The 72,089-nt window shown below is 40.8% G+C and overlaps 1 protein-coding gene and 1 long non-coding RNA gene across 3 annotated transcripts; both read right to left on the bottom strand.

Moving 5' to 3' along the window:
- Nucleotides 1–3,621: 3,621 nt before the first annotated feature.
- LOC116442176 lies at nucleotides 3,622–11,239 on the bottom strand. The gene is made up of 3 exons (XR_004239432.1): nucleotides 9,908–11,239; nucleotides 6,903–7,011; nucleotides 3,622–5,651 (listed from the first exon to the last, which is right to left on the bottom strand). It is a non-coding gene; the product is annotated as an uncharacterized LOC116442176 (long non-coding RNA).
- A 10,384-nt stretch (nucleotides 11,240–21,623) lies between these two features.
- On the bottom strand, nucleotides 21,624–58,410 carry ELOVL4 (ELOVL fatty acid elongase 4). Of its 2 annotated transcripts, none has more exons than XM_032104887.1 (6): nucleotides 58,133–58,410; nucleotides 39,329–39,516; nucleotides 35,966–36,046; nucleotides 29,237–29,408; nucleotides 26,909–27,036; nucleotides 21,624–26,400 (listed from the first exon to the last, which is right to left on the bottom strand). In XM_032104887.1, the coding sequence occupies exons 1-6, from the start codon at nucleotides 58,230–58,232 to the stop codon at nucleotides 26,125–26,127; spliced, it is 945 nt and encodes a 314-aa protein (XP_031960778.1). In that variant the 5' UTR covers nucleotides 58,233–58,410; the 3' UTR covers nucleotides 21,624–26,124. The 2 variants fall into 2 exon arrangements, with proteins under 2 accessions (XP_031960778.1, XP_031960779.1); XM_032104888.1 differs by lacking the exon at nucleotides 58,133–58,410 and adding an exon at nucleotides 43,535–43,601.
- Between the last annotated feature and the right edge of the window lie 13,679 nt (nucleotides 58,411–72,089).

Genomic DNA, 72,089 nt, shown 5'->3' on the forward strand with positions numbered 1-72,089 from the left:
TCCCAGTCTCCCTCCCTTGGCTTTGAAGTTGATGCGGGCTTGCTGCTGTCATTGTGGAAATGCAGGTGTAAGCGAGCAGGTGTGTATGTTCCCACACCACTCTTGTGGGAAATTGCGAGCATTTTCCAGGGACTCCCAGATCCAGTGGCTCTTCTCTGTCAGCCCATCCTATCATTGGCTCTGTGGGATGAAGGCTACAGGGTCCCAGCTGGGACCCATGGTACTGTCCCGTTCATTATTGGAGGGTGTCCTGGTTTTGGTCAGAAGAAGCTGTCCCAAAGCTGCTCCTTTCTATAGACACATCCCAAAGAGCCTCTTTCAAGTGCCTCTGAATTGGGCTGGAAATTATAGCTGAGAAAACCTCTAACATGGACTCTTGTGGGTTGTAACCAATGTCCAGTATCATTCAGGCAACGTGGGGGAGGCTGAAGTGGTGAGGTCCAGCCCAAATCTTACAGCTAGTGAGAAAATCACAGCAGTACTTCTGCATCTGGGGCCATACAGTGAGCCACACTGAGGAATCGATCTGCCTAAGAGAATCCATTAAAGAAGGTTCACTTAAGATCTATATCAGCATTATTTCATGGTCCCACAAAAGCTGGGAGGCAGCAATGAGGAGGAACATGGGGCTGGGATTGCTGAGTGACAGGGCAGAACAGGAGCCATCAAAGAGAGCTTTTGTCAAATGGCAGCCTGGCAGGCAATGCAGCTGGTGTTGTCAGTAGGTAAATCAGCTGATAAGTTATGGATAATCATTGACCTAAAATGTAGTTTCAGTAACCCTACACATCTATCTAGTATAGGCTCAAGCAAGTTGACCGTACCCCACATCAGCATCTGACTGGTGCAACCAAAACTGCCAAGGTGCATTGCACTGGGAAAGGATTTGGGATTACGCGTTACCAAATTAAGAGGCAATATATGAAAGGGAAACTAACATTTATTCAGAGCCAACTTTAATTTGTCCAAAATAGCACAGGTTTTAAGTTCTTAAGGCTCCCGGGTGTTTAATTTATTTAATACATTTTAAATGCTTGATGGTGAATTAAAAATTCAAAGATTTTCCCTTCCTCATAGTGATGAGGGGTCTGAGAGGAGATTAAAAGTTGGATTTGAGGCCATTGTTATGTCATTAGACTTGTTTGGCCTTTTGTTAGCCAGTGCAATTGCTCCCTTGCAGCTGTCCATGCAACGTGATTTATAATTCAGCACAGAATATACAGGTTTTCTTGTCTTCATGTAATTGCTCAAATTTTTATTTGTCAAGTGTTGTAGATCACAAGCATTTTCAGTTCTGCATAGGCAGGCAAATGCTGCTTAAAATAACCCACATCCTGCAATTCTTCCCTCAGGAGCTTATACATGAACATTTTCAGTGTACCGATTAATGAGACCAAGCTTCCCCCTTGCACTCATCTGATTAAAATATTTAAAGGAATAGTAGACAAATTCAAACTCTCTATTAAGTACTGGTCATGCTCTTCTCTGTATTAGCTGACTCTTCTTCACCTTGATAAAAGATGGTGAGGAAATCTCAATAAATCAGGAGTCTTCTGCTGTCTAAGTCAGAAATGCTCTTCTCCAGTGAAGGGGTCAAGCTTTACCAGGTAACAGATAGGTGTCAGGTCAGAGCAAATGTTAGGAAACAAGCAATGAAATTGGCAGGAAAGCTATTACACAGTGCAAGCCAAAGAAGTATCTGTTGCAACAGGACTTTAAAAAAAAAATTAGTAATTTTGTCTGCCAAAATGGTCTAAAGGTCTGTGATTCAAAAGAAAAATGGGATGACCCAGTATGAGAATTCTAGGGCTTGACATGAAACCTGTTAATCCCACCTTGTTTGTGTGTGATAAGCATGGCAGACACTTGGTAGTGGGATGTCATGGCAGGCATCAGGCGCTCCCCATTTCAGCTGCTCGTATGTGTATCACACAGATTCTTCTTGACAAAATCAGTGGTCTCTCTTCCTCTGCTCATCATCTTTTGATACCAGCTGCACTCCTAAACACAGGGCTAATCTATTTATTCCTAGGAGTGTTATAAAATTCATGAGGGTGTAGAGTGATCTGCATCCAAATGGGCCACTCTCAGGCTAATAGTTAATAAAGAAAAACATTTCCTCTACAACCATGATTTAGGAACCCTAATATTTATATATACTAATATGAAATCAATAAGCAGGTATGTCTGCTATGCTCAGGACATGTAAGCAGGGAAGGAATGAATACAGTGACTTCTGTTGAATCTACAGCTCCCACAAACACTTATCAATATGCTGACTTTAAAATAAAAGGATGTGCCTCTTCATCTTCTACAACCTTCAGCCGCTTGAAACTCTTTGCAAATCACCATCCCTTTGTGAAACTGAAAAATGCTGTCAGTGACCTTTAGGAAATGGGTAAGAGGAAGGCTGGTTTCTGAGTTCACAGAGGCAAGCTGGAGCTGAAACACAACTGCTGATCATGCCAGCAGCACCCATGTCATGCCCAGGTTACAGAAACAATCAGGAACTTCCTGAAGCCAGAAGCACCTCCTTGGCAGAAAGTAAACTGCTTGGCAAGCCTTCCTCTGCTGCATTTGCAAGCAGATTGTACAGCTTTGCCCCAGTCCTGGAAAACTCTGCAAGGATGGGCTGAGTCTGAGGGTGGGTTCCAAGTCCTTTGCACCAGCCAAGCCGAAAGAAGTGAGGCTGGAGAAGTAAGTGGTACAAAGAGCAAGAAGTAGAGTTTCTTGTTGGAAAGCTCTTATTTTAAATGTATACGTATATATTTGGTACCTGTAGTATGAAAAGGTATTGTGAGGTCTAAGAAGAGCTTTCAATCCCACAACTTTCCCCTGATTTTCCTGCCATGAGAGAAAAGTGACATATGGATAGGAGGTGTTTCTCATGGAGTCAGTAGTGATCAGAAGTAGGATGCAGCTGCTCAACCAGAACATAATTACTTAATCTCTCTATCAAGAGAAAACCCTGATAAGACAATACTGACCGAGGAGGGAAAGTTTAGAGCTCTGCTGACGAATGCTGAGAGGGAATGAGACAACCTGCTTGGAGATCCCTATGGGAGAGGCCACATCAGATGACAGTGACATCCAGGTCTTGCCACACACCTCTGAGGGCTTCTTATCTCCCTGCAGAGATGTCCCCTCTGCAGTGGGTCCTGGCATCTGTTGGGCAGGAGGAGGTGGCAGGAGGACCATTGGAAATGTGGAGTTTGATCACAGAATATGAAAGTGAAGGTACTAATATTCCTACCAGGTTTGGGAGCTTGAGGTGTGAACCTGTGCCGTGTTACTGTGGCTAATGGGGCAGTGAGCCTTTGCCATCTGCTGGCTGTCGGAGCTCCCCTGCAGGCTGTCCTGGGGGGGCACATGGGCTTTCCACACAGCCCATCCAATCAAAATGGGCGGGAGGAGGAAAAGGAAAGGGAGAAGGAAGATGAGAAGAAAGGACCAGGAGAGATTCCTTGTGGAGGAAGTGCAGGGCAGGCAGAGGAGTAATACAGTCACAAACGAGGAGGCAACCGAGCCACATGCATCCAATGTGCCCGGAACAGCACTTGTCCTTCCAGGTCAGGAGAGGCCGCTCTGATTAATGATTTCACCAGCAAGGGGGAGACATGCTAAAGAAATTTCTCTTTAATCTGCAAGCAAGGCACAAATAGTTTCTGACGGAAAACAATATTAAAATTGTTGATTTTTACAGTAAAAGAATCCATTAATCAAACAAACGGCACACTCAGGAATTGAGCGGTGTGGGGCTACAGATTAATTGCAGGAGTTGTCTGTTCCCCCTATATCTCTCAGCGTTTCAAAATAGACATAATACCCAGTTTTATTATTTACCAGCCCTTTAAGTTGGACTTGAAATGCAATTAAAATAGCACTTGAGAGAGCCATACATTTTAATTAATGGCCTGCATTGCTGAGAAGTTGGAAAACAGAGAGCGCGTTGCCCACTAGGAATGAGTAAATCAAGACAGATGCGTTCCTGGGTGTCCATACATCAATATGATGACATAATCCAGTAGAGCAAGAAACCCATCTCTGCTGTAATCTCACTCGTTTTGCTTCAAAAATTTAGCGCAACGGGTGCGTATGATGAGTGCCATCTTAACAGCCTCAGGCTTCAAAACTGGGGAAAAAATATATCTAAGGCAATGCAGTTCTGCTGCAGGATTCCAAAACCCAGAGGAGTCCCCATGAGATTCAGCCTGCCCAACTCCGCTCCCCACTGTTCTGTTTCTCCTTTTGGTTTCCAGATCCTGGAGCTCTTGCCCTGAACTGCCAAATTAGTGGCTAAGATGTAGCAATCCCAGGTGTGGATGACACCTAAGAGTGGTGTGAAAAAGGTGTGAGCACCATGGTGTAAAGTCTGGGGTTTGCTCCTTCTCAACATGCTTGTTCTCCCCCAAAAGTAAGGACATCGCCAGGAAATATCTTGGCTAGTGTCTGCTGCTCCCAATGGCATTGCTCCCATGGACAGCTTGGATGCAGTGGCTCTCTTTTGGAAGATACATGAGACATACGAGTGTGTATATATACAGTGTGTGTGTGTTTGTGTGTGTAAATATGCATGTAAATATTTATGCCAAAGACTGGTTTCCACACAGGTTTCAAGCACAGATCTGGACTTAAGTATTTTATGTGATGATCATCTTGTACATAACATTTACTGAGAAACATATTGAAACACTGAAAAACGAGCAATGCCATTAAATTTTGCTAAATAAAGAGTAAAATGGGAAGTGGTTCACATGATATAAGTTAGAGACTTTCAAGAGTTTGTATATCTACCGACACATCATATACTAGCTATGATTTTTGGCTAAGGATCAGGGCCTATGTAGAAGAGATTTCTTCAGCTTTTTACAGGGGGAAAACAAAGCTGAAGCAAACAAAAAAAGGTGAAACACATACTGGTAAAAGCAGAAACTGAAGTAAGAGACTGGAAAAATGCAAACCTGTCAACCATTTTAAAACACATTTAGAGACCTCCAAAGTACAGAGCGCAGAGTTAAAAATTTGCAGAGGACAGCATTTTTTTTAGGTAAATCTGTCTTTCCTGAACTAGGGAAACGCCAGGAAAAACTGGCAAAAGAAAGGCACTTATGAAACAAGATAACAGAGAAAATTGGCTGTTGTCAGTATGAGATAATGAGCCTTCACAGAAATATGTTGAGCTGTCCTATCCCCTTTTTCATCTCTTTGTGAATCTGCCCTTTTTTGAGAAAATGTGGACAACCTTAGGGACTATTATCCAACAGCAGGCTCTGATCTAGGCATCTTCAGCAAAACACAGAAAGGACTGGGATAGAGAAATGAGAAAACGTCACTTCATGATTCAGTAGTCCTCCTGTATTCAAGTGCTTTATACAGTTTTGGTCACCTAATCTTTAAACAGGAGGTTGAAACTGGTGGTCTTCAGAGAAGGGTAGCAAAAAAATGAACACAGGGAAAATCTCTTCTTACTTCTACCTCAAGGTAGAAGTAGCTGAAGGCTTTCCATTCATCTTGAAAGAACAGTCCAACTTTCAACACTTGTTCTATGTCATGGAGACTGCAGAGCACAAATTGACTTTTCAGCCGCCGTTGCAGAAGTATGTCCTCCCCTGAGCAGCCTCCCAAGAGAGACACCAACACAGACCAGCCAGCTGCCACAGCCAGGGACAAAAAGGGGTTTAAACACTTGTGCAGCCTTTGGTAAGATTGTGCACTGGTAGAAACCATCTCAGAGAAGAAACTGCAATGCTCTGCATATAAGGAAATATCCAAAAGCTGCCAAGAACACCTAAATATTCATAGAATCATGGAATGTGCTGAGCTGGAACGGACCTACAAGGATCACTGAGTCCAACCCCTGGCCCTGCACCACCCCCAGGAGTCACACCATGTGCCCAAGAGTATTGTCCCAATACTTCTTGAACTCTGTCAGGCTGGTGCTGTGACCACTCCCCTGGGGAGCCTGTTCCCAACCACCCTCTGAGTGAAGAACCTTTTCCTGATATCCAACCTAAACCTCCCCTGACACAGCTTCAGGCCATTCCCTTGGATCCTGTCACTGATCACTAGACAGAAGACATCAGTGTCTGCCCTTATGTTATATCCATTACTTGAGATGTAGGGATTTTATGGTGGGCAAATACCAAATATCTGTTCCTCTCCTTAACCCTGAAGCTAAAAAAATCAGGTTCTTGTTTGTGTGTGTTGTCTTAATTTATTCCCCTCTTGGGAATACCCAGACAGTAAGTTGCCAATGTTGGAACAATTGATTCTTCCTGTGGCCGTTACTTCTCCAGTTGGCTCACACCACATTACTGAGCAATCCAGCCCAGTCAACCCATTTAGAACAAATGTCTACGATGAAGTGCCAGAGGGGCTGTGGGCAGGCGTAAGCATCCCTCTGCCTGATCAGGAGATAGAGACATGCATGTCCCAAGGAAGTTGTCGACACATATGTGTGTAGGAGGGGAGGTACATGTACATTTTTTGAGGGCACTGGGGACAAAGTAAAAAGAAATTTTTGCAGCCCGCCTTCTATCCCTTCTGCCTTTTTATTAAACATGGTTGGAAAACATTTCCCAAGTGGAAAATAGTTGTTTGTATATTTTTTTTTTCCTCAGCATTTAATAGCTCTTTAAAATTGCATCACTAAGGGTTTTTTAGCAACTGGCAATAAGACGTGTCGACTTCAGAGTGCTTGATTTATGCCTGAGATCACAAGAGGGTGGGTGTCCCTTAATCCACACCTGTGTATTCACTGGGGAAGCAGCAAAGATGAAGTACTTTGTCTTTTGGGAAGTCTGCTAGAGTGTGCAGATTTCCTCCTGACAGCCCCTTAGCAGAAACCAAAACATTGTATTGTCATTCCAACTTGTGCAACAAAGCCCAAACAGACCTCTTACCAACTCCATTTCATTTTCTGAGGTGTAGAAAAGCCGGAAGGGGGGAGATGCACATGAAAGGCGACCAATGCTGTAGCAAAGGGACCTGATTAGAGTGAAGGCAGGGAATCTGCATGAAACAAAAAGACACCATGTAATTATTAAAATAACTAATATGTTGCTTTATAAACCATGACAAGCCACTCATTTAGAGTTATTCTGTATTCTGAACTTTGATTGACTCCCATAGTTGTGTCTTTATTGCCAGTTTTTATAGCAAGACAAAGCAAATTCAGTCAATCTGAGCCTCCAAATATATGTACAATTATTGATGCCAAGGAGAAAATCCTCTTCTCTATTGATCAAAGACTGAAGGTGAACTTGAATTTCCAAGAACTTGAGACAGAGTCTGAATGAGAATTTCCAGTGAAAATGTCATGAGCCTTTGGATCAAGTATCCAAGGTGACATATAGAAAATTAGGATACGTCCTTATTAGACAGCTTCTTTTGTCATCTGTCCATACTGCTGTGGGCATCAGACCTGACGGTGTTCCACCTTAGAGCACCATCCTGCTGACCACCTTCTGCAAGTTCACTTTTTTTTCCCTGCCTGTTCTGCAGGTGAAAATCATCCAGCAGTGTAACTGGTAAAGAAATGGCAAGTACACACAGCCAGCGTGCTAGAGAATTGGGGAAATTTCATTGTCCTGAACTAAAAGTAGATAAAATCTATTCACCTACAGTTACCCTTGACCATACCTTTGCTTTATCCCTGAGTTTTGAATCTGGTCTGAAGGTGTATTTCAATAAAGTATTTGCAATTGGACATACTGCAGAGCAAGCTAAATATCGGGGGGAAGGGTTTCCTGTTTGCTTATTGCTAAGAAGGATTTCAGGGGTGCAGGCAAGACTCCTGCATCCTACCAGGACCTTTGGGCTTGGTCCACTTGACCCATGGTAGTGAATCAGCACTTCCTCAGCATTCTGCAGGCTAATGGTAAAGCACCCAAGGCTTGGGTGGTCCCCAGGAAATCTGGACATTCTGGAAAAGAAGAAAAAGGACTCCAGGATGATTTAAGCAATGCCCTGGAGGACTGACCCATTGCTAGGGCAGAGGATCCCCTTGCAGGCACAAACTATGTCAGTAAGGACTGAGGTTTCCATGTGGGAAAGTTCAGGGCCCGAACAGGTTAACTCAGAAAAAACATGTTAGATCTTTAGAAATAGCATTGGTGGGCAGCTCTGCTCTGTGAAACAGAAAGAATACCCAGCACATGGCTGGATAATCCTGTGATATTTTGAAGAAATCGTGCCCCCTGCTGATTTAATTAGATTTTTTTTTTAGCCTCGGCTCTAAACCTGGTGAGAACATTCAAACATACTGATTAGTGTTCAAGGTCAATAACTCAGATGTCCTGCTGGATAGTAAAAATCTTCTTTCAACACTGAAATAAGATGCTTATTATTGATTCGTTGGAAGCAGAAGGCAAAAGATGAATGGCATATCCTTGCAGGGCCAGCAATCTGAGGCCATGTCTAGCATTTTACATATCCTTTGTAGCATTTAATGGGGAAATAAAAGCCTGAAATAAAACAAGCAGAAATGTGTGACCAGGGGATTTGGTGGGTTTATAAAGCCTCTGGTTTTGTCTTACTTGCATGGTAAAATTTTCTCATTTTCTAGCAAAAACCCTGGTCATCGGCTACCCATTTAAACTGATCACGACTGATCAACAAAAAAAAAAAAAAAAAAGCAGTTGAAAAACAGTCACTGCTGTTTTATGAGATGGGTGGTTATATCACAGTATCCCACATCAACTCTCTCAATGGCCAGCAGTATGAAAAAATGCACATATTTTTCCCAGGAAGCCTCAGCCATGTCAAAACAGCTTGCACAGAGGTCACCCCAAATGCAGGTCAGACAGCAAAAGAAGGAAAGAAAGGAAGAATCCTAGCATTGTGCTGTCACGGGTATGTGAATTGGGCTCCAGCCAGCCCCGCATCCAGTCGAACAGCGGGACTGAGTACAGGCTCACACTTCCCAGGAAAGGGCAACAAACCACCTTTTCCCATTGCCCCATTTCCATCTGGCAGTTTGGGGCCACTGGAGCTGTGGTACAAATGCGGTCCTGATGGTCCGAAAATCCTACTTAGTGTGCTTTCCGGCGCGGCACTGTGCTCTGCTATTGTTAATGCATCGATCAGGGACATTTTCTTTTGGCTTCCCTCTCCCAGCCGCTAGACCGCAAACCGGTCTCCACTAGGAGGTCATTGAGTACCCTCTAGTGGATATTTTGGAAAACATATCTCAGCTCTTTATTGGCCCCTGGAGCCTTGGCGGCAGCTCTCTGGAAAGCCTGGTGTTTATAGTTAAGGTACGCAGGGGATGGATTACGGTAAGCACGGCGCATGCAAACGGTTGCAAACCCCTAAAGAGCTCCTTCGCGTTAGTTAAATCAAACACAAAGGGCAAACAAGATTAAAAATCAATACTTCAAGACAAACGGCTTGATTTTTTTTTAACCTAGTAGATGTGTACAAGGCCAAAAATACCTGTAAGGAAAATCAATCTGCCAGTGACATTCAGTTTCAGTTTTTGGAATAGCCTGAGATGGCAATGGGCCCCTGACCTACGGCATCCAAGGACAGGCTCCTGGGAGAAGCAAGAATATTCCCCCATGCTTGGCCTCCTTACCCTTTATTTATTAGCTTTATTAATCATCTGGGTTTTTTTTCTAAATTAGTTAATGCATTTGCTTTTTGCTTCCCATGATCTGTATGTGGTGAGTTAGCTTTCCCAAAGAGCCAAAATCCCTCCCAGCTGCTCACTCACTCACACCCCCCCAACCCTCAGAAAATGTGTGAGAAAGGTCTTATGCCACAGGAAGGACAGGGAGCTTGGTAACTTGCCAGGTAGTATCATAGGCAGACTACACTTGATGGACGTGGGGGGAAATATTTTAAGTTGTTGCCAATTAAAATAGATTCAGGTAGTGAGAAACAAAGATAAACATTAAAATAATACCTTTCTTTTCCCACTTCTTCTCCAGCTCTTCTACTTCCTTTTACCCCAGGCTGCACAGGGAGATGTGGGATTGGAAGCTGGCATCAGTCCATAACTGCTTCTCTTTCCTTCTCATGCTTTCCCCCTGCTCCAGCAGGGTCTTCCCTGGGCTGCAGTTCTTCAGGATGAACCTGCTCTGGTGTGGATCATCAGTAGTGGGGTGGATATCTGCTTCAGCTCCTGGAGTACCTCCTCCCCTGCCCACATCCTTCTCCTCCTCTGCCCTTGGTGTCCCCTCTGCTGTTTCTCACTTTTTCCCTCCTGCCCTGCTCGTCCAGAGTTGTCTGCTCTTTCTGATACAACTTCTCAGTAACATTTTCACTGAAGTGTTGAGCAGTATTAGTTTCTGTTCCCGTCATCTGTCAGTCCAATCCCTCTGTCATCAATCTTGTCAGTTTGTCTTGACCTGATGTCAGACTAAATGTTGTACCATTAACCTGCTCATCTTTATGCCTTTTATCAGTGGCTTAATGCTAATGCTCTGTAAGACTTCAGGAATTTCCTTGGTACATCAGGATGTTCTCAAAATGCAGATGGGTAGGTCAATTATATCCTTGGCAGATTTTCCAGGCCTTCTGAGTATGTAGCAAGACTTAAACCTGTTTATGTCTAATACAGATTTTTTATGTCCTCACTTATAACTTAGCAGCTCAAGAAATATCACTTCTCTCATTATGCTTGAAAATACCATCCTGCTTCTTTCTAAATGCATGACAGAAATCTCTGTTTATCTGTCTACCTCTTCTCACCCTTCTCCTTAGTAGGATGTCACTGCTGCCTGCTGTTTCTCAGGTTTCTATGAGGCTTTCACCTTTGTGTGTCCTATTTCTCTTCGGGAGCACAAGTTCTATGCTGGTCTGTTGGATATTTCATAACAAATACAGGCCTCTGTATATACAGCTTAAAAGGCCTCTCCTGGTGCTATGTTGTAACTTCATCTCTTTTTTAACATCTTTTTTTGTGGAGCTTTTTGCCATGGCTCCTGGAGTTGGGCCTCATATGGCCTGTTCTTACGCCAAATTCTGAATTTTCAATTTCTGAACCATCCTGGTGGGTGAAGTTTTGCTTTTTTTGCTGGGTATCACTATTATTTCCAGCAAGTAGCCGGCTCTCTGTTTGTCATGACCTAAAAGAAAACCAGACTGTCTCTATGTGCAGGTAGGTAAAAGATGGGCCAGTTGAGCCTCAAACCCTCTCCCTAACCTCTTATTTCAGATTTGCCATGGTTCACCCTCTCTACTAACACCTGGGACACCTCTGACCCCTTCTGCCCTGTCCCTGCGTTAGTCAAGGCGTCCAAAGAGTGAATGTTTGGTAAGGCACATTTTCAGTAATGGGAAGGGGTTATCTGAGGAGCTTCTTGGTCATTAGAAATTGGTCCTAGCCTGAGCAGGAAATTGGGTCAGAAGGTCACCAGAGAGACCTCCTAGGCTACATTGTTCTATAATTCTATGCAAACATATGGTATATCACTTAATAAATTGGGTGAAAGTATTAAAGAGGCAAAGGCAGGGTGCAGGATGAGACACATGACAGAATTGCATTGCTGAAAAAGCTTTTTTCTTTTAAATTTTATTTCCTGAAGTAAAAACTCTACAAGAAGTGTGTAACCATTTTAAAAATGTTATATTCCCTAATCCAATGATACTTTCAATGGCTTTGAAGGTTTTCCAGTGATGCCAGGCCACAGTGCTAGTGCCCAGGGATGCACCCAGCACACGATGGTGTACATTTCTTTGTGGGCTCCTTTGTTACACAGAACCTGTGCTCTCTGGTAAAAGACAGAGATAATGTGGCATTTTTGAAAGCAGTGAGTCAGCTGTGTTTGCCAATAACACATTCAAAATCTGTGCCATTTCCGGCTGTGTTTTAGCCGGGTCTCTGAGACACCTACCAGACAGGGTGGGGCCACAGGAGGAAGTTATCCAGCATCAGCAAATGAGAAAGGTGGTTTTCTAAGGAACTGGACCCAAGGTGCACGTAGCCCTGGCTTGTCAGAGAGCTCTGCAAATACACATCTACCACACAGGAGGCTTGTGCTGCCTCTCCAGAGTCAGTGAGTCCTTGGCTTTGGCTTTGAGAGTGTTGTGGTGCGTAAGGGAGGATGTTTTTCCCTCTCATTTACTCCACTTTTATATGGCATTGGAAAACAGGGTGTATTGTGTTTGCACTGCAAGGTTTTGGTGGCAGGGGTCTACAGAGGTGGCTTCTGTGAGAAGTCGCTAGAAACCGTCCCCATGCCCAAGAGAGCCAATGCCAGCCAGCTCCAAGATGGACTTGCCGCTGGCCAAACTGAGACCATTGGTGATGGTGGTAGCTCTGCTGGGATAACAGATTTAAGAAGGGGGAACACTTACTGCCCAGGAGCAAATTTTGGCCAGAGAAGAGTGAGAATATGGGAGAGGAACAACTCTGAAGACACCAAAGTCAGTGAAGAAGGAGGGGAGGAGGTGCTCCAGGTGCCAGAGCAGAGATTCCCCTGCAGCCTGTGGTGCAGACCATGGTGAGGCAGCTGTGTCCCTGCTGCTCATGGAGGGCCATGGCTGGAGCAATATCCACCTGCAGCCCTGGAAGACCTCTGGAGCAGGGGAAGAGTGCAAGGAGTCCCCCTTTTGAGGAGGAAGGAGAGACAGAAACCATGTGATAAATTGACTGCAGCCCTCATTTCCTGTGTCCCTGTGCCACTGGGAGGGAGGAGGTAGGGAAATCGGGAGTGAAGTTCAACCTGGGAAGAAGGGAGGGGTGGGGAGAGGTGTTTTAAGATTTGTTTTTATTTTGCATTACCCTACTCTGGTGTTAATTGGCAATAAATTAAACTAATTTCCCCAAGCTGAGTCTGCTTTGCCCATGACAGTAATTGGTGAGTGACCTCTCCCTGCCCTTATCTTGGTCCATGAGCTGTTTGTTGTATTTGTTCTCCCTTGTCCCAGCTTAGGAAGAGAGTGGGCACCATGCATCCAGCCAGGGTGAACCCACCACCCAGGGATGTGCCAGCTCAAGCACTAAGCAGACAGGCTGTTTTACAGAGCAAGCAGAAGTGGTTTTATCCCCTGTGATTTCAAGCGTGAGCAACAAACATGTATAGCAAAAAATAAATTGGCTTAGCCAGCGCTTTGAAGGGTGTGAGCTGCTACCCATGGTAATTTCAGTGTGAAACCTGCCGACTTCCCCTTTGCAAAAGGCCTCTTGAATGATTCATGCTCTCATCTACTGATGTTCCTGGCTTCTTAAACCACACCACTAACCCTTTGCCTTGGACCCAAAATTTCCAAATTGTTTTTAAAGGGTGCTTTTATGTGTGTGTGTGTGCATGTGTGAGCCTTCTTTTGAAAGACAGGCAATCCCAGCCTGTGCCCCAAGAGACAGATCTGGCACTGGAAAGTCATCATCCTCCCTGGCCTTACTCATCTCACTCATGCTTGCTTTTCCCCTTGAAGGGATGGAGTGTGTCCTCCCTTCCCACAGGCGCCAGCTGAGACACAGAGCTGCCAGGAACTCTCCATCTCTTCCTGGGAAGAGGTGCCTTGCCCTTTCCTGATTAGATGGCATAGTTAATGATGCTGACCCAAACAGAAAGCCAGGATGAGTGGGCACTTCCTCCCCCTGCTTTACTGCTGGGCAGAGGAGGGAAGTTTCCAAACTCTCCTTCTTTTGAATCCTGCCATATCAGCTCAGATGCTCCCCATTTAAAGAACTTTCAAAATCTTTTCTAAAATGCATCACCATTTTTTGTTTTAAGTAGCACAGATGGCAATGACTACTTTTGAAAAGACACAAGGTGCTCCCCATCTCTCCAGGCCTGCAAGTGAAGCTGCAAGGCACTGGCATGATGGGTGGCAGTGCTTCCCATGGCAGCAGACCTGTGAGGCCACGCTTTCCCAATGCCTCCAGTGACTGATCCACTTAGGAAAGCAGCTCTTCTGGTTACGTTTAGCTCTTTAATCCTCTTCCCTCCCTTTCCAGAAGTGACAACTTTTCTGTTTGCACCTCCATTACATCACCACTCCCCTCTACAGCTGCCCTGCATTTTTTTTGCCTAACAGTATGTAATTAATCAGCTCAGGTTTGCAATAAAATATGACGCCCATTTAATAGACTGAGTCACCGGTAGAGCCAAGCAGAATGAGCTGATGGGAAGGATGGCAGGGGAGATAACACAGGGCTGTCAGCAGGCGAGGGGCAGGCCTGCCTTGCACAGCCAGTGCTCTTCAGAGGCGGCCTGGGCGACACCAAGACCAAACCTGCTCATGTTTCCCTGTTGCTTGGTGAGGTTTTTGGCACGTTTTCCTGCCTGAGCCAGCGCTTCTGCGGCAGGAGCCAGGTGGGTCGATCCTTTCCATAAGTGATGGGCATGAACTGAGGGTTAGGCTGGGAATGAGGAAACACAGAGAATGGGTGGAGTGGAGAGGTGACTGCCAGCCCTGTAGGGACACTCATCCTCTGGACAAGGTGGAGGGGTTGGGCCCCACGTGGTGATGAGCCTTTTTGGCGGGAGCCACCAGTCTTATCCCCGAGCTGTTGCTGGCTTTTCAAAACACTTCTATATGTAGTATTTTTTGTTGCTGGCTGTGGTACAGTTACCTCATTAATCTTCATTAGAGGGTGATAAAATACTTACATAAACACCTCATAAAACCAGCTGATCACTGGCACTGTACTACTCCATGTGCTCTGGAGTTTCAGGACAGAGCAGTTCTGTGATGTTATAAAAATCTCTCTTCTGTGGCTCAGAGACAGTCAAAGCTAAGGAAGAGCTGTCGTGCAGCTGACGAAGGCTTTAGGGCTTGCATACAGACAGCTAAACTGGGAATGCTCATGCATAACACCAGAAAGATGCTGGAGATTTTACGATTTACTTTGCAAGAGCTGTAGAAAAAGTAAAAAGTGCAGCACCATGACTGGGGAGATGGGTGTCCATATGTGTATATCTAGACATACATAGCAAAAATAAACACTTTCCAATTTTCTGGCTAACACAACTACTGTTGTGCTAGAAGCTTTTAAAGCAAAATGGTTTTGGCTCTATTTCCCGTAATTAGGAATATTTCCATGTGACTGCTTTTTAGCTGTTTGTTAGAAAATGCTTATCTAGAATTTTTTTATGGTGTAAGCTACTTACATCCCAAATTAAGAAAGACCTTATTAATGAATAAGATACTGGGATTTGGCATTTGATTTCAGCATTCAGCACAATTCCTGTTTAATGCTGTGCAAACTAATTCAGTCTCTTATCCCAGAGCAGAAACTGCAAAAGCCGTGACGGTACAAATCACGCGTTGCGGCATATTCATTGCTCGAGAAGATTCAGGGTGCTCTGGGGGTGGGCAGGAGAGCAAAAGCTCTGCCAGTTCTCGGTGTTTCTCCACACCACCATCTCCCAGGAGGCAGCAGTGGCTGCGGGACCTCATTTCCAGCCCCTCAGTGTGACAAATCCTGCACCGAGCTTGCAGATGCAACGCCAGCCCTGTATTAGCCTGCCACGCTGCAGAAGGAACAGGATCAAAGGAGAGAGTCATCCTTACCCAAGTCCTTGCAAGTCTTGTTTCTGGTTGTTTACCAAGTATTCCAACCAGTTTGTAAATGTCTTTTTTTTTTTTTCCCCGCGGAAAAAAAATATTAACAAAGAGCTAGGACTAACACAAATTACCTACTCTGCTTTTTACTGTTGAATTAATAATCTCCTTACTTTATAGCCCTGCCAGGAGGGATAACACTATTGTTAAGGCATGACACCACACTGCAGAAAGGGTGTCTGCTCAAAACTTGTTTAGTCCTCTCATCCTTGCCTGTAAACCACTGGAAAACATACAAAACTCTCACAGTTTGCACAGTAGCCATTCCAGGTAAACTATAAGTCTTCTTTTGGTCAACTTTCCCTGGTAAGGTAAGAAATATCCCAAAGCTAAAGAACTGAGAGTGGTCTTTTACCAGCGTTGAAGAGCTCTGGAAAGAGCAGCTTTTGATTTTGTGGTAGGTAGACGCCAGAAAAGCCATTTTAAGATTGCCCATCAGTTAAAGTTCTAAAGCCACGGAGGTGGAGCTGCAGAAACGCCCTTCCTATTGATGCCAGGTTATTTAGCTCTTAGAAAACATCAGCAGTTAGGAAGGGCTCCAAGTTTTCCCAAAGAAACACTGTAATGAAATGCATCATCCAGCTGTCTGTGCCTTCACCACCACTCACCTGTATCCATCCCTTCATCCTGCAGTCTGGCAACAGCTTGCAGGTTGTGCTAACCTGCTAAATTCAAGTGCCACCTAGAAAATGTTTTGCAAGTGGATGCAATTTCCAGCTATGGGAATTTTCACTTTCCCCCCTAAATCACCTGCAACAGATACTCAATGTCTGTTATTTTTATTTATTTACATATTTAAATTGCAGCTCAGTCAATCCCCTAAGTCTTCAAAGGTAAACCAGTTCCAAGAAATAGGACTGACCAGCGATGAGAATGCTGTCATTTTAAAAGTGGGTCAGGGCCAAGTATTGCTATGATTTCTTATTCTTTCAACTTTCATGGGGCAGCAAGGCCATCCCGCTGGGTGTGGATGAATTCCTCCTTGCTAACATAAAATGCTCCTTTGGCTCCTGAATTTCCAGTTTCAAGACCTGAAATTCTGGCATAAAATTCAGATTGCATTATAACAGCTGAAAAAAAGAAATCAAGAAATACAGTTATACACCTCTGATTGAGTGTATCATCAGTCTCTTCTCTAAAGCATTCTTCACAATTGAAATGGCTATTTTATCTAAGTAACAAAGAGAAACAGGCTCCAGCTGGGGATTTAAAACCCGAGACTGATTTTCTTAAAATAAATAATATTAATAAGCAAAAATGCAGGCATTTCTTAATTTGATTGCTTTAGCTACTGAAATAGCAGAGGGCACAAAAAGAACAGTGAGTAATAACCTCAATGAGCAAAGTTCAGGGATTTTTCTTTTCTTTACCTTATTCCTCAAAGCTGAAGAAAGAGATGACAAAGTTGTATTGAATGCAATGACTTTTTAAACATATTTACACAAGAAATAGAACCCAAACAACCTGTTTGGTTTTTTTTTTTTTTTTTTTTTTAAATGAATTCCTAGTTCTTAAACATAGCTTTTGCAGCTAATAATCTCTATATCCTCGCCTAGTCACAGCGCTGAAAATAAAAGCTGTTGACTATATTGATTTTGTGTCAGATTATGGAATTCTTTTAAATTTGTAATTTAGATACAGAATGCACTGCTCACCAGGTCACAATGATGTTGAGAACTAATCTTGGTGTCTGGCATTATGCTTATAATGGGAAATTTGCTCAGTGAAGGAGACACTGCACAGCATTCTGCTGCTGTTCTAACAAACAAAGAATTACATTGCCTCAAGTTGTCATGCTGCCAAAATTGCTACACCAAAAATTAAACTGAGAACAGAGTCTTAAATACTTTGTCTGGCTAAAACATCATGTTATTTTGAGCATCCTTGCAATGCAAAAGCAAGCAAACCACTAATGCTTTGTGCATCTCTTTGTTCCTACACATGTTCCTACTTCCCATGAAAACATAAATTAAGAGATAATGTGAAGAAAATATCAAGAATATTTTGGTCAGATTAAAATACCCACTTATTCCCCAGTCAGTTTAAATTCCTAACAAAACATATTACAAAGTAAAAGGATTCCTTCTGATTAGTGCATCTCCTACTGAGCTGAACAGCCATCTTCTAATACTTGCCATGAATTGCAGAGAGCCTAGTGCTGTTCCCTGGTACCAGTGGCTGGACCAGAGGCTGGCAAAGTCAGACTCAAGGTATTGAAAGAACAAGAAATTGGCTCACTGCCAAAGATGTGCTGGAACATATTTTGAAAGGCACCCTGTGAGTCTGAGTATGAATAAAATAACAGGCTTGCTTAAATAGGAACTGAAACTGTTGTTCTAATGGTTCAGCTCAAGGATTTTAGTAAATCAATACCTCTGTAGATTTCAACAGGCTTCAGACAACACCTTCTGGAGCCAAGAGATTTTATAGACCTGTGAGATAGGCAACTTATGCCAACTGCATATCAAGATGGTACTACAGGTGTATTCCATAGTGCTGGTGCAATCAGAGGCATTAAGGAGAGTTGGAGTTACAAGCATTGCATATACAAGTCTTGTATCTCATCCCTTATCAAAAGCAGATTTAATAAAGTGCCATAAAGCAAGAAAAAAAATCACCCATGCACTGGTCTGCAGCACAAAGCAGGGTTTTCTCAGTAAGAACTCTGCCACAGCCAACATCGTGTAAGTTCAAAATACATTGCCAATTCTAGTATTTTACTGAAGTAATTATACCTTCATTGTGAAGTCTTCAAAAAAAACTAAATAGAAAAAAAATAAAGTTTATGGTCCTTATTTTTCTATTATCCTCCAAATTTCTTAGTGTGCAATGTGAGGTCTAGATGGTAAGTAAACTTATATAAATTCTGTTAGCATCATGGACTGTCCTTAGTGACAATTCTCACTGAAGTAAGTGAAACTTCACCTAGAGAATACAAAAAAGCATCAGAAGTCACAATGAGGGATTTTAGCTGTGCAAGAAAAGTTACCTGACTTTAAAATAAGAATACCTGAAAGACAAATTTATATAAAAATGTGGGTTTTATTAAATTTTCATCACAGAAGAACTCAGTATAAAATCTCTAACAAAGTGATTTTATAGCACACTAGTAAACTCTCTGTCTCTCACAACCAAAAGCTCTGGTTATGAATGTACAGTGTGCCTTCATATCATAGAATACAAAACTGGAGTTTGCCTTTGTAGCCCCGTATTTGTTAAGCAGGAAGATGAAATTTAATAAAAGCTATTCCTTCTTCTAGTTTATTGTATCCATAAGACCCAGTTTTGAGATCATTAAATGAAAAATGTTGTTACAACTCAACCTGCTCAGACTCTGCGGCTGCTATTTGGCATTTCAGACTGCAAGAAAAGCCACTCCACATGCCCCCGTGACAAATCACAGCAGTAAACTGTTCCCTGAACACACATCCCAGTCTTCATCCAAGGAGCCACTCTAGCAGAGCAGAAAGGCATGCATAGTGATTGAAGAGGCCAAAGAGGGGAATTTTCCAGTAAAAAACTAGCGACTACCTAAAATATCATTTTCTGAGTAAATCCTAAGAATGTGGTGGGGTTTTTTCCTATTTAATTGGAGCATTTCCAGCATATTTGGTTTATGTCAAGCAACTAAGAACTGAAAAGCATGCTAGGCTCTCTACAAGTACTGAACCCAGGGACACATTTTCTTCAAACTCTGTACCTCACACTATCAGCAGAAAATGTTCCAATACCCCCTGCCAAGTTTGGTGTTTTGAGAATAGGTAGAACTACAAAAAACCCCCCATTCCTCCTTGGCCAAGGGACTGCTTCTGTGCCATCTGCCAAATGTGTCAAAACCAAATGTGTCAGACACCAATTTCCAGGTGAGAATCTGTTGTTCAGTAAAAAAACTCCTATCAGGCTGGGTAGACCCAGACTGCTGTACCCTGTGCCCAAGAACAGCATTTGAGGTGAAGCCAGTGTAACAAATGATGCCATGGACTTGAAACCCTTGACTATAAAACACCCTGAAGTTCATTTTAACATTTTACTGACTTGCAGCTACTACAAGATCTTTCTGTGACATACATCCCACTCTGGAATAATTTAGTAATCAACCACCTGACCTGAAGATACATGGACAAAAAAGAAAAAAAGCAGTAACAGAAGCTCTGCAAAAATAGGTTTTTTAGCAGTTATACAGCAATTTTCGGCTTTGGAGGGCTTTGTGTTACTGCAAGAAGCTACTCAGAAGTTCTGAAGTTTATTAATTTTCTCATTATTAATGAGAAAATAGAGTCAGACCAGCCAATGCAGGAGTATGATGTTTGTCATTACTTTCACTCCAAGTATTTGTAGTTAGACAAATTGCTCTCTTGATTGTCATTTAAGACAAAGCAATTTTTTATGTACTTCAGAATGTACTTATGCACAAGTACACTACTTGTGTACCATTACAGCATCTGTAATGAATACACAGCAATAACAGTTATAGAGTAGTCATTTAACTCCTGCAACATCTAGGGGCAACGGCAAAAACTAGAGGAGCAATTACCTCATGTTCTCTAGCTTCTGGCCCAAGTTGTTTCTTGTATTTCTCTGGTTTCCTCTCATAAACACTCTCCAAAAAATACTAGCATAAAAGTGGTTTTCTTGTCAAACAAATTAAGGTTATACCACTGCAAGAACAATAGCTCTCTAACTAAAGATAAGGACAGAAAACATTTTGAATCATTTAAAAAACCAAAGATTTCTTGTTTAGCAGACTAAAACCTACCTGATATTGATTTGTCAGATAGCAGTGATGCCATACGAGCTTGTATCAATTCCAGCCTGCTGAATCAAAATGCACACAGCTTTTTCCCTCAAAGCTGCACTGACCATGTGGTGCTCTGGCAGGAACTCCCAGCACTGTTTTATAGTGTGCACTAATCAGGGCCTGGATGATCAAGAGACATAAACTTACCCATCAATAAGTATCTTTGCAATTAAGTCAAATGCGACGTCACTGACCTGTCAGGCAGTCAACAGAAAAGTGTGTGTGCATTCATGAGGTCACCTAGAAGAAGTCCCAGGCATAAAAAGTCACTGAAAGGCACAAGTGCATAGATGGTACTGCCTTCAAAGCTGTCTTTGAGTACAGGCTTCATGCGTGTGTCTGAGAATAGTACCCAGTGCTTTGAGCTGAGCAAGAAAACAGGGAATAAAACCCTTCCCCCACCCAACCCAAATTTCCCAGATGTTAAGAAGCAAATCATACAAAAAAGAAAATGGAACATCAGAGGATCCAGTCTATTCTATCCAATCATCTGATGAATCTGATTTGATCACGTGTTCTTATTTTTAATTACTGGTTGCGAATAGAATTATGAGAAAGATGCCTGCAGAGAGAGCCTACTCCAGCATATGTTAATAATCTAAGGGACAAATCCTGCTCTGAGCACTTGGTGTATTTTCTGATTCCAGGGAGGATGTAAGCAGTGGATTGAAGCAACAGTTGAGAATTGTGCAAGACATAATGGACCACACCATATTTTGCTATGATGGCAGACTTGATTCTCTACTACTTGACATTTGGAATAGCTATTTGCACTTAGATTCTAGCAGTGCAACATGGGTGCAACTTGGTATTAAAAGGTTGATAACAGCAATCATACTTGGCAGACAACGAAGGAACTTACTGTACCCAGCAACACGTAACCACGAATTGCACCTAATGCCAAAAGTGCTCCAGGTTCTCTGGGGTGAGAGATGACATTAACACCACACAGTGTCCAGCAAAACCTAAACTACATGGCTAATTGTATTCCTAATTGTTAACACTTCCAAGACCAAATAGGGAAACTTACAGGGTTTTTTTGTTTGTTTAAGTCTGCATCCTATTTTCGGTCATTCAAAGGGTGATTTCAAAGCCACTACACTATTATTTGGGGACAATATTTGAAATTAGGAAGTCCCTGTAACCTTAAAATGGGAGGATGTGTCACAAAAACGTTTTTCTCAAACTTCTGGGGAACAAAACAGATTACATCACATGATCTGCACAACACTGAAATTAGCAGGCATCCTGACGCAAGATGGGACAGAGAAGACCATACTACAGAATGTATAAAACCAAACTCAAACAGCATGAAAAAAGTAACGTTTATTTTTAATGTTTACAAAAGCATGAACACCTTATGCAAAAGCAGCACCCTGAACCATACATTTCCCTCAATCCTCCTGGGATATTGGCTGAAAGCAAGTATTTTCCCTGCTCTTTAGTGCTCAACATACTCTGCTGAGGTAAATGGGAACCAACCCACTGACTTCCATGGAGCTGCCTCTGCTTATATTAGCAAAGGGTCCAGCACATCAGACTGCAGTGCAATGAGATGTCATATGGGTGTCTTGCTTTAGGTATCAAATTAGGTAAGTCTGTGTTTCTAACCAAGATAAATACACTATCCAGATCGTTAATTAGCTCCCCATTCTCTTCAATTTTAACTGAAATAGATCTCATTTTAAATATGACTCTCAGCCCACACTAGCTTCATGCAAAGTTTAACTTTATGCACCATGAACAATTTTATTCAAGTTTTTAAGAGATAGCTAGTGCTTGTAAGCTATTTTAGGACAGAGGTCTTGCACCACAAAAGCTATTTAACCTTTCTTACCTCCCAGCACATGCAGTTCAAGTGTTTACTCTGAAGAAATGTGCCCTTAGGTTAAACCTGAAAAAAAAAGTGCAGCATTTTCATTTTGCCTTCACCTTTTTCTCCTGATCTGGAGCTGGAAGAAATTGACGGTCCTGTAATCAAATAGGCCATGCTTTTGAACCTACAGAGAAACATTTGTTTAATGGTTGGACTCAGTCATCTTAAGGGTCTTCTCCAACCTAAATGGTTTTATGACTATGATTTATTTTTAAAAGTTTTCTGTTAAACAGATATGATTGCAATAATTTCAAAGACTCACCTGGAGCAAGTTACTCATACTAAAATGATCTCTACTATAATACAGCATAATTCCCCACCTACCCTGAGTTGAGATCCCTCCCCTCAGAATCTACAACTGATGCCCCAAAATACTTATTACACTGGTAGAAATGGCTCTGTCTTGTCTGCCATCCTATGTCTAAAATGACTGACAAATACTATTTATGTTTGCAAGACTGATATTGGAACTGTGGAATGAAAACTGCTTCATTTTACTGCTGGAGCTGTAGGAATCATTCTGTTCGCTCCTGCCAATTCACATTCCAGAAATATAATTTACTTCACATATTGAAAGAATCTGCTAAGAACCCATACATATATACACACACACATACACTATGTATGTGTACACATATATACACACGTATAGATAATTCATACTTATTTTACACTGAAGAAGTGCTAAAATAATCCACAAACTGTCACTGCTAGAGATGAGGCTAAATGAAATTGTATTACTTACATGGCATCAAATATTTATGAGACTCTGATCCAAGAGCTTCAGAACTCTTAGCAAAAAAATTATCATTCGTTGGCAAAAAAGTTCCAAATAGTTTGAATTTAGTTTTTCAATAAACTGAAAGGATTTAGAAGAAAAAAACCCCAATAACCCTGCAAAGTAGATTGTATAATGTAAATTTCAGTACTGTGTATAGAAAATACACATATTTATACATACTTTCAACTTTAAGTTTCCTTAGACTCAAGTATGACTCTAATGAATCTGTCAGTATTTCACATGTGCATTATTGCCTCATATTTTGAAAAGCAAAAAGCTGTACAAGTTCAGCCCTGTATTCTGTGAGTCTGGCTGCATAGTCAGAAACAGAAATATTGCACTCAAGACCATGCCTACAAAAAATGCACATTTAATAAGGCCATTATATTCAAGATTGTAATGGGACTTGAATTACATGAACAATCAAATATATCATAAATAGACCTAGGAAAGTCATATTGCAAAAGATGTACTCAAAACAGCAGTGTTCCAGTAATTTAATAACTGGGGCTTTTTTTCCATGAAATGGCAATCTCTGGTTTTATGCACAGGGCCAGACAATATGATGTGCATGTACACATGCATTCTCACAGTGAGTTTTTTCATTTTTTCTTAGAATTTAACAATTACCCCAGAGTTTGACAGTAGGCTTCTACTCAAGTTCTGTCAATAGGGTTCAAGTTGCCATCAACTTTAATCCACTTCCATGCATGATGAAGGGGAAAAACGATTTAACTTTCAGTTATTTAAATATTTGCCATCATGCAAGACATAATTCTTAACTCAGAAAATGTAGCAAAGACATAATTGAACCTGCACTGGAATACTCCCCAGTATGCTGTTTCAGAGCTAGATCACATTGAGAGTATCAGTTTAGCTGATCTGGCTTATTGAATGAATGACAGAGCAAACAACCAGTTTAACACAATTCACGGAATGATACAGATTTATAAGTTAGCTGCCCACATCCCATGGCAAATAGAAAGAAGCTACCCTTTAATCAAAGTGGAGTAAACTACCTTGAAATTACAGTAGGGTAAGTGTATTCACACCAGCCACTGCCTTGGAGTAGCAGGTGTGCTGTAAATCTGCTTTGTAGTTATTTACTCCTTTAGCCATGCCAAAGTTACTGAGTCAGCCAGCATTTTGGCTTGGTTAAGGGTAGTGGCATTTGTCCAAGAAGGAAGGGTAGATCACCGTCCCTCCTCCCCATGCCACACTACGTAAATACACGGTATGCAAATGCAAAAAAGCATCATTACAAAGGCTGGAAGAATCACAAGACACAGAAGATAAGAAACTTAATGGTCACATGCATTTGAGTTCAGCAGAAACAGTTTTTCACAATTCTATATTCTGTCCAAAAATCCTCACTGGTGGTGATTAGGGATGAACCACCTTCCAGCTGAACCAACTCCAGCATTAGGAATTATTTTTTAATACAACAGACTATATCCAAAACCCTTTTTTCTAGGACCTGTTTTTTGGGTTTAGATGGTTTTTTTGTATAGAGACGAGACAAACCTGAGACACAGAAGATGTGACCCGCTTGCGTATTACAAACAGATGAATGGATGTTTGAGATGCAAAAATCTATTGAACATGTCACTCATTTTACTCTTACAGTTCCATGTACCCTTCCTGCACCAATGGTGCCACTTGCCAGATATATGTTTGTTGCTACCTCTGGATATGTTTTTCACCAGAGCTGGGGAATGCATTTGGACAGTAACAATGCAGCTCTTGCAGTGATGGCCAAGGAACACAGTAATTCAGGATATAGTTTCTAATTCCACCCATCTTCTACTCATTGCATGCTAAGCAGCTCAAAATGTATCTCCTAGTAATCACATTATTCAGAAGGAGTATAAATCTTTCCCTATTTTCTTCACAAAAGGAATGGTAAAAAGTCCTTTATGTAACATGTAAATGAAAATCCATCTAAAAGTTTCTACTTATTTTAGCAGTTTTGACTTAAAATGGTGGCCTGTCAGCAATACTTTGTCTGCAAGTGTCTAACAAATAGAGTTTTGACAGGTACCAAGCAACAGCAATATTTTCAATATCTTATGTTTGCTGTATTTAGTACTTTTAAACCGAACTCCCTCTCCCAATAAAGTGATGGCCTTGTAGTTAGCATGACTACTCATGCACACAACATTTCTAAATGGAATTACATGCTGTTTTCTCTCCACCATAACATTATCTTACTATTTTGAGTATCAATCAGAGCCACAGATTTAATGCAGGTCACGGACAACAAGCAGCAGGCCTATTTTTACTACTTGCTTCAACCAATATATTCATTCATATTTATACATTCTTAAAATGTATTCTTTACTTGGCTCTACTGAAAGTACCACTCCAAAATTTCACTTTACATTAAAAAAAAGGTTATTGATGACTTGATCAAAGGATACCACCAAAAATCCCTTTTACTCCCACAGGGAAACATATGTTCTCCTGAATTAGTATTAACAGATATTTAGATTAGAAGACTCCATATTTCAGAAACCAGTTATTTAATGCTCAATATTCTTTTCAGCAGATGAAGAGGTAGGTATATTTCCACACAAGAAAAAAATAATAAAACAAAAACCAAACTGTAACAGATACTCAATTAAATCAAGTAATGTCTGAAAAGTCAAACACTGTTCTGACAGCACATATTTTGTCTGAAGGTACTCTCCAAGGAGGACAAGAAAAGTTGCGCATTCTGATTAGATAATACGTCATAATTTGAAATTTAATAATTTTCTGGAAAGAAAGCACAAGTATTCAAATGCTACTTCCTTCCCCTCCCCTCCCCACCCCCCTGAGAAATGTGGGTGCCAACAAAACTGCCTTTATCAATGGTAGTATTAACTTTTGGACTGCTAAACATGGAATCAACTGCAATTCTTCCTTACATTCACCAACACCAGCAGTCTACAAGTTTACACAGAGACCATATGCATGATAATTACATAATTACAATAGAAATTCAACTTTAGTGTTGTTCTTAAAACAATCTTCATAAATAATGAAAATATCTGTGTTCTAGCTCTTCAGTAACCTAAGGTTAATTGGTACAGATAGTGTTTTTTTCTTCCTTTTATAAACCAAACTGGAGGTTCCTCACTGCCAACAATGGTTAAGGCCTGGATCAAGTTACTCTCCTTTTGCTTTTCCCTTTTTCTGCTTTTTTCCATTTTCCACCACCGCATTATTTTCTGGTTTGCTTACTCCATTTGCAACAGCACCATTTGCTATTTTGCCATTCTTTACAGGTTCCTTGGGCAGCTTATATGTCCGATAGTAGAAGTTACCAAACAGGAAGATGAAGGTGACAGCATAGAAAATGACACCCCAGTGCATCCATTTAGGGAAAGGACAATCAATATAAATAGACAAGGCTGTGTGGCCAATAGTCACATGGAACTGCACCTGAAAGACAGAAAATACAGAATCAAAAAAGTCTGGATATATTCCGTAGGTCTGAGTGCATAGATTTATACCAATTCATTAAGCAATGAAAACTGCTGAACTGGGAGGTGGTAGGGAAGCTGTATTTGACTGTCACATTCATGCACGCACATCTATGCTTGACCAGGAGCATCAGATCTATTGTAGTGTCTGGTATCAGTTTTCAGAAACAGGAAAATGAGAACATAATAAGCCATCTGGATTTTCTCTACATTTTGAACATGTCTTTGCTATTCAGTTGAAACAACCAGCAAGGAAGCATTAGAATTTAACGCACACAACTCTTATCTATGCTGCATATTTTTTTTTGAAGTTGAATAAATGCTTCCATCTCCAGGAAGTATTCTAACTTGAGGAGTGTCAGACAGAGAAGAACTTTTGGAAGGAGCAGCATCTGTTCCAAAGCTCTGCAAATGCAAATCCACTCAGAAGCAACACCTTTTACCTCAAAAGGAGAAATTTTACTTACCAATTGCAATATGGTCAAATATCGTTTCCACCACAGGTATTTCTGAAATTTAGGGCCACAAGCTGCTAATCCGTAATACATGTACATAATGACATGAATAAATGCGTTCATTTGAGCTCCGAAAAAAGCTGTCCAGGAACAGAAGGGAAGATCATAATGCAATTTTGGAAAAAAGAGGATTATTTTTCAGTATTATCTGTATCATTATTTTTAATAGTAAAATTTACAAAGCACAGGACATGTCAGGATTCCATCCCCAAAATATTGAATAGTATAGTACAGACCTGGCTGTCAACATGTACTGACACAAACAAATGTGAATGCAAGTTGTATGTCACATCTTCCATGGAACTACTTATGCCAAAGCTTTTTATAAGATTTTTGTTGAACAGACATAAATGACATGTATTCCACATTAGTTGTTACAGTGTAACTGCAACTGTTTTTCTAAAGGATTATTAAAAGCTTTTTTTGACAATGTAAAGTACAAAGTACCAGACTCTGTACTTCTATCTTTTAAGCTGTACTTAAATGCAAAACATTCACTTCTCAGCAAGAAGTCAAGAAACTCACATGGAAGTCTGATTAAATAGGCCAAAAAAACCCCATACAAAGCAAAACTTGACTTGTGTTTATGAGAACTTTAAGGCATTGCCAGTGAGTTTGTCTAAATTAATCATCTTTAATTTCTTTGTTTATGATTTAAAGTATCCAGCATTCTTAAATATGTCAGTGTATAGTATAACATCTTCCAGAACGATCCATGTTAGATCCATGCTTACAGTTTCATTTGCATTAAGATCTCTTTGCTTTGTCAAGATTAGCAGCCATTTAACAGAATCACGTTGTATCTTGTTAAGGTATTCTTACACTTACAGAGAGGCTCAAAAATGCTCTAATGTGTAAGATTAGGGCAATACAGACAATAGCTGCTGACATCAAACAGCTCAGATGCCTGTGTGGTCTGGACCCAGTTGTTATAATAGGGTCTAGTTTATAATAGACCCGTCTATGTAAGCAATGTGCTATCAACTAGAAAACAGAAGAACACAGATCTATCCACATTTATGCATAAATGCAGAAAAGCAACTGCTGCTTTTCCTTTTGCAGGCTCTAGAAACCAAGAGGCAGTGCTAGAACATCAGAACTTGAAAGAAATTTGGAAATAGTTCTAACTGTTGTATTAAAAGCTGCTGATATTTAGCTTGAAAATTCTGAAAAGGCAACGAGGGAGAGGGCCTTTTGAGACACCCAGGGAATTTCTAAAGCAAGACTACAAGTAACCATCCAGTCTCCAATAATCTTATTTTATAGGTGCAGTTGCAAACAAAGATCATGAAATGTCTGGTTGAGTACCTGCTTCCTGCATATTACATGAGAGAAATTAAATGGTAGTTGCAGATACTAAATTTATATATTTTTCTTTGTAAGTGGCCCCTCAGTACAAAATATCTATAGTAAATGGGAACATAAACCCCCCATGCGTTAAGTATTAGTGTAGCTCAAAAAAAACCCAAAACACCAACCCCAAAATATTAGTTTGGTGTTCATAATATGGTATTTTGTGTTTACTGTATGGTATTTTCAGTGTCATAAGCCTACAAAGTACACATCAAACAGAACAGGGCATTTTCCCTGTACCCTCAGCTCTGCAGAGCTTTTAATTTGAGAGAGAGAAGGCTAAACAACAGGAACAAGAATACAGTGTAGGCAATTGAAGATGTGGCCAGTGCAATAAATAGTAATGAAATTATTTGATGGAGGCTTTAGAAAGGAAGCAACGGGAAAAAAAGGCTGATAATGAATTTAGACTTGTGTCAGTATGAATAGGTTTTAAAAGTGAATTGACAGATTTATTGGCTCACCTCCAAGGGAAGGTTTCAGAATTTTATACATGCCTCTTTACAAAAATAAAAGCAAACCTCAAACTCATATACAATGCCAAAATAACATCTCCATTAACTTCATTAAATTTGCACACAGAATGTGGCCCACAATTAGATTTTGCAGCTCTCTGTATCTGCAAGAATTAAAGTTAGGCAAGACACATACATCTTTGTTTCACACAGATACAGATACTTTTGAAGGTAGAACTTCAGGCTTGCAATTGATTCCCATGAGGAAAAGAAAAGAAGTTTTGCAATTCATTAGATTATTGCTCTGCTATCTTTTCCTCCCCCATGTTTCCCACAGAGGGAGACTGTATGCATTAATAAACAGTTTTGTGTATTATAAAGTCAAGTCTAAGAAATTTTCTTCTATTGCTACCAAACAATAATAATTCTCCCTTCTAACCGGCCAAAGGCATATGAGAAGAAGGGAACTCACCTTGTCCACCTGCAACCCACTTAATACCAATCCACCACAAGGTGAACATGGTGAAATGGTGATAGACATGAAGGAAACTAATTTGGTTAAATTTCTTTCTCAGGATGAAGAATACTGTATCCAAATATTCAATTCCTTTAGAGACATAATACCACCACAAAGCAGCAGCTATCTGCAATGAAAAACAGAGAATACTAAGTTTTAGTGATTCCAAACTGAACGGAATAAAGTTCTCACCATCTATCTGCTGTAAGAGAAGGATACCTCTTCCTTCCATAAATCCTCGTTAAATGTTGAGGTGGAGTCAAACATCTAACAGTATGAGAAAAAAAAAATACTCCTTTCATCTATTCTGGACATGGAAGATGATTATGGAAGAAGATTTTTCTAAGCCTACTGCTCACAAATCACATCTGTAAAAAAGAGCTGATATAGTTAAAAGCTTTGCCATATCTGAACAGTTTACGAGTTAAACATGGGAAGTTTGTGTCCTCATTCTCTCCTAAGCTTTGCAGAAGGAGATTCCCACTGGGCTTCCCCTTCTAATGAGGCAACACTTCGATGTGGTCAGAAAAATGAGGCAGAAACATTATGATAAAATGAAGCTGCAAAGGTTGAAACCTTCAGTACCACAGGCATATGGGTGGAAAGATACCAAAAAAGTTAGGTGCAGTACAGATTTCACATTCCTTATAGCAATATTCCCTCAGCTTCTCCTGGCCTGCTCAGTAACTCCCTCTGTAAAGCAGCATTCCCCCAGTGGCTCTCTGCCATTCAGGGAGTAGGAAAAAAGAGACAGGAGCCATAAAAACTGAACAGATATAACCCATCTACCCAACAGGGAAGTGCTACACACCCAAAATTCTTTTTCTAATCCACTCATCACAGCAAATCTTGCCCAGGATGCAACATAAACAAGGCTTCCTGCTGAAATTAGGATATTGTTAAAGCAAGTAAAGCCCTGTGTAGCAATATGCTAATGCTATGATATGGGTGTACGGTGGTGGTAGGGACTCCCTCCCAGATCCCAAAACATAGCAACAAGTCTAGGTTTGGCATTGTAAGTCATCTAGCTTGTTATGCAAGGGTGGGACCAGATGGTGACTCATACAGAGAGTGAAAGGAAAAAAAAAAAAAGTTGGAATTGGTACCACTAGCAAGGAGAGCTGGCAATGTCACAACACTTGTGAGAAGTTCACCTTGTCTTTCAGGACTCAGTTGATGGTATATCAGACTTTCTTAACTTAACATGGTGTGAAATAACCCCACTGCCCCCTCAGTCCCCAGGGAAGACAGAAGAAAAAAAGAGTTAACACAGAGTAGCTTCCCTTCCCAATTGCACACATACTCTTAGGTGAGAGAAAGGGGAATCATAATGAGCTGTAGAGAACAATGCTACAGCCCTGCACATTGTTTTCCTCCACCTCTTCAAACCAGTAGGAAAGGACAACATCTCTCCACAGACTAAGTTTGTCACAGCCATAAGTGGTCTGGCAAACAGTTTAGGAGAAATTACAGCAGAAGCAGAAATGCAGCATAGGAGAAGAGTGCTGCATATCTGCATTGCAGGCTCTGCAGTTTCCAGAGGGACTGCACATCTTACTGCTGCCCAAGTGCAGCCTTCTATGTATCCATTAATGAACAAATGCCCTTCTCACTCTCTGGGTGTGATTTAGCCCACTTCAGGTCTTGGGAAGAGGAGGCAGATTTCTTCAGTTTTATACAAAGAGATATTAATATCTAAAGCTGGAGAGAGGCTTAATGACAGAAAAGTGACTCCCACAGATCTTGGAGCTCCCAGACACACAGGCAAGCTGCAGGAACCATATATATATATATATATATATATTGCTCAATATCCAGTACTGCCTCTGGGACAGGTAGCTAGGTATTTAATAACACCCACATCAAGGTTTGTCTCACACCCAATGGCTGAGCATAACAGCCCAGCATCTTTTACAGGTCTTTGCTAAAGTTGCATCTCTTAAATAAATTAAGATAAGCATCTTTTCATTTCGTAAGTTAACAATAAACACTTTGGACTCTATATCCATAAAAATGACAATGCAGCACTGCAATACTTCAGCTCTTTGGAGGTCCTCCCTTCCAAGAAACTTTTAGAGGACCAGTAGGTCAGTTACAAGCAAACTGCCATAAAATCTTTTATAAAGTAAATGGACATTTTTGTTAATGAAATAGGGGAACAATAAGTCAAATAGCCAATATGCAAATAGCCAATTTACTGTGACATAGAGCAAAATATAAGTGAACAAAAATCCTACAAAAATACTTCTCTCTTATGCTCAAGATGCCACAGGTTCAGTATATGTTCTTGGACAAGTCACATAACACATCTCATTGCTCTTCTGTTGAAGTCCACCTAGCACAGAAAGCAACTACAGTCCATGGGTAAAAATAATCTGAACTTTTGATCAAAATGCTTCCCATCACTTAAGAAAAACAACAGGATTCTTTGAAGGATTATACCTGCTGATTTTGTGCTCCTGCAGATTTTTTTGCCTGTCAGCTTCTTTGCTGTCTTACTATCATCAAATTTTCTACCATTTACTCTGAAACCTGATAGGTTTTGTGTACTGATGATCTATTTCAGTACTTCCAGTGACTTCTGCAGATGTTTTCATCATTAGCTTATAGAAAAAAATGAAACAGATGTCATTTGCCCGAGGCCATGCATAAAATCAGTGAAAAAGGGCAGAAATAGAGTAGAACAATACACTGATATGTAAGCTGTGTCAGGAGTAGGTGGCTACTATTAAACTTCTTTTGCAAAGCATCAGAAATCGTGACCTAACTTGTAGCCTTTCTTTGGACACAGCATGCAAGAAAGATTTAGTTGAAAAGAAAAGAAAACATGCATTAAAAAGGCACATTCCTGTAATGAACCATACTAGTCACAACCACATATTTTCTGGTAATTTTCATATGCACCAATCTAAGTCTGTTAAAACACCAGATGGCACAGAAAGATTACATTACAGCTGAGGATTAAGGGGGTCAACAAGAGGTCCGATCCCATGTCCTCTGCCTGCTGCAGGGTTTTTGAATGGAGGGCTGTTTTATTACAGGACTCTGTTTCTGCACCATTTGTCCTCATTTGGGGTTGGAGACAGTTATCCATTAAGGGATATGAAGGGACAGGTACTTCTTGGAAGGTCACAGCAATGTGAAAAATTGAGTGGCTTTTACAGTGAAGTCTTTTCCCTCTTTCAGTTACAGAATTTTGTTTCCAGAACTTGTGAAGTCAAGTTCACTTAAGTTTAAAATATATTATGCCTTTTTCATAAGAGGAAACCACTCAAGCTCTAGACATAAATACAAACAATGCAGATTACAATTACAATACAGAAAACAACCATTGCTCAGCTTCACAGTTACAATCAGCACACTTAAAATAAGAACTAATTCACACAGCCCTGAATTCCCAATTCTTCAGGAATGCTAATAAAATAGATGAATTTTGACCTGGGAAACAAGGACACACAAATATAAGCAGAGGGGGAAATGACTACTCACAGACACTAACATACATTAAGCTAGATAGTGTTACAAAATCGTTCACTTCAAGTACTGAAGGAGTACTACAAAGTATGGATTTAACACCTCAGCCCTTTGCATTTATTATTTTGACTCTTAAGCTATAACCAAAAAGCTTTTCCAAGAGGTATCTGTAGATACCTCTAAATACTTTCTTAGAGATTTGTTCCCGTTTTTCTTTCTTGTCTACTATGAACATTTTATTTTTTTTCATAATAAAACCACTCAACTTCCCGCCAGCAGTCAGTAAGGTGGCTACCTCCTACATCCCTCAGATAAGTCCTTCACAAAGGAGTTTATTTCTGCCAATGTTTCTGCAATTGTGGAATTTAATTTTCATCCCTGCTTGCTCCAGTTGTCCGTTGCTTCTTGTAGAACAGCCAGTGGAGCCTGAATGAGATTAACGGGTGTAGGTAGGTTCAAAACAGTAAGGAAGAGGACCAGTTTCTTCAAATTTTGTGTAAACTACCTACACAATCATCAGTGAAAGCCAGAAGACTGACAAAGTTGAAGAAAATACATGAAGAAAATACAGACAAATACATGGAAAAATATCCCCTTAAAAACTGGCAAAACCAAAGAGGCTATGGGTGACTTAAGAGGTGCCTGAGCTACAGGTTGCTGGCATTGCTAAACTGTACAGGGGAAGTGCCACCACATGCCCTTACACTGCTCCCTTAAAATCACTGACTTACTGTCTTGACAGATGATGTGGGTTGGAGAGGCAGAGAAAGACATTCTCTGGTATCCAGGAGAGCAAAATTTTTTTTTTCTTTTTTTTTGAAATTGTTTTCTGGGAGCTTTCCATACTCCCTTGAAGTACAAAGGATGGTTTCTTGACCCCTTATTTTGATCAAGAGCTTTAGACAAAAGAGGCCACTCAACGTGATGGCAATATCACAGCGGCACGTTCCCAAAAAGCCAGAAACAGAGGCCGTACCAAGGCTCCTACATAGCCATTTAGACCACTATATACAATCAGTTTCACATTTCTCAATATTTGTTCCAAATTTCAAAGACCCAAATTAAAGTCATATATGAAGCTCTGCTTTTCAGAACATGTTCCATGCCTTCTGGGCTCATAGCTGTTTCCATGTGAGTTAGTTCCAGCCTTCTTTATCTCAGCAACACAGAATTTATTTACTCATTCTCTTGCAAATACAGTCACTGCATTTGTAATTGATTCTACTGTTGCAGTGAAGCATTTCTCTGCAGAGCAAATCTGGTGCCAATAAATGCTAGACATTTAGTATCTAGATCTATTAAAAGGGTGTGAGAGATGTGCTTAAAAGGGTGTGAGAGATGATGCTTATAAATTCTATACTCAAAACTGTAAAAACATTTTAATATTGCTTTTTCAGGTTTATATTATGAAAAATGATGTTGAAAGAGATCTTGAGGAAGTTTGGGTTTTGGGGCTTTTATTTTTTTGTGACAGTGTCAAAAAGCAACATACCTTCTAAATGCAGAGCATGATATACTGTAAAGCAGGACAGAAATGTATCCCAGAATCCTCAGCTTGACAAAGTACACTTGTGGAAAGTATCATTTTCTACTTGCAACTTATTTACCTAACTGAGAATTCATTCAAAAGAACTACCAGAAAATGATCAAGATAAGAATTTTGGCTGATAACATACTATACAGTTGCTGCAGGAGCTTGAGAGAACTCAACTTTCCCTCCTTCCTTGACTCCTTCAGTTGCAAACCGAACACGCTACAACTTAAAACTTCAGAGATAAGTTTTAGGCAAATCCACAAATTTAGGGAAAGAAAATTTTAAAAATTAAAAAAATATTAAAAAGTCAGGAACTCAAAAGAGTACATATTGCTAAAGCAACCCTTCATTTCTGGGCATATGATATAGTACATACACATTCTTCAGGTCATTTTGCCTTTATTTCATTGTATAGTAATGCTCTGCTTGTCATAACAAAATGGATGATAATTCTTTTGAGCAGGTCTGACCTCTCCACTGCCTCCCACGAACAAGAGCACCTAAAAGTGAGGCTATGAAACAGAATACTGCTCGTATTTAGCTAATATAAAAATTCTTTGAATATATGCCATACCAGTCCTCAAAGTCACTCACCTACGTACAAGGGCATTCTATTTCGCTTATCTATTAAAAGCCCCAAACCTGTCAAGCACTTGCTATACTTTGCTAGATCTTGTTTTTCAACAAAATTTTTAACAGAATCATTCTAGTGACTGAAATAGTGAGAGCACCATACCAGCAAAGGTGAAAGATTGGCAACTACCATAAGGCCAATAAAAATCCACACACAGAGCTGTTCTGCAGTATGAGCCATTATAAATAAGGTGTAAGACTCAAACCTTTCGTTCTCACTACCACCCCTGCCACATGCACAAGATTTTGAGTAACACTATCCATGAACAGCCACCTCATAGACATTTTTTAAACTGTGCTATAAACATAATGCATTTAGACTATACCATACTTTCACTGCATTTTCAGGAACATGTTCTAATCTGTACATGAAACTTGCAAGAACAGCTGAGAGATTCTCAAGTGTCAGCTCTGCTGGAAGATAAGGTTTAGTACATGAGCTAATCAACAGCACTATGAAAACGAACAAGTATCTGCACTTTGCTTCTAATTTGGATGTTTTCCAAAGCCCAGATATTTGAAATCTAAGATTATACAATGAAATGTACTGATAATACATTTGCCAAATGCCAGCAAGACCTCACAAAGCCAAACATGGCTAAAGAAGACAAAGAGTTGCCTCACCAGTATGGATGAAGTGCAACCACAAGATAAGATGACAAATCTCGCTTGCTTTGATCTAGCCAGAACACACCACCTTTAATGTGGTTACCCTGGTATCAGAAACTTCAGCAAATCTAGGAACCAAAGTATGCGCACAAAGTTTACCCTGGATTGTACAACTGCGGGTGAAGCCAAGGATGGTATCTTTAAGACTGCCCTTACTTGTAGCAGTCAGATTAAAGTATAAATATGCTGATGCACCTTGATTAAACCTGCTATGTACAATGTAGTCAAACCTGAAGTGGCCTGTGAGGATGTAACGGGATACAGTCATGCCTGACAGCAGCTGTGGAAAGACTGTTTTCAGACAAGGCTTAAACCATCATGTAGTGCTATATATTACACACATTCATATACAAATACAAAAAAGAAATACTCACCCTAACTTCATAAACATTATCTGAGTAATCCACAGTCTGGCAGACATAGCTGTACCCTCGAGCTCTTGATGACAAGAACAACTGAAAATATTAAAGCCATACATGAGGGGAAATATAATACATAAAGCACATTTATAACAATTACCAGCAAATTTCGTTCTACATCAAACTTAAGTGAACAGAAATACTTAAAATATTCTTATTAGTCCCGAGAATTGAAGAAAGCCAATATTTAATACTAACAACTTGTTACAAAGCACTTTTTTTTCTCATAAATTAAAAAGAAAGTACTCACTTTTTCCTGTGTGTATCAGATAATTAGAGCCTTGTACAACAAATTCCAGTATGACCTTAAGCTAATCAGACACTGATATTCTTTCTGATGGCTCTAGCTTCAGAAACAGAAAATACCTAATTGCTTTCACTACAAGTGACAGAAATGCTATTCCCGGTAGAGATTCAAGAGAACACTATTCAAGGGACAGGGATTAGATAACTTGGATCTACAATATACAGTATATATATGTATAACAATCAAAATCCAGAAAAAAAAAAAAAAACCACTTTGAACAGCCAAAGCTGAACACCCACAAAACACAGTGAGGGAAAACTGATGTAGAAAAGTTCCCCATTTTGTGCCAACAAAAATAGCCTGAAGCAATTTAAGTGCTCCTGTAGGGCCTCTTCAAACCAAGCACGTTGCAAAAACTGGACAGGAGAAGATAAAATTGACATTTGAGCAAGTTCCCACTGGAAAGAAGTACACTTGTCTAGAGCTGTACAAAGTTCAAGTAATACTTCTAATCTTGACATTCATAAATGTTATGATCCAAGGATATTTAAAGCCGAGTAATCCCACTCTGTTAAGGATCAAAGAGAGACAGCAGTGGAACAGATAAAACCTGCAAATTGGGGTGATAGAAAAAGATCTCAAAAAAAACCCCTCATGGGTAGGGACTTACTACTCTTACCACTAACCTGACTTGCATCTTATTCAGACTGAACTTGAGTATACTTTGGTGTCTCATCTTTCACACAGCACTAGGAGTGCAGTCAGATGGAAAGACAAATGTTATCTCGTCTCGTGTACAACATACAAAGCCTTGTGAACCTCTGGACTTACTTGCTACACTTGTGTGTTAAAGGAGGTAAATGAAAGAACTGTCCACAGAAATTACCCTAGAAAAGAAATTGAACTACTTCTGCATCATCTAAGTCCATTTACAAACTACTGTAACTAACTGGAACTCCAGTGTGGTCCCGCACAGGCACAAGCACATCCAGTACTAATAGAAAAGAGCAGGGAAAGTTTAGTTTGCACTGTTACAGAAACCAACCACTCTCTACTGTGACCTACTGGATAACTCAACCATGGTTCCCCCGGTAAAAGGCAGTAAATTGACTTCACCAGACTGCCTTGAAGTAAAATAAGAAATTCATGATTTTGCGGCAAAATAGGGTCTACTCCTTTGTGACTTCTGCATGTTCTAAGAAAAATTTGCTCCAAATTTGGACCTGAATTTGAATTCAACGTATGAGAGTCTTGCACTAGACTTGCAGTGCTTTATGACTTACTATTTAACATAAGCTAACACATATGAACAAAAGAACTTGCCATCAGAATGGTTATTTAAATAATGTTTAAAGGCATTTCATATTCAAATTCTGTTCTTAGCAGTGTCTGGAAACTTTACCATCACTCACAAAATACAAACAGTATCATTTTACTCAGCAATTACATTAAAACTGGTGTGAATTTCAACAGTGGCATGGTGGTATTGTAAACTTCATGCAGCGGGAAGCAGAAGTTGCCTCGTTAAAAGGAACAACTGAAACTTGAACACCTTCCTCTTATCAATCTCTAAAATCAAGAAAAGACACTTCCTGGAAATGCTGTATCCATTGCCTTAACATCCACTGAATAACAACCTCCCATTAGGAGAGAGAAGGAAACTAGAACCTCTGTGTATAAAGTTATGAGCTTTCAGCATATCAACAACAAATACGTATTTGCAGTCCCGTTCATTTTTATGTTAATTCAGTGACTTGGAAATTCTACTAACACATATCCTGTAAGGAACATAGATTTGAAAACTATTTGACTGCAAGTTTGGTAGAATTCAGCTTATGGATAAAACAACCAGTTTAAAAGAATAAGTGAAAAAGACAGGCATGGCAGTAACACTGTGGAATTAATTTCAGGAGTTTCAGTTTTAGCCTGCCAAGATGACTTGATTTAATATCTTCCTTCAACTATGCTTGCATGTCAGCATTAAATTTTTTTGTACCTGTTGTACTTCATTACTTAGTTAATAGGCCAGGAAAACAATTTAGACAAAATGATGACTAAGGTGTGATGGCTAAAATTTTACAAAACCATGTCTTAAAGAGAGGCTGAAATCATTTCATGATTAATGATTCTATGCTAGGAGCTCTGGGAAAGGGTCAAAATGCAGATCATCATCAGATATGCCATTTTGTCCTGGCAAAAGTACAGAATGGGCCAGACAGTTCTGCAATGCTGTAATTTTAACTGCTCTCTTCATTTGCTTACTTCTGGAAACAGATTTTACAAATCTATGATCAGAGGTCTTCCAGGAAGACAACTCCTGATCCAAATAAGCAGTCACAGCAGCAAAAACTTAGCATCATCATAAACAGCATATTCTGTACAGAGATCCTTGAATAATAATTACCAAACTGTTAAGTAATCCCAGTTACCTACTCTACACAGCTGATCCACTGCAGTGTTACTACTCTTTTCCTTTGTCCAGAAAATCCAACAAAGGAAAAATGCAGCAACACTGAAATGTATTACAATTAACACACTCAGAACATTGCAAAACAAATATTAGAAGTCTGTATCCTTTTATTTTTATTTAAAGATAATAGTTCACTTTATTTTTATTCTTAAAGATAACTTACAGACAAGATACTTTTCCTCACTACAGACAACAGACATCTGAATTTCTAAAAATTATAAACACATTGAAAGCATAAACAAACAGCTCAATTTCTAACAAGATACATTTTGATACCCTTTAGGATTATTAAGATTTTTTTTAAAAGTATCAGTTACAAGTGTTAAATCTACAGATATTATTCTCTCCAGTATTTAGACTAATATAAATCTAAGAAGAACTTGGAATACCCCAAACACAAATTCTGTCTATAGACTCACTTAGTGCAATTATTCTCAAACAGAAACTACCTATTTCTAGAAATACCTCCAAGGCAAACACATCTTTAAAAGTCTGTCCAAAACATTCACTCTCAATAGACATCAAGAATATGCAACATCATTTTCATTCTGACATCTTCAAACCTCAGTAAGAATTCCCTCTTGCAAGAGGGCATACACACCTCTTTGAAAATGAAGAAGTTGAGCAGAACCATTCCAAAGTTGTAAACAACCAACAGGAAGCGTAACTGGAAGGGCTCTCTCGTCTTCATCCATTTGGGGCCCAGCCAGACAGTGAGGAGATAAATAGTGCTTATAGTCAGTGTTGGAAATGGAGACTGCATCAAGGGCCAGTCATCAACACGTTTGTCTGGGGGAGTGAAGCAAACAGAAGGAGTCAACAAGGTCTGAATGAAATATATTCCATCATCACTTTAAGCATTGAATTTGTTAAGTATTATTTTCTCCTGGAATAGCTGCATCAGACAGTAGAAACACAATGCACTCATTCTTTCTAGGAAGGTTAAAGAAAATAGTTTTTAAAAAACCCCACTATATCACATTACCTCACACAGAGATTCATTATGTCATTCAAGCTCTGTTGTCAAGTTCTACAATCCAAAACAATAAAGCAACAGAATCACATGAGCCCAAAACCAAATCAACCCACTAATCCCCCCAAACAAATTTCGCTTATGATGAATAGTGACTGCAGGGGCAATATAACCAAATATTCAACACCACTGCAAATGAAAGATACACAAATTTGGCAAAATACTGATAAAACCAGTAGCTTTTATTAGTTTAAAATTAGACATTAGAAAGTCTCCTATCAATTTTGTACAGGTTGTATGATGATAACCTTTGCTGTTTGCTGTAGGTCAGTCTCATGTTTCACATAGAATACTAACAATGTTACCAGAAAACAACCAAATAGAAGAGTTCAAAAGGGATGGTTCTAGTCAATCTGTGCTGCCATATGGGAAACAAAGGTTTTATTTACAGTCTCCTTCAGTCACTCATGGGATCCAGTTACATTACACATATTTCAGAGCTGAGAATATGCTATATTAAGTTCTGGATCAGCATGAAAAAGCAGTCTTAGCCTGATGAACCAGTGACATCTAAGATTAGAAGACAGCTCTTCTAGAGGAGGGAGCTGAGACTGCAGTGACACCTCCTTACCTAGTGCCCATGTTGTCCCATGTGTCACATGTCCCCCCCCCCCCGTCCTGAAGGCTAATATCAAGTTGTAACAAGAGATAAAAGGTAACTACTTCATAACTATCAGAACTTCAGATACTGCACAGCTCCATGATACTAAGTGGATTATTTTCCAGATGCTTAGGCCAGTTCCTGTGCATATGGAAATCACATCACAGGGCTCCCTGGGAAGCTCAAACAACTAAAAAACCTGCCTTCAAGTCAGCTGGGGGTAAACTCACAAATGCAGCTGCCCAGAGATTTACCTAGAGGACAAGTTTCTTTTAGAGAATTGTAAGTCAAAGGCCATGAAAAATTCCTATACCATAAATTAATTTGTGATCCCAGGCATACAACCAGTAGTTCAGAAAACCCTTCTTATCAAGAAAATGAGGAACTGCAATGCAATGAGGAAAGTACAGAACAGCGCTGCCATTACTTCTCCTACACTTCTTTCTCATTTTCTTTGTTGTTCTTAAGGCCATAAATTAGAACCTGATTTTGGGAATGAATTTCATGAGGCCCTCTATTTCTAATAAACAAGTACTGTGATCTAGGGAAAGACAGTGTGCAGAACACAGATTCTTCTTACTTCCAGATGATTTAATAATTAGGCTGCACATTCCAAGATGCTAGGAGACCTAAAAAGAAGAGGAAAAGAAGACAGAGAAGCCTAGCTGCTTCCATTATGGCTGTTAATACCAGAAGAGAGAAACATCAAGAAAGGACACTGATGCTGCCAGAATGATGGGATTCAGCCATGTGGCCACAGGCACCAAAAGAAGCCAAGGTCAAGACAGGGCAAGGACTACAGGGAGGAGTGTCAAAAAGTCAGATAGATTGGCTGTAGAAACACAGGCAGTAGAAGAGGACTGAACAGAGTGAGAGAAGACAGTTACTGCTTAACTTTTCGGCAAGCTCCTGAAACCACACCGAATACCACCTACCAAAGTTGAAATCACTACTGCATTGCAATTATTACACTCTTATATCCTTTACATCTTAGTCCCTTCTTGCTTTTAGCAATTGCTCTACCAATTTGAATTTAAAAATAAAAGATAACACCATTAAAAAAAGAAAAGAAAAAGGTGAACCTCATCATCTACCTGATAGCAAGTAATAGGCAAGGACTCACCATGAAACAAGAAGAAATGTGTCAGTTAAGATACAGCTCTGGGAATAGTTAATAAGTGACACGCTTTAATCAAATCCGTATCTCCCTTCACTGTAGCGTACAAAGAGCTAACAACAGGTGAGCCAAGAGACACAGCTGCTTTCCCAGGCTTCTTGCAGTAAGCAACATAAAGAGGATAAAGAAGAAAATACACATTAGAGAATCTGTCTTCTATTTTCCAACACAGTGTTTCATGGTATCTTACACACTAAAGTGGCAATACAAAGAAACGTGAAAGAGGAAGATTTGAATTTTACCCAGGAGGTGAACGTTACCACCCACTGCTGAAAACCATGACCTATTTCAGATTTCTTTTTGTGGCAGGAGACAAAGACTTCTAGACTTCTAGATGGAAGAATGAGGATTCACTAGAAGGTGAAAGGAAAGACAAAGTGACAACTTCTATTAGAACCCAGCTGAAAGCAGGCTTTGCCTCACACCTCATCAGCACAGTAAGCAATTCTTCCACCTCCTTTCCAAAAATACTATAAATTGAAGAACTTCACTGGAGAAAACCAAGAGATATATTTCATTAACCCTGACAACAACATAAGAGCACCTGAGAAGCTGCCATTACTCTTCCCTAGCATGGTTTCAGCCTGTTACTTTCCCTCTACAACAGGTTTTTGGGCAGTGAGCCACCACATCTCAGAGACTTGAAGGCTTCAAGTAGTTACAGGAAAAATACATTTTACTGATAGAAATCTTGTAACACACTGCCCAGGGAACCTAATATTACCATTTTGGGGGCCTGATCTCTCCTAGGACAAGTAATTACACTTCAAACACAAAATGCTTCTATGAGAGGGAATACAGAAGGCAATCCAGTTCTGGAGTACATCCTGGCCAAAACAGTAGAAGTCTGTTCTACTGTGCTAACTACGAACATCATCTTACATTTATTTTAAGGGCATGTAGGAGCCTCTGCATATGATTATTTTTAACTAGTACTGTGGCTTTTAACTAGTACTGTGGCATCAGAAAACATGATACTGTTAATCACAGAACTTTTTCATCACAGGATCTCTCCTGGATAATGCAAAGTAACTTGCTGCATTATAAGTCAACTCCACGTATCATTTTTATTGCACAGAAGGTATTACAAAACCAATTTCATTTCAGTTTACCTGGCAAGCCTGCTTGTCTATGTTCTACACAGAAAACCCAGTAAAATGCAGACCCTTGCTCCAAACTTCTTTTCAGATGCTCTCTTTCAAACCAAGATAAATTCACTATCTTAAGTCATCTGCTCAAGTGACAAACATTCCAAGCTACTCCAACACCTTCCTCCTTCCCATCCCCCAATCTATTTTAGCAAAACCAGCATAATTTTGTGTCCTACTTACTAGCTGGTGCTGATGGCCACAAAAGATTTCTGCAAATTACAGAGAACTGTGATAGTTTAAGGGGACATATGAGTGCATTAAATCCTCCAGTATTTCACATGGAATAGGGACAATTTTACCTGAAAGATGAAATACGTTTGAAATAAAAAGGCCAGCTCCCTGAATTAAAAAAAATCCCTCTAACTGCTTTGAAGCAAAGAGACCAATGCCTTTACCTGATTAGAATTGACAGAGATTGAATCTTTCAGGGGATTAATGCGTTTGTCTTTCAAATCCCAAGACCCAGATTCTAATTCGATCACAAATAAAGTGTCTGCTGTGATGGCACAGCCTGTAGTGCAGTGCTGTTTTGGTAAGGAGGGAAAAGTTTTAGAACAAGCACTTAGGGTTGCACTTTACAGCAAAAATGAATCCAGCCTAGACTAAGGCATCTGCTAACATGTTCCTGACAGAAAACTATTGTTATGTAAGGAAACAGTAGGAAATATGTATATACACAAGACTTTCCTGTCATTTTGTGTATATACGTTCTAAAGTTTCACCTTGCAAAGACAAGAAACAGAAGAACTTACATATCTATATGTGTATATACATATTATATGTAAGTATATATATTATTATTCATATATATATAAAAATAATTGAAATTGCCCTGAGGTACCTACCTTTGCAGGATGTAATTCTTTCTGTGGGGAAATAAACAAGAAATACACACATAAATCCCTTTGATTTCTTCCTTCAAAGCAAGAAAAAGAGTAGGACCAATGAAAAGGACTGAATATCCTGCCTGGCAATGTCCAAAGAGCATGTAATTAACCTATATGGAAATATGGATGGCAAGTGAAGATGAATTTCAGTAAGTAAGGTTGAAGTGATGGTGTTCTAGCATTAAAAATCCCAAGAAACTTTTGAGAAACATACTGTAATTGTTTTAATATGCAAGCATTTCTGTTAAACATGGTTTAGCACTTCCTTTCCAATAGAGAAGATTTTAGATGGTTCACTTTCCTGCATATTACTTAGCCTATGATCTTTTTCTTTTCTTTCCCCAAGAAATACAAACTTTAAAAATAAGCAAGCAAATGCATAGCACAGTCACTTTGACATTCACCTAGAGAAATCCTGAAACAGTACAATGACGACTATCTCTGCTTTTAAAATTAGTTTTAGAGAAAGTATTACATTACTAAAATACATGATTTTTGCAATTCCCTGTGTTCGTGTTAGGTTCAAAGTAAATACTTAGAAAATCTTTATTTCTAGTTTAACAACATATGTATTCCTTAGCTATAAGGTCGCTACTCACTAATTTACCTGGAGAGACTTTCAAAGTTATTAATAGCTATGGATACTATTCTCAGCGCAAAGACACTTACAGCGCCAATCCAGCACATCCATCTGTCCGATTACATTTCTAAAGACATTGCAGAAGTGATGGCGACTTTTAAAAGTGGTTCTGTGAGAGCTCTCTGCAGATCACGTTCATTTTAACAAAAGTACTCTCAAAGCCAACCTCAAGTTTAAGAAAGATTTCCTTAAACAAGTCAAATTTTAACTCCACAATATAAGGAAGGCAAACCAGTATTACCTAATGGGAGTACTGTTCCATGAACCACACAGTTTTAATTATCTAAGAATTTCCCACATCTTGCTAGTTCTACTACAATGGAAATCATTACAAAATGAAAACACATCTCATATAAAAAAACAGGTGAGAAACGTAACTTCACACACCTTTGCTTTTTTTGAATGAATAATCAATATCTGCTTTGATATTGATTATTCATTGAACAAATTGCACTCTAATCCTCAGTTCATGAAATTACAGAATCACTAAAGTTGGAAAAGACCTTCAAGATCATCAAGTCCATCCTATAACTGAACACTACCATGTCAATTAAACCATAGCACTAAGTGCCATGTCCAGTCATTTCTTTAATACGTCCAGGCATGGTGACTCCACCACTTCCTGGGGCAGCCCATTCCAATGTCTAACCACTCTTTCAGTGAAGAAATTTTGCCTGATGTCCAACCTGAACCTCCCCTGGCATAGCTCGAGGCCATTTCCTCTTGTCCTGTTGCTAATAATCTCAGTTTATAAAGGTTTTTAATGAGAAATCCTATAATAGTAGATTTAAGCTACTGCATGAACTCAAATGATATCCCTATAGCTTCATCCAGATTTCAGGTAAAAGAAAAGTCCATGTGCTCTTAGGAGGGACTGTGCAGACAGATTGCTGCAGCAAAGCAAAAGGATTGGGAAAAAAGGAATGGTCAGTTTATGCTTCTTTCTTATCTATCATACTTGGTAATGTCTGCAGTCTTCTGGCACTATGGGTATTTCTAAGGAGTCTGACAAGGTCAAAGATACCTGTACCTAACTCAGAAAGAATCTCGTATCACCTACAAAGCAAAGGCCATGAAGCCTCCATTAACACATGTATAAGCTAAGGGATCTTTCTTAGAAGAACTTCCTATTTTAGTACAGGGCAGAGAGCCCAGTAGAATATATAGCACCTTGCTATAAAATGTTAACTAGACCCACTGCATAAAGTTGCTCTCTACATCCAAAGAAATTAGGATTAAACTTTAAATAGTTCATTATCATTTTCTTTGCTAGATCCATCATTTAAATTTTTTTCCTTTCTCATTTGGGTAGTTTTGAACAGTTATCAGGTCACTCACTAGCTGCCATTTTTTCTCTTTTTGAAAATTTTCTTTAAAGGAACACTTAATCTCACTCACCTGATGGAATATTTTCCAATCATAGAATCATCTTCATGGCTCATCTCTGGATACTCTACAAACCTTTAAATCAGCCTTGCACTGGCTTCTCAGGAAACAGTCAAGCCCCTGCTGCTTTATCTCACAAAAAATTCTGTATTATCATAATACCACAGCATCAGTGGTGGTTATGACTGGCAAGAAAACAAAGATGTGAGTATCAGAGAATCACAGAATGGCTTGGGTTGGAAGGGACCTTACAGATCATCTCATTCCAACCACCACTGTGGGCAGGGACACCTCCCAGAGATTGCTCAGAGCCCCATCCAACCTGGCCTTGACCACTTCCAGGGATGGGGCACCCACAGCTTCTCTGGGCAGCCTGTTCCAGTGCCTCACCACCCTCACAGTAAAGAATTTATTCCTATGTATGTTAGTGGTAAAGCTAAGGATGCTACGTACAGGATGCTATATGGACAAAGGTTCCCAAAACTCGGCATATAAAAGCATTAACAGCTGGCCTGGTTTAAGTAATTTTTTTTCCTTTTTTATTAATTAATAGAACAGTAGAGAGAAAGCAAGTTTATTTTGATTTTTGATAACAGACCTAAACCTCTGAGTTAAGTATTTTGTCTATCCTCAAGCTTTAACTAGTCGAGAACAAACTAATTCGTTTGGGTCAAGAACAAGAGACATCAAAATTTTATGGCAAAGCACTTTCATTTTAACAAGCCATAAAACATGAAACTAAGGTGCAAGAATAAAAGTATTCAGCCTCAAGCACGATGAATAATGAGAGCACATACTCTGAAAATCAAAACAATGAAACTCACATACTCTTAAGTTTGCAGACAAAGCTGTACAAAATCCTGTTCCGGTCAGAAATGAGAGATGCCTGCCCCAAAACCAAAAGGACTACAAGGCAAGACAAACAGATACAACCCATAACCAGTTGTGGCTTTATTTTGAATTTCAGGGCTTTGTAATTGACTGCTTAGTCTTCTTTAAAGCTGTATACAGCAAAATAAAATCAAAACGCCACACAGCCAAGAGCAACATCTCCTGCAGCTAATGAACACCTGTGTAATATGCATGTGTTTCATAAACTCCCATTAAAGTAACAGGAAGACCTAATCCCAGTTTGCTGTTAAAAGGCCAGATGCATTTTAACTAGCCTTCCCTTTATTCTGACTAGCATTCTAGTCTTCTCAGGACTCCTATCACTCAGTCATTAATACCATATTGTCTTTGTGCCTGTACATAGCAATTACATGATACACGTGTTTCAAGACAAGGATAATAATGGAATTACTATGAAGTTCAGGAGACATGACAATTTACCATCAAGTCTCAGGATTTTCAAGTCCAAAGACATTACCTTGCTCAAATTATATTTGATTTATCTCCTCCATTTGTTATGATTACTTGTGGGGACAGTACAAATGCTCTGCTTCAAGGAATAATAAAAATATAATCCTCAGTGAAGCTTACACAAGATTTGCAAGATACAAGCCCTCGAGGCATGAAGCATTCTTCTGTTTGCCAAATATTCTTTTCCAAACATCACAAATGCTAGATGCATTCCCAGTGCAGTGATACCTGCATGGCTTTTCTTAAATATTGTATGTTATGGAGTAAACAGTTGGAAGCAAACAAAACCCCCAACCCTACCACACAATGTAATTTTATAAACTAGTTGCAGACTTTACGATCCAGTCTATGTCTCTGTATTTCTAAAGCAATAAAAGTATTGCACAAAACACACTTCACAAAGCTTTCCTTCTACTGAAACTTTTATTCAAACTTTTGTGGGTTTTGCCGAAAACTATTTCTCAGCGCTCAGACTGGACATGTCCTTACTTCACACAAAAGCATTGGGGTTTGGCACTATGAAAATAGTTGTAGGGGTATCAGTAAGCAGTAATGCAAACACAGGATTTATGCACATCCAATGCTGCAATAACGGATTAGTCTATTGGCCCACCCAGAGTTTTATAATGCTGAAGGGGATGATCATAGAGTATGATGATCTTCTCCACAGACAGACATTGTTACTGGATTCCCCAGTTTAAATGTAAATTCCTTGAAAAATGTGAAAGATTATTAACATCAGTTCAATAATAACTCTGCAAGGTCTTATCCACTGTAGAGACAAGTGTTACATACTCAGCATATGTGGCACAGTAAATTCAGCACTGATACAAGTCCTGCTACTGCTAGCATACTGGAAGGATAGTGATGCTTAACTACATAGCAAATGTAAACAACTTACATGGCTGCTCTTGTAACAGTAATTTGGGGTTGCAGATGAGCATTTGGAGACTTTTAAATGCAGTGCTTGAGCATGTATGAAAACCAGCAATGGCAAGTGAAATCTACCTAAGAAAAATACCAGAAAGCTACTGGAGAAAATTTGCAAGAAACTGCACAGAAAGCTCTCTGACAAACTACCTGTTTTTCCTGTTTGCATTACCACAAGGATGCTTCTCATCAGTTTGGTTTTACAGAAGGATGAATGAGATGAGAATTTTGTTTTGATAAAATCTACAAAAGGAGTTATTGAAATGCATTAGCTCTTCAAAGTTCAGAGGCAGAAGTAAATTTACAGTTGTGAGATACATTAGGTCTTCTGTTAGCTTAACACAAATATATCAGTCAAAGCCTCCAAGGAAAAACAAAACTCTAAAACATTTAGAACTTAATTCCTCAACATCCCTTTAACATCAGCAAAAACGACAAATCAGGGGTGAGGAACCAAACACCAAAAAAAAAGGACTAATTTTGAAATGCTGATTTTCAAAATACGAACTGAATGACAAAATGTTCTTAACCCAAAAATGACAAAAAGAACGATCAGTGTCTGAATCTTTCATTCATTAAGTACACAGTAGCAAAATTATCAGTTTGGAAGCTACATAATGTCCATGTCCAAATGACTGCTACAACTAAGTGTTTTCACTTCTACAGTTGTGTTACCTTCCACAGTAACGGGAGGCCCTCAAGCTTCTCTAATGGTTTCTGCAATTAAGTTTCTCTCTCTTGGAAAAAACTCATGGATCACTGAAATGTAGATTGGACAGAGTAGGAAAAACCCTGACCTAAATATCAAAGCATTTTGGGGTATTCTGTATGTGAGTATTTCTATTGGGCACATCTGTTCCTGGTAAACCACTAAATATTAAACAGGAACTGCAGAAAATATGATTATGAAGTCTCCTATTTAAAGCCCAGTTAGTCAATTTAACTACTAGCTACTTTCTTTTTTTTTTCTTTACGTCATCTCATACCATTTAAAAACAAGGTGTTGCAGTGATGTTCTAGGAACAGAAGGACATAAAATCATGTCAGAGAGATTTACCGGCTCAACAGAAAAAGTGAAAGACACGGGTTATAAATTCCCTTCTTCCAGCAATATTCTAGGAACATTTAGTAAGCAGTAAAATAATCCTTCTTATTGGTCATAACTGGGAGAAGGAATCAAGGAGGTAATACCTATAAGCAGATAAAAAAAGACAGTAGAAGAACACCATAGTCAAGCATGTAAACTAAGTGTAACATATGCAAGAGCTGGAAGAAGACACTTTTTAGATATAGCAGAAAGAGATAAGAGAAATAGGAAAATATGGTGGAAACAAACCAAGCAGTCCGAAGTTCATGATTATGATGAAACAGAGAATGAAACTAGGGATGTGGTGGTTTGACCCTGACTGGAGACCAGGTATCCACCAAAGCTGTTCTATCACTCCCCTCTCAGCTGGGCAGGGGCGAGAAAATAGAAGAAAAGGCTCATGAGTTGAGATAAGGACAGGTAGAGGCCACAAACCGATTACTGTTATGGACAAAGCAGGTGTGACTTGGGGTAATTACTTGAATTTATTACCAATTAAAATCTGAATTGTATAATAAAGTAGAACAACCCTTAAAAGCCCCTTTCTCCCAAACCCTCCCTCCTTTTCAGGCTTAACTTCACTCCTGATTCTCTACGTTTTCCCTGCCAGTGGCAATGGGAGACAGGGAATAGGGATTACAGTCAATTTTATCACATGTTGTTTCTGATGCTGCTTCTTCCTTAGGAGAAGGAGTCTTTCCCCTGCTCCAGCGTGGGGTTGCTCCCACAGGTGACATGAACTCTATGAACTTCTCCAGCCTGAGTCCTTCCCACAGGACTTCCCACAGACTGCAGTTCTTCACAAACTGATCCAGTGTGGGATCCTTCCTGCCAGGAGCCTGCTCCAGCACAGGCTTCCCACAGGCATCCACCTGCTCTGGTGTGAGGCTCCTCCAGGGTCTGCAGATGGATCTCTGCTGCCCTATGGACCTCCACAGGCATCAGGGGCACAGCTGTGTCACCATGGTCTTTCCCATGGGCTGCAGGGGAATCTCTCTCCAGTGCCTGGAGCACCTCCTCACCTTCCTTCACTGACCTCCAAGTCTGCAGAGTGGTTTGTCTCACATATTCTCACTCCTCTCTTCTCTGGCTGCAATTACTTCTGTGCCATTTTTTTTCCCCTCTTCTTAAATATATAATTGTAAAATCATAGAATAGCCTAGGTTGGAAGGGACATTAAAGATCATCCACTTCAAACAACTCTGTCATGAACAAGGATGCCTTCCACTAGAGAGGGTTGCTCAGAGCCCCATCCAACCTGGCTTTAAACATTCCCAAGGATAGGGCATCCACAGCTCCTCTGGGCAACCTGCTCCAGCACCCCATCATCCTCAGAGTAAAGAATTTTTTCCTAACGTCTAATCTAAACCTCCTCTCTTTCAGTTGAAACCATTCCCCCCTATCCTCTCACTACATGCCCTTGTAAAAAGTTTCTTTTCATTTTTCTTGTAGGCTCCTTTCAGATGCTGGAAGGACACAGTTAGGTCACCCCAAAGTCTTCTCTTTTCCAGGCCAAAGAATCCCAATTCTCCTAGCCTTTCCTCATAGGAGAGGTGCTCCGTCCCTCTAAACAACTTGGTGGCCCTCCTCTAGATTTGCTCCAACAGGTCAATGTCCTTTCTGTGCTGGGGACCCCAGGGGTGGAAGCTGTACTAAAGGTGGCATCTCACAAGAGTGGAGTAGAGGGACAGGCTCACCTACCTCAATCTGCTGGCCATGCTACTTTTGATGGTGTGATTGTTGTCACTGAGATTTTACTACTATCACTGACTGGCTCAGCCTTGGCAAGAAATGGGCCCATCTTGGGACGGCCTGGCATTGGCTCTGTTGGACATGGGGGAAGCTTCTAGAATAGCCCCCCTAGTACCAAAACCTTGCCATGCAAACACAATATAAGGAAAGAATCCCGTGGTACAAGCAGGCACAATGTCAAAGAGAGAGAGAACACTCCAGGGCAGGAGTTAAGGATCAAACCACTGAAATTATTCAAGTACCTAAAGAAAAAAGTTGAGTTGCAGGCACATGAGCAAAACAAATCCAAGAACAATCAATGCCCTCAGGCGTGTCACTATCTTGCATCAAATGCAAGCCAGACTGAGATAGCTTTTTCTCCCTCACCTTCCATGAGAGAAAGGTAACCTAGCTCATGCTTATCTTGAGATCCAAGCACACACAAAGGGCATTAATACAAACCATGTCGCACTTTATTCATCTCTAGGCTACTTACTGCTTTGCCTGCAAGTTAGGTGAAGTACTCAAAACCCCAACAGGGCTAACACCTAAGTATTTCCAAGCCTGAATTTCAGAGCTGCCTTCATTTACATCCTTAAAATTCCACAAGACTTTGAAGCTCATACACTCAGAAGCACTTGAGTTTGACAACACTGAGCATAGTTGTACCCACTTGTCACCACACAAGATCCAGTAACTGCATTCACATCTACAACCTCCTAAATGAGGTGTCAGTCAGACAGTCCCACTCAAAGAGTTCTTTATGGAGTGCAGGGGTAGCTCCAACTTGGGTTCCAAATACAGCTTGAGGAAGCGAAGCCCTGTCGTGTATTTACTACTCAGAGAAGTCCTACATTATGGATCAGATCTGTCCGTAAAATCACACTGTCACAACCTCTGTGCCCTGAGTGACTCCACTCAGATCAACACTCTTTAAAAGCCAAAGCTGTCATTCGGCCAATTCTGTTTAGATAAATGAACTCTTATTTAGCTCCAGTTTTTCAGGCCATTCAGGCATTTATTCAACCCCACGTGCCTTACCTCAAGAAACTCTTTGGTACACACAACAGCTTCTTCTCCTCCCTTAGTCTTGCATCCTAGCAAATTCTTCCTCTCAAAGTCCTCTCCATATCTGTTTGGAGTCTTTTCATTCATTCACCTTTTATCTAAGCGCTCTCCTAATCCATCCGAATCAAGTAACTCCAAAAACCTGTCTGGACTGGCAGAGGAAGAAGTGGAGTCTTACCTCACCCACTGCTCATGATTCCTGATGTACAAGGCCTTAAAAGGAACTACATCCCATGTTCCCTAACCTTCCTCTACTAACTGTCCTCAAGCAGCCTTTGACCCTCTTCCCTGGTTGCACCGGACAGCATAGCACAGCTGCCTTGGATACAACCTCTTCTGCTCTTCTGGCATCTACAGCCACAGCCCTACTGCACGCCTCTTCACCCCGAGCACAGCATAAATGCAGGGTGAGGTTACAAACATTTCTAGTCAAGGTACTCCAACAAGAGACAACTACCTACGAACAAGAGTTCGGCCACTATGCTCGATCAATCTACGTAACCAGTGGAGTCTCCAGGATGGCTGCATCTGCTTCATGCCAAGGATTTTTCAACTACTCAAGAATTCTTCACCTCTGGCTGCAGTATGTGGCTCCAGGACCACATACTGATTTGTACCTCATGATGCCTCAGCTGAGAAACATAATTTGCTGAGAGCTCCACAACAGCAATTTACCATGTGCCAAATTTCAAACATCTAGTCATTTGGCCTTCTGCAGTAGGTACTAAGGTGATGCAATCAGCGTGGTTAAATTCTGTATACAGCCGTTTCCTGATCTTTTCCTATGGGTTCTCCTTTAAGAGTATTCATAACACCTTATTTCCTTCAAAATTTAAAGACATGCTATCTACACAGCTTTGGAATGAATTTTCAAACATTCAGTTATGTTCTTGTAATTTTGTCTACACATTTCCTTTTCCTTCTGAAATATGGTGATGAGTGTTCAAACAGAAGTTCGTATTACATTCTTGCTGGTGCTCTTTGCCGTTTTTTTCTGTTTCATTTCTTTGCTGGAGCTGAGATTTGCAGATCATCCCTACAACTTCTCCTCCTTCATTTTAGGAAAGAGAAGTCTTCCACTCATAACTCTGCTCCTCATCCACAGAGTTCATTTTGCTTGGTGCTATTCCCTCATGATCAAGGTCTTGAAGCTTGGTGACCCAAGATCTCTAACCCTAACACTTCACTAATGTACTTTTCTGAATGATGTTTCCATTTAAAAAAATGCTTGGTATCTGTTTTGTTCTGATTATGTCTTTTGAGTTCTACAATCTGATAAAATCTCCTGATGATGAAATGGGGGTAGAATTTCCCTCAAACACCCAGCGAATTGCCTTCAATACCAATCATTATTTTTTTTCTTCACTAATAAAGTCCCTCCCTCCACTAACTGGCAATTAAATGTTAAATGAATCCAGTAAACTGGGATGCTCCTATTGCTCAGTTTGGTTGACAGCAGACTCATATGATCTAGGCTTTAACATTCTTTACTTCTGTAATCAATTTCTTCAAGTGATGCTTCTGCCAAAGGTTTTTTCTTTGTGTTTCTGCCTCAAGACAGCCAACCCAGTTACACAGCTTTTCCGTTTCTGGTGTGTTTCTACCTGTCTAATCCTTGTGTTTTATCTAGTCATGACCACAGACTGAAAAAACTGTTCCCTTGAGAAGAAAATTGTATCTGCAAGACAAGTATTGTGCCAAATCACCAAATCTGACGCTCAGCCAGACATCTGAAAGTTTAGGAACACATTCTGCTTTGTTTCTGTGAAACAGATTCCATGAGCCTTAATCTCACCCTTTGTTCTCTTTCCCCATCATCACCCTCTGAAGAACTTTCACTGGGAAAGTTCTTTCACTTGCCACCAGCTTTGGCACAAATCCTCAGCTACAAAGGACTCATCGCGCTCAGAGTGTTCTGCTAAGCACCCCAGTGAACTTCTCTCAAGCATAAACACTCAGCATAAACATTTGGTCATACTTGGGTTCTCCATGGGGGAAAGAACAAGGGAAGAAGAAACATGTTTTGTTCCAGTTCTGTTCCCTGTACTGAAAAAGAAAATGAACCTGAACTTCCTGGGCAATTTTAAATTAGTCCCAAGATCTCCTGGCAAAAGCATTTATGGCAATCGATGTTCTCAAGGAAGCTGCTCCACTGGTTCACGTTTTTAGGCAAGCAGCTGTAAGTTTCCCATCTTCTCCATCCTCACTGCCTTACACATCTGACGCAACTGATAAAAGCTACAATTGATGTTGCTCCCGAACAAGATGCTATGTAGAACACTACCCTACCACTAAAGTGAAAGTTTGCATCTCTCTCCTTTCCTACTGATGGAAAAAGTCTGTAATCTTATTAACTGCAACAGCTGTAAATAGTTGCTGTTCCAAAGCAGCCCCACATGGCCTGGGATGGCCCTGCCTCCTTTAAACTCTTGAGCTCCAAGATCAATCATTCTCACCCAAAGTCAGTAAATCCTTCCGTTTTTTAGCCCAGTACAATCAAATTAACTAGCTCCTCTAAACAAATCTTTTTGTACAGTGTTTCACAAATCTTTTCAAGCCACAGTCTCCTACTCCCCTTCTCCAACTGACAATGGTCTCTTCACCCACATTTTGAGATTTCCACACTCTTCTTTCCTGGATTATGTCCTGAGTTATTCATCTTAATAGTTCCCCTGGACTCAGACTGGAACCTCCCTTTAAGTCACTTGCTCAGTCATCTAATCATACCCTTAATCCTTCCTGGCAAATCTAACCCCAACCAGCTACTTGAGCTGAGAGAAAGAAGGAAGCCCTGCCCTAGCAATTACATGGAACTGGTCCCATGCCCTTACAGAAATAAGGGCATGGAATTCCTAGATCATATTTCCTGATAGTAACTGTTCCTCCGACCACCTTTTCTTTTTTTTCTCTTGATGAGCACTAAGAATGTGGTTTTGACTTTTCTATCTCTTCCTGAAGTTTATGGCTTCCTAACTTATGTCCTTTAGCCTTCTAGGTGAATATATGGTTGCAGTGGATTTTGGGCTTTCATGAAAGGAGTCTGAAAAGTAGTCAAGGGAGGAGAGAGAAAAAAAGGAGTTTTTCAACAAATGAACAAGCAAAAGCATTAAGCTAATGCTGAAAATGTATTTGATAACATATATGGGGAAAAAGTCACAGAAGACTGCTATTATTCCCAAATGCAAGTCTTAGAAAACCAAAACCACAAACAAACCAGCTTTACACAGCACGCTTAATGCTAAAAGAAATTGTAACATCAAAAAATCCATTTAGGCTCATTAAATACTTGGTCTTTTGGGGGTTTTTTTTGGTCTCAGAAAAGGTCAGTTGCTTTTTAAATAGCACAACGCAGAGAAGGAAAATGATCAAATCTTTAATGTGCAAAAATAACGCAGCACAAGACTCAGTGGGATGTTGTGGCACAGTTCTACACAAGTCTCATCACAGGAGTCCAAGGCAGCAGGAGAAAACACCCACTGGCAGGACAATCCTGCTGAATACAGAGAACAGGGCTAAAGACACACAGGTGTTCAATAAAAAATGGAAGTGGGAACTGGAGAGAATAAGTGTAGGAGTAGTAGTGGGAATAAAATTTCTTCACATTTTGTTGTGTAATTTTGCTGTGTAGTAGTGTTTCAGTATGATTTATTGTGTAATGCTATTGCATAGCATCATTTGTTGAGCAACTTTGCTGCGTGGTATAGTTTTTTATTTAATGATATTGAACATTAGGCAATGGTCTTGCATGCCATAATTTGTGTTTTCTGTTGAGCAACATCATTGTCATAGCTCTTAACACAAAAGTGAATTGCATGAATCCATAACAGCGCTGAATTCATGATTTTAACATACCATAGAATGATTTAGGTTGGAAGGGACCTTAAAGATCATCTAGCTCAAATCACCCTGCCATGGGCAGAGACACATTCCACTAGAATTTCAGAGCCCCCTCCAACCTGGCCTTGAACAAATCCACAAGTTCTCTGAGCAACCTGTTCCTGTGCCTCATCACATTTGCAGTAGAGAATTTTTTCCCAGTATCGAGTCTAAACCTACTCTCTTTCAGTCTGAAGCCATTACCTTGTCCTATCACTATATGCCCTTTTAGAAGGTCCCTCTCCCAGTCTCGTCTCACACCCCCTTTAGGTACTGGAAGGATGCTGTACGTTCACTCAGAGATGGCAAATGGAGACAATTACTTTTGTCTGAACAAAGAAACATGCAGAAAAGCAGCAAACTGAGCAGGTATTTTTGCAGAATTTAGGGCATTAAAAAATTATCTCACTAAACAGCCATACAGCATTGCCTCATGAATAACACTTTCTTATCCAGAGCTACCTTGTAACTACAATGTGAGATATTACATATTTCACCTATCCCTACCTGACTGTAAAAACCACAGGAGAACCCTGTTTCACACACTACTAGATATAAATAAGAACTGTAATGTGTTTTTCATGTCACTTAGGCTCTACCCAAAACTAGCCTTGCAGGGACCTGCTGTAATCCAGAATCTGAACAAGAAACTCTCCACAAAATAGGACTGATTACTTCCTTACAATGGAGTCCTGCTTTAACAGCAAGATTGCTGAAATTAAAGCAAAAATTAAAAATTTTCCATTAATAAGTCAGTAAGACTTACACATATTTTATGTGTAATATGGGCAATTTATGGGCAATAACAACGTCATCCTACTACTGCTTAACATTCTCCAAAGAAACAGAAGGAAAAAAGTTTGCTCTATGTGTAGTATCACTGTCAGTTACTTATTGTTACATTGTTTACATTTACTTGCTTTTTTTTCTTCCTTTTTTCCCCCGCTCTGACCATTTTTGCTTACAATAGACATAGTCATTTGATAGACTTAAATAACTTGTTTGAAGTTCAGGAAACATATCAGAACTTGAAGTATTTTTTTCAAAGAAATCAAGTAATCTAATAGGTTATCAACTTTGTACCCACATCTATTTTTATATCCATCTGAAAATGCTACTGATTGACTAGAATTGCATCTCTTTTATGCATTACCTGGCGGTCTATGAACAATTGTATGTTGCAAGAGTCAGAGAAAGAGAGCAAACACTGGTAGATTACAATGCAGTGCTGCTGCAAGCATTTTTATTTGCTCTCATATTCTGGCAGTTTTTAAAAGCAGAAGAGAAAAAGATGCACGCAGGCTCAAATTTTAAAATATTGCAAAACACAGAAGTTAAAGGAAGGCAAATTGTGAAAAAAAGTGAGCTCCTTCCATCTATAACATAAGATTAATTTATTATCTGACAGATGGCAGAAGGGAGGGGGGCGGAAAAGCAAAGACTGCTGATGCAGTGAGCTTCCCGTCTGCAATGAAGGCCCCACATTCCCACTTATCACACTGCCACGAAATACATCCACAGTTGCATGCAGTCCAGTTTTGCTCTATATGTTTCAAAAGAGCTAAATCTTATCGTTGTGTGAACAACGAAAAAAAGAAGAAAACATCCAGAGGAGCAAATGATCCTTCTGCCAGCTGCCCGTGGCTACTCACAATAGCAAGCAACTGTAAAAGCTGCGACTCCTTTCATTTGACACACGAGACGGAGCCATTCACGCTGACCAATAACACTTCCAGAGCTACCGGTCGCTGCAGCAAGATACCACCTCATTTGCTGTCCCAGCACTGAAAGCTGCTTTTCCACATTTCTCCATATTCCAAGACATTTACTCTTCCTTCAGCATCTGCCACATTGCAGTCGTGGGGTGCCAACACAGGAGTGGAGCATATTGAAAACGGAAAACAGCAGAACTGACCCAAACACATTTAATATAAAATGAAAAGCTGCTGCATTAGCGGTAACAACCATCGGCTCATTTCGTTTGCTGAACTCCGCGCGATGCCGACGCGGGGCTCCCACCTGCCGCAGAAGCCAGCGGCCGCCCGAGCTCCGGCACGGCTTACCGGAGGGCCCCGCTTACCTCCGACATCAGATTCCCGTATGACCACCCCAAGGCACGCCGCGGCGGCAGAGAACCGGAGGAACCACGGCCCTGGGAAGCGGATTTCGCTACGTCCACCCGCGGGCGCACAGGGGACGCGCTCACCTTGCCGCGGATCGGTGCCCCGGCCATCCCGGGCCGCTACGCGGGATTACGGCAGATAAACAAACACTGCACCGAGCGCACCCGGAGGGGCGAGGAGGGCAGGCGGGAGCGGGGGAGTCTGGCCCCCGCCGCGGCTCCGTCCCGGGGCGCCGGAGCGCGCTCCGCGTCTCCCGGGAGACGGAGCCATTTTGAGCCGCTGCGCATCAGTGGCAGCGGGCGGGGAGCACCGGGCACGGCGATGGCGGGGCCGGGGCCGCCTTGGCGCGTTACCTCGGATGCTCCAGGTCCAGCGGTAGAACTCGAGGGTGTCGTTCACCACGCTGGACACCAGGCCCATGGCGCTGGGGGGCTCGGCGGCGGCGGCACCCATGGTGAGCAGCAGCAGCAGCGGCGGAGCCGGCAGACCTGTCTCGGCGCGTGCGTCCGTGCCTCTGCGCCGGGGCTGCTGCTGCTGCTGCCCCTTCTACAGCCGGGGATGTGATTTAAATCTCTATCTCTCGGTGTCTTCCCTCCAGACTCCGCCTCGCTCCCGTCACCGGCTCCCGTGCCCCGCGGGCAGGGTGGAGGGCGCGGAGGCGGGGGGCGGCGCGGCGGCGGCCGCGGCTCCGCAGCTCGGTGCTCCGCGGCTCGGTGCTCCGCGGCTCGGTGCTCCCGGCTCGGTGCTCCGCGGCTCGGTGCTCCGCGGCTCGGTGCTCCCGGCTCGGTGCTCCGGGCTCGGTGCGCAGCGCCCGGCGCGGTGCGGGGCGGGGGCGTCACGTGGCCGCCGTCCCGCTGCCCGCCGGCGGCGCCCGCGGTGCGCGGCCCCACGGACCGGCCCGGCCGCGCAGGCGCCCCGCGGCCCCGGGCGGAGCAGGTGCGGACGGCGCGGGGACCCCGCTCCTCCTCCCTCGGAGGCCGTGCGGGGTGGCGAGGAGGCGCTTGTTATCTCAGTTTGGCTTTTTATTTTCAAATAGGTTTTTTGGGTTTTGTTTTTTTTTTTTTTTTACCAGAAAGGGGGGGAAATGAATACTTCAGCCAACTCCTATTTTCTTTCTTTCTTTTCTCTTTGTAGCAGTTTGGATTTTTCTTCTCTCTTCCCCTCCTGCTGCCCCTTGACAGACAGGCCGAGGGTCCGGCGTGAGCGGTGCTGGCGTTACCTCCATCTTTGCGTACCGAGATACCGGCTCTTGTTCTGCTTCCAGGAGCCTCCCCTAAAATCCCTTCTCCTCCCAGCACGGATAACACCAGCAACCGCAATGGGACCTCGCTACCTCCCTGCCCCACTGCCTGGTAGCACTTCCCCGACCAGCCTTCTCCAGGCATCACCCAGCTGCCCTTCGCACACCTCCCCTTATCTCCCGGACCAAAGTCTTTATGGTCTCTTCATTGAGCAGAGAGATTCAGCTGCCCGGAGTGTTGCCGGATGCTGCAGGAGAAGGAGCATCCATTCTGCGCCCTATGTTTCAGCCCCAGCAAACCTTTCTCTGTTTGGTGTGAGAGCACCAGCTGCTCCTCACGCCCCTTGCTTCTTATCTCCTCCTGGCCCGCTTGTCTGTCCCATGATCTTGCATAGTGCAGGTGGCTGCATGACACCTTCGGGAGCAAGGGGCAGGAGGGGACCTACTCCACCCAAGTTGCAGGCTTTCCTCCTAGCAGGCAGCAGATCAGATAGTATTTGCCTATCCCTCCTCCACTGCAGCAGCACTGCTGTCACTTGTCACTTGGTCTCGGTGTGCACAGCTCACACTCCTCCTCCTGGGTGAGTCACCCCCGGCTTAGCTCCCGCACTGCTCTGGCTGCTGCGATCCCAGCCCTATGGACAGGAGAGGCACACTGGCCATCACTAGTTACTCCACTGGAAGCAGAGTCACTGCACCAAAAACAGGTGGCTGGGAGTAGGGATCACCTACGCTGGGAAAAGGAAGAGGAGCTATGTCAACACCTGGAGGCCTCGATGTACAGGGAAGTCCAGCTTATCCCAGTGCTGCCTGAAAGTTGGAGCGAAGCAAGGTTATTGCATGTGGATGTATGGACAGCTGCTACTTCTCTCATGTGAGAAGAGTCGATCAAAATTCTGCATGAATTACACTGACTTGACACCTTATTTTGATGGTGCTGATCATGGCAGAAGGTCTGGTGAGAGCTCTGAAATGGATCTGTCACTGGGTAGGGCAAGGTGTACACCAACCTGCTTCTCAAGTTGCAGGCAGTGTAGTGTTAGCTGTGGTTCCTGTGCCTCCAATAGGTGAAACCGCTGGAGTGTATTGCTGGACATTTAGAATCTGGAATATGTGGTTAGCATTGTCTAAAGCACAGCTTCAGAACTTTTTGTAGCATTATCATTTAAATCAAAAGGAAACCAGGAGATTGAGTCATAATCCTCAAATTGGTATGTGGCCATTTGCGTTGGCCACATGCTTGAAACAGAATGGGCTACTGAGTGAATCAACATGAAAAAGTTTTGCACCCTGTTGGGCAAGATGTGGACTCAAGAGAATGCCACCAACACAAGGAGTGAAGATCCACAGTCTACCAAAGAACAAAAAAGGAACAAGACATATTAGCAACATGAATACATAGTTGTGTTAATATTACAGCCCAGATATGCTTACTTCTTTATTTGAATGACTGTTTATTCTGCAGAAGTATTTTTTGCACAACTGACACCAATTATTATTGTTTATAAAATATTTATATCATTCAATTTACTGTTTCATCTATTTCCAATTAGGTAACTTCTCTCAATGTCAATTAAATCCTTTATATTAGCAATATGATTGTATACAGATAATTTTACAGAGCAATTAAGGCTTGAGAGGAGCTGCAGCTGAGTTGCAGAGCTTGGACAACAGGGAGAAGATGAACTATCTAACCAGAGTAACTTCCTCTGTGCTTTGAGATTGCTTTTAAAAAATGTGCTGAAATGTATGACTAACTATTTTCATTAGTTTAACTTCCAGCCTGCAAATATGTGGATGTGCTTTTAAGATTAGGTCTTTGTCTGGGGCTTTCAAACATGTCCCAGCTAGTTCCCTACATTTGTGCACCCAGCAGGATATGCTGGCTTAAGAATGCTGAGACCATGTCTTCTACTTAAGAGAGTGGAAGGAGGAAGGCATCCAAAGGCGCAGTATCAAAGCATCCTCCAAGGAAATCTACAGCATGGTAGTCAGAATAAGATAATTTTTCAATATCATTAGTTAGCTAGTGTTGTCATCTTCTATTTGGTGATCTATATGTTCCTAAAACCTGGACATCTCAGATGGGCAAATTTCTGCCAGGAAAAGGCAGATTTGTGGCAGCTGATCCCAGAGGAACACACACATGAATCCCAGCTGTGCTCTGGCCATTTGGCTCCAGGGTGCTTCTGCTGGCAGCAGGCAATTGTGTGCTTTGGGAAGGCTGCAGAAGGTAACAGGAAGTTGTGGGACAGGTGGCTCTAGGAACGTCTCCTCCTGGTTCCCATTCCAGACACAAACCATTTGTATTTCTTCCAGATATTTTTATAAAAAAACCCCAATGATATCTCATTTCAGAACTGCTTCAAGCCATTTTCTGCTTCTTCATGAAACAAATAAACAGCGATAGAAATGTTACAAATTCCCGATGACCAGTGCCTTTAGTAATGCTTGTAAAAACGCATTTATTCATTAATTCCAGTGAAGTATATGCTATCATAATGATTGATGAATCAGCAAATGCTTCTGCACTAGTTGAAAGTATTCCCACTCAGGTTTTGCTTCAGGTTAGCAATGAAATTGCTGTAAGGACAAAATGTAATGCAGGTATGTTTGGTAATATTTGTGTAGTAGGAAGAAAGCAATCAGAGCTTTGTATGTTGCCACCAGTGATCCCTCCAGACTCAACAAATGACAAAATCAGCAGTAAAAGAATTCTGCCTTGCTACAAAGAGAATCACCACAACCAGGAACTTACCTGGTGGGAAAGCATAAAATTGCTTGATCAACACATTTGACAGATCTGAATGTTACATGACGTGGTAAGGGACAACCTATTCACTTACCAGTAAAGAAGGCATATAAGTATTATATATGTTGAACATGACCAAATTTAAATGTTGAAAATACCTTTAAAAATGTGTTTTGACTACTTTAACTATTAAGTTCTCATTTTTTTTCATTTGATTCCATCCATGTCTTAGGAGGGAAAATGATTAAATAAATTAGCACTTTAATTTGCAGTGCATGGGACTTTCTTGCACAGCCTGTCCAATTGATACGCTCCTTGCATTAAAGCTTTTGAGCTGATATGCCTTATAAAGACTGCCAGCTGAACCAAAAGAAGCTCATTTGATCTCTGAATCAACAAATACAGGCTCAAGTGTATTCATATGGAATAGTACAAATGCTATCTGCTTCAATAGAGAGGCTGATTTAAGACAGCTTTATACTATACAAGCTTAAAAGAAGCTGTTTTCATACAACCATAACTTTTAAAAACAATAACATTAAAACCAGCAATGTGTCTTTCAGCGCTAATTAATTTTTTTTGTTTATTACGTAACATACTGTTAACTCCATAATTTGAGGTGGGGTAACTCTGCACACAGGGATTACACAGCTTTTGCACAGAGAGTCTTCCATAGGATCTGAAACAGATCCCACTCTTTGTCTTCTAAACCATCTGCTAGATGCCATCTGTCTTTTCATACATTCAACTGCATCAAAATGACTTTTTCCAGACCAAATATATTGGTGTGATGCATCAGAAAGTATCCAGAGATGTTAATTCTCAGTGCAGGCTTTGGCCAAAACTTACCTTTGATGAAAGTTGCCGCAAGGTTCCACCTCACTGTTGTCACTAGCACTGAATTGGATTTCTCATATGTGTCAGCTTCATGTTTTGAACATGAACCATTTTTGCTGTGGCTCTATCTGAAATATGAGAATTAAAGTATGTTTAATATCCTGGTTTAAATGGTCAAGGGCCAGATCAAACATTCCCAGTGAAGTAAATGCAAGTTGTGTTTCCACAGGACCCTCTATACATATTGAGATTTCTTCTTCATCTTTCTGCATAAAAATTTGTTGCTAAGAAGAAGATGAGGGAAGTGGTGGACAGGTTTCTCCCAAGCCATATCAGACTTTACTCTCAAGTAAATATAACTGTGGTTTGACTCAGGATCATTACATTTACAGAGTCTTTTCTAAACTGTAGAACTAACCCCATTTACTGCAGTCTGGGCAGAGACTGGAAGTGTTGGCCTGCAGTGTTGGGTTGCATTCAGCTTAAACTGCTGCTGTTTAGTAGTGGTTCAGAAGAGGAGCCATTAGTCCAGTGTTTCCCAGCGCCATTCTGAGAGATTAATCTATAATTGGTTCCCATGTGGGAGATGTCACTAACCATGATAATGTGTATATCCAGTATATGAGATGTGTTGTATACCCAGCAGGTCCACATATGTTCATAGTTTTACCTGCATACCAGCTTACTTTTGAAAATCAGTGTTCAACAGACACGAGGATGATAAAAACCTGTATATATACTATCTCGCTCTGCCTTAATGATACTTTTCTTACATGGTTTCTCATACTTTTACACAGCTAAGATTTTTATCTGCAGCGATATCTGTCACAGCATCTATCATTTGTGAGGTGTGGCAAGCACGCTTTTGCAATGAGGGCTTCATATGTGTACATGCTGGAGAAGGACGATGCTAAACTATGGGCTGATGTTTTGAGGGCGCTGTGTCGAAATGACAGCAACATGTATAGTCAGATCTGCAGCAAGTCACTAACTACCAAATCCAGCCTTTTCCATAGGTGTGTGTCACTGCTACTGCACCCACTTCACTGGGTGTGTCAGCCTCCTGAAGGCGTGTAGCTGTTTGTAGGGATGATCTTGCACCTTTGCTTCTGCGCTGGTAATGGCCTGAAATGTAGGGCACAGTCCCCTGCAGAAGCCGCTTATAGCAATGCAGTCAGGTGGAAGGGCGTTGGTTGTGCAAACTGGGTGCCACCGTGCTGTCTCCAGCTGTAGCTGTGTGAGATGGGTGGTAACAATGGTGCTGCCCATACCCTTTATCTGTGTGGTGTGTGGAGGACAAAATTGTGGTGAAGGAGTTGCATAAAGGCTGTGTCAGCCCATGGGCCTCTGAACTGGTGTGACCTGGCGCACACTCTGCCTTTCACTGTGCCAGGGGAATATGCTGTGGATCTACATGCTCTGCAGGACAGCCTGAGTGCCAGTCCTCATTATAGGTGTGTTGTCTTATCCTCAGAAAATCATGTGAAAGTATTTGCCACAGGCTTACACATTTTACAAACAGTAGGTTAGCCATATAGCCCTACTGAGATAATCTGGCATTATTAACTTCATCTTATATATGGTGAAACCAAACCTAGAGAAAAGTCATGCCAGTTACAGCCCTTTGGAATGGAATAGAGCAGAAGTTTTTGGCATGTCCCTTAAGCTAGCTGTGTCTTGGCCTCTCACTGGTATAAACCCATGGTTCACTGGTCTTTTCAGGCATGGGCATGAGCTGCAGGACATTACTTGGAAAGAACCTGAAGATCCACCAGGTAGTTGTAGGCAAGACAGACACATATGAAACATAACGCTTCCTATGCTGGATAGTGAAATTCCAAATTTCTTACTAAACATAGGATAACTTTTGCTCTAAGTTTTCGTGCAGCGACTACTGTAAATCTTTTAGTTGTTAGGGTTCACAGTAGAAAATTTTGTAGTAGTTGTGTGTATGCGTGTGTCTAACAGAATAGTGTTTTAAGAGGAAAAGCAAGAGCAGAAAAAGATCATAGAACATATGAATATTCAGTTGTTGAAATCAGAAATACAGTCATTACCTTGTAAAGGGCCTTGAAATCATCTTCTACCACATCCTGTTCACACTCAGCCCAAGTTGTCATGCATCCATCTGTCCTGCCTGGGGATAGGCAGGGAAATCCCCAGGGAAGGCTGCTGTGCAGGCATACTGTGCTTCCTACTGGGATTTGCATTGCGCATTACAGGGTGCTATGGCACTGGGCTTGGTGTTAACCTCTGAGCCCTCCATTCTTAGTGCAAGAGGCAATTAACACTCAGGAAGATTTTGCCAGGATTACAAAGCTTTGGTGGGAATGAAGTCATCTGTCCCCAAGGTAAGAGTCACAGCTCTACGTGGCAGATAAATGGACTCCAGAAAGGGAAGCTGACACCTTAAACTGTTGTGTTTTTTAAAAGACAATTATTGCCTATGAGAAGGTGCACAAAAACCCCACATTTTATCTGTGTGCACATTTTATGAACTCTGCATCTACCCACAAACCTTTATTCTGCCTCAAGTCTTGTCTCAAAATATTAGGTCTTATCTATGTAATGGAGCAGGATGCTTAAAACCAAAACCTGGGAAGCCTGACGTTGGAAGAGAATCTATCTGCTAGAGACAATATTATAGTATGTCCAAATGACATACTTTATACAATGTCCAATACTGCAATAATTGCCAAAAAATCACAAGTAGTGAGAGGCTCATGGACACAAAAGGATAGCTCTGTATCTGAATTATTTCAAGAATTAATGAATCAGTGCTTGGAACAGATCTTGTGTAAATGAACGGACTGCGCTGAATTCAGTAGAGTCTTTACGGACACCAATTTTATGTTGTTTACAGCAGAAACACCAACAGAAATAGACTACTTGCCTTTTCATTGAGAAAGTGGCCAATGTGAGGAAGGCCAAGGATGCTGCATTATAAGAGTACAATAAAATATTTCTAGTAATATATTCTGAGGATCAATTTATTGATACATATCAAGCTGAAAAAAATTTTTTCTTCTTTTTAAATAAGCTTATTGAATAATAAAATCTGTTTTTGTTTCTGCCTAGCTGATTCAAATAACAAAAGAACCAGGATTATTTGGTCTAGATCTAGTAAGTCATAAGATTTGAACATGGAAAGTGAAAGAGGCAAGTAGTGATATCAACTCTGAACTTAAAAAAAGAGGACTTCAGGGAAATTATTGTTGTGCAAGTTCCCAGGAGCTGCTCCTTTGAAAGGCAAAGGATCTCAAGAGAGTGAGTCTCAAACCATGAGAAGCATCAACTTCTGTCTGCAGAACATGATACAGGTGTGAGGAGGCCAGACTATCTGAATGGGGAACTCCTGACAGGGCTTAGATGCGAAAAAGGAATCCTATGGGAGACAGAAGAAGGCATGGCCTGCTCAGGATAAATACAGAAGGAATGCCCAAGTCTGAAATGATTGAATTACGAAAACCAAAGACTAGCCAGAGTAAAAATTGGTGAAGTACATGAAGGAAGCGGCACGAGGAAGAATAAGGCCAAGTGAACAGGTAGCCTAGTAATGAAGGAGACAGAGAGGTTGAGGTTTTTGCATCCCACTTTTTACTGGCAAAATTTCTTCTCAGACTTCCTGTGTGTTTGGTGGAATACAACCGGTGTTAGAGGAAGACTGAGTTAGAGATTACTCAAGCAACTTGAGCTCAGAGCTAAGTAGGATGCATGACTGCTGTCACTGCAAGGCTGTTCTCTATCTCTTCAAGAGGTTACAGTGATCAGAAGTTCCCAATGACTGCAGAAGCAAATGTCACACTCATCTTCCAGGATGACAAAGAGGAAGAGCTGGGGAAATAGAGACCACGTGGCTTTACTTTCATCCTTGTGGAGGTTAAGGAGCAAATGCTTGTGTGAACTGTGTACAGGCACATAAGAGAGAAGAAAGTGATTTTGGGAAAAAAAGTATGTATTTACCAATTGCAAATTGTTCTTGACCAACCTAATTGCATTCTACATTGTAATGACTGGATTTGAAGATGAGGACAGAGGAGTGGATGTCCTTCACTTTGGCAAACTTTTGTCTCTGCTCTTACAGCATCTTTGGAACCAAACTAGAGAGATAGGGTGGGGGGGTTCACCCACTAGTTTAATTCACTATCTGGGTGAATTAAAGTAAGTAAAAAAACAGGCTAGAGCAACAGGCTGAAAATGAAGTGGTGTCTGTTTACAAGTGGTATTCCTTGGGCATTCATATTGGGAGCAATATTATTTAACATCTCCATTCATGGCTTTGACAATGGAACAGCATGTATCTGCCACAAGTTCACAGATGATATCCAAATGTAAGGAGCAGTCATTGCGCTGGATGACATGTCTGCTGTTGGAGTCACCTTGACAAGCTGAAGAAATGGGCTGACAAACATTTTATGAAATTCGACAAATGCAATCCTGCGTCTTGGGCAGAATGACACCATGCAACAGTACCAGTATCCATACAGTATATATGATATATAGTAGCATTCATTATATCAGCATGCTCTAGGAAATGTATCTGTAGGTGCTGTATTCAAACTCCACAGAGGTTATTAAACTACAGAAAGGAAATGATACTTTTAATTTTTTCTACAGTTTTACGCAGTAAAATATTGGTACCTGAAGAAAAATGGAGTGCAGGACACTACCTGACTGTAAGAGAACCTATCTCCTGTATTTTGCTGACACAGGGGTAAGGGAGTGCACCATAAACTTCTGCCAAAGTGCAGGTCCATGCATAACCCAGTGCAAGCCTAGAGCTGCTTAGTGGCTGCAGTGCAGAGGACATGGTCCTCAGACCTGCTGGTTACTGTGTCAAGAAGCAGATGAAACATCCTTCTTGGTTGCTGTCACCACCTCTGCTCTGTTTTCAGCCCAGACTAGCTGCGTATCAAATAGCTTCCACTTAACTTTCTGCAGCAAAGAAAAAGAAGTCATATCTTCTATCTCTGGGGCATACAAGAGTTTCCATTTCTCTCCTTTTCTGAATTAATTACTTATAAGTTGTTACTTATCATAAATTTTTCTTGTCAGAATTTCCAGTTGCAACTTTTATATTTTCTCAGCCCTACTGTATAGATCAGTCTATTGTCAGTAATCCCTTCTCCATGTAGGTATTCAATTCATATTTCTTCATTTAGTAACTTCGTGATTTTTTTATTGGACTGCAAACCAGATTAGTCTTATTTTGATGGTTAGTGTTAGGCACATTCCAGATGTTATATCATTCACCAAAGTTTTTGCAAGTTTTTAGTATTTTTGTAGAACTGTGAATGCCAGATCTGTCAATGGTATCTCAGATATCATTGTACTCCATACAGCTGATGGTCCATTTGCAGTTACCCTTACTGTCACTTAGCTACTTGTTAATCCATATAAATTAAATTAATTAATTTTGCATCTCTGATTTTTTCCTACACTCACGTAATTCAGATGCTCACAGAAGCTTTATCTTATAGGCTAGTACCTTATTGGTCAGACTTCTGATCTTCAAATAGTAAGCCTATGTAACAAAATCTATATTTCGTAATACCCAGTTGGTGGCCATTGATTGCTTACACATTTTATTTTTGTTTTAATGAAATCCAATTTCTGCCTTTTTAACAGAGTCCTGAACCTGAGTCATGTTAATGAGTTACAAGTTTGTGAAATCAACTAATTTAATATTTGAACATGTTTTCTCTAATGCACATTAAATTAATGAGTGTTTCAAGATTAGAGAAAAATCAACTTTAATATTTGAGTCATTTGGCCAAGTATTTTAATGTTTTAATACTCTTAGACTCTGAGTTTTCCATTTCTTTGTCATTTGGGATTTTTTAATATTACCAAAATAATTAAAGATCTGCATCCATTAAATTATAATATTACCTCAAGTGTTTCCAATGGGATAGCTTTACTTGGTGAGTTGTGAAGTGGCTAAGTGGGATGCAATTGTATTCTGTTCCATGTGTACTGCATTTAATGTGTCAGAATTGACAGAAAAGTTTTTGTATGACAAGTGAAAATGAAATCTATTCGTAGAAGTAGTTTGTCTTTTTTTTTTTTTTTTTTTGCTGGTATGTGCACAGGTATGTAACACAGGTTACAATGTCACATGTCCTGAGCTATACTTTCAGTATATGTTATCTCACAGTACATCATACAGGATTTATGATCAGGTAATGTTTATAATCCCAAATTTGCTCAAATTCATGAATGATACAGATTAAGTCATACTGTAAAGGAATATTTGTGAATGTACAGGTGCAATGATAACCACAATATGCTACTGTATAGGAATGGGAATACTGTGATTAATAATAATAACAGCAGTTATTAATAATAATACAGCCAGAATATCCAACATGGTCATCACAGGAGTTTTAGATGACCATTTTACCTAGAAAACCAAACACTAAACCATGTATAGCATTTATAGAAACTTTTATTCCACTTGGGCTCAGATTCCATATGAATGCATAGAGATTTTTCTTGCATGACAGTATCAAACATGTTAGAATATCTTTCACTATGTCCTAAATGTGAATATTCTGTATGTATAACATGTGCATAAATGGAATTTGGTCTATGAGTGGAATACATCCACTGTATAATAACTATGGATTATAGGAGGTCTATGAATTTCACATAGTAATAGTCTATCTGTAATGCCATAGTGACTAGAACTGGAACCTTTATGCTAGAAATCACACCTACAGCAGGAACACAGCCCTTACAATAAAGGCCTTGCAAAATAAGCTTAGATAAAAATATCTTGCAGGCAAGTCGGATATTGGCAGTTTCAAAACACTCTGATGTGGTTGCACGAAAAATGCTTTGGCCATAGGTGGAAAGGCTAGGGAAAATGGCATCTGGTCCATGTTATGGCTAGAGGCTGCCAAGGTAATATTCCTGTATAGGTGTAGTGACCTATAACAATGACTCACTAATCTTACTGATGTTTAAATGGGTAGCTGAGGTGATTCCACCTTCTTCACTTCTTCCTACTCCTCCTTTCCTTCTTCCAAATGTAAGCTCAGCTCTGATGTTACGTTTAAATGGATTCTTGCTGTGTATTCAATTTCTGGGGCTAGGGTTTGCCATGCACTCAGTGAAGAAACCTGAGCTCATGTCTGCAGGACTTGGAGTTTGCAGATTTCCGGGTGATTCTCCAGTGTCGTGTCTGTACCCTTAGAAACACAGTGTAATAAGAACCCACATGTACAATAATAAAGCTGGGTACACACTTGTGTACTTTTTGTTATGTGGCTGTCCAATTGACTTTGAAGGATATGGTGGGTACAATACAGGTGATATTTTAGCCCTATCACTCTTATGAATAAGTAAGAAATAGCAGCAGTTAGTTGATCAAAATGGTAAGTTTGTGCTTAGTTTCACTTTCCTCTGTGTACCTGCATATCTTCTATGAGCTGCTTCTGGTTCCATAACCAGTGTGGAGAAATAGATACTTGCAGAGGAAGATCTTTTCTATCACCCTAGATAAAGACGATGTATTCTACCACCCTTAGATAAAAAAAGTCTTTGCCTGAGGTCTTCTATCTCTAATATAAAAAGCCTAGAACAGTGACTAGTAGGTGTTAGGTGACTAAAGAAAATTAATCCCACCCTTATGTATAGTTTAGGTAAACTACACTCATTCTGAGACAGTGTATATATTCCCTGTGTACTTACAAGCAGAATGTGCTGTCATACTATGAATAATAAGAATACTTTTCATGTATCTATCTCATTCACCCCAGGATGTAATCTGTTTATCAATGTTAATTAATGTGTCTTCATAACAATCTCATGAGGAAAGAATTGCCCCCAATTTAGAGATGAAGAAATAGAGCCATAGCATGCTTAAATAAGTTGTCCCTGGTTGCACAGAAAACCAGTGGCATAAATGTAAATACTAGAGGATGCCTCACAATCATAGCCCAAAGATAAGGTAATCATAAGGTGTGGTTCCCAAATCAATACAAACAGTGTAATATGGTCCTTGCTTCCGGCCTATTCAAAGTAAATAGGTTGAGGTGTGGTGTGCACAAGGTAACTCCTGATGAGTTCACATCAGTCATACACTAAACTTGGTGCAGATATAGCCAGACAGAGGACAAAGCAACAGGGCAAAGGTCAAATACCTGTTCCACATACTTGGCATATTTGTGTGTCTGCATGATTCAGTTATTTTGATTTGGCAGAATCCAATCTTTCAGCAAAGAAACAATTTGACAGCAGCCCTCATGAGAAGGACTAGGAGTACTGGTGGGTGAGAGGCTGGACATGAGCTGGAAATGTGTACTTGTAGCCCAAAAAATCAACCATATCCTTGGGTGTATGAAAAAAAGCATGACCAGATAGTCAAGGGAGGTGATTTTGTTCCTCTGCTCTGATGACACCCCACCTGTGTCTAGCTCTGGGGTCCTTAGCACAGGAGCAGGTGCAGAGGAAGGCCATAAAAATGATCAAAGGGGTGGAACACCTCTCTTACGAAGACAAGCTGAGAGTGTGTGGGTCCTACTCCCTGAAAAAAATCTTCAGAACCGCTGGGAAGAAGCCCAGCTGGTTTAGGCTGAAAGCAAGACAGGGAGTATTTTAGGAATTTGCTACTGAAGCTGATTTAATTTCAGGATCATGAACATTCCCTGCTGCCAATTTATTTTTGGGGACATAGGTATCTATTGATGCCAGGTTTTGTTCACACCTTCAGTGGGCTCCATGTCCCTAGTTACGACCTCGTCCTCAACACAGATTTGCTGTATATTTTCCCCCACAGCACTCCTTTTCACCCCAGCTTCATTCCCCTATGGCCATTCTTGTCCAGCACTTCTTATTTGCATGTATAAACCTGTCATCAGTGTGAGAAATGGCACAAGCCAAAGACTGTAACTGTACTGAGTTCAACTCATCAGTGTGAAGGAGAAATCCTGTGCAGTTAACTTCCTGCTTTGCCATATGGAAGCAGCAAACACATGTTGCTAAACTAGTTTCAAAGTATTATTCATACAATTCTCTTCATGTTTTTATTTTCCCTGCTTTTTCTCTTGTCACTCTTCCATGTACTGGACTACTTCCTAATGAGCTGACATTTGCACAATGTTTCACTTTCAACTTCCATGTGTCCCTCTCCATTTGCTACACAGTTCATCACTGTCATGCCATCCAACATCAACGCCAAGTCACCTTTCCTGCTGCTATCTGGGTCATGGTATGGTTTGGGTTAGCTGCTGGTGTGAGCAACCAACAGCCAACTCCTTCAGCCACCATCATCTGCTGTGACATAACTTCGAACAGAGGCCCTGTCAACTGTTCCCTGTAGGACACAGATGAAAGCAACTGAGAGGTTTCATGTTAATGGCAGAGAGGTAGGAGGAGAGCACGATGACCATGGACCTCAAAGTCAGCCTCTGGCAATGGGTGAACTAGAAGATGTTCTGCTGAATGCTACCAGCACCAGACTAAGTAAAAGCTGTGT

The sequence above is a fragment of the Corvus moneduloides genome, chromosome 3, assembly GCF_009650955.1.
Source record: "Corvus moneduloides isolate bCorMon1 chromosome 3, bCorMon1.pri, whole genome shotgun sequence".
Lineage (NCBI taxonomy): Eukaryota > Metazoa > Chordata > Aves > Passeriformes > Corvidae > Corvus > Corvus moneduloides.

Coding starts and splice junctions, on each gene's coding strand:
- ELOVL4 (XM_032104887.1), bottom strand. CDS start 58,232: ATGGGTGCCGCCGCCGCCGAGCCCCCCAGCGCCATGGGCCTGGTGTCC. Junction 39,517..58,132: donor CTGGACCTGGAGCATCCGAG/GTAACGCGCCAA, acceptor TCACTCCCCCAG/ACAAACGTGTTGATGACTGG. Junction 36,047..39,328: donor ACTTCTTCATTTTCAAAGAG/GTGTGTATGCCC, acceptor TAATATTTTCAG/TTGTTCTTGTCATCAAGAGC.